Genomic DNA, 60,928 nt, shown 5'->3' on the forward strand with positions numbered 1-60,928 from the left:
TCATCCCGGCTTGCAGCTGATGCCGTAACCCCGGCCCCTTCCCTGCAGGCTGTGCTGACGGCTGGCTCAGAGCAGCTACACACGAACATGCGCACACATACACATAGAAAAAGACCTGTAGACCCACATTTGCATGGACACAAATGTTCACATGCAAACATATGCAAATACACATGTGCACATGTCAGTGTTACCACTAACACACAAATATGCCCATGTCTGTTGCGTCGTTTATTCCATTGTACGTGTACTTTGATTTATCTTGATTCTCCTCCAGCTTCCATGTTGTTTTAAAATAAAGAACTGCAATATGCTACGTTACAGGGGCTTTAAATGCTGATTAGTGGAAACAACAGAAGTTGCTGCAAAGTTGCGTTAGGAGACCAGTTCAGTGGTGGAAATTGTTTTGGTGCCCATTTAACTCCAAAGCATAGCACTTGGGGGCAAATGTTTTTCCCAAGTAAAGGATTTCACTGTAAAGAGCTGTGACTTCATAAGGGGATTTGATCACTTTTACTTGTGCTGACAAGTCTTCTCTTTAGTTCAAAAGGAGGGTAAGCAGATGACTGATCAATATAAACGCAGGTGTTTGGAGAGAAGCTTTGGATTGATCAGTAATAGTCCCTCACACCAGAAAAAAAGAACAAATCACAGGAAAGAAAGTGAAAAGTTAAGTAGGACACTGTCAGGGATTCCCTGGGTACGAGTCTTGGAAAAACTGCACAGCACAAATGGAAAAGAACAGAGGAGAGCTGGTTGGGGAATTCAAAAAAGAATAATTAAAAACTCAAATCGGGTTCTTAACAGTGAGAGAGAGAGAGAGTGAGAGAGTGGGTTTTTTAAATCCACCAACAAGAATACACTTGGATGATAACTGCCTCAGCCGTAGGCTATTAAAATATTAACCACCGCTGTCCGAGCTGGGACTTTCCAAACAGTACTGAGCAGTATCCTCCCCGGATAGTGGGCCTGAGAGAAAGGCTCTGCTCCCATTCGTTGCCCTGTGGGAGGTTTGGGCTTGCATGAGGAAGTGTTTTAATGTTTCTCAGATGCCTGGCTCACTGAGCGCGCTTTGACAAGGCAACTATCCTGGGTGTGATTTAAAGGTGTGCACAGAGGGAACCAGGTACTGGAGCTGAGGGCCTGTTAAGATACGGGGTGCCTTTCTAGAGGAAAAGGAGCTAACTTTTTTTTTTTTTTTTAATTCCCATGCTGCTGAGTATAACTTGGTCCCCTTAAGTTTGAATCACTTTTATTATATGAAACAAAAACTGCAATGTTGATGTTTCCAGTATTACACACTGAAAATCATTTAATCTAAATATGCAACAAATACATTTACAGTAAGCTTGCTGCAAAAATAGATATGAGAAAAACAGTAAAATACTGGAAAGATGAAAAGTGACCATAGTGTTGATACCTGAATTATTTTGTCTCAAAGCAGATTTGCATGTGTGCAGAGTTTGTTTCCTTGTTATTTAGTTCAATGACTGATGCCTCCAATAGCCTGCAATTGCCTGGAGCTTATTACGCTCATAATGTATAAGCAGATACTTAGTGAGTGTATATCTAAATCATTTAGTGGTACTTTGTTTAGGCGAACACATGGCAAAGAGCGCACTCTTATCTCAAATTGCGCAATTGCAGAGGTTTTATTGACTCTAACAGATAACAGCAATTATTTCTGTGAGTGTGCTTTCTGGTCTCTGCCAAATGTGAGCTGGCAGATTATTAAAAAGACAAGTGGCGTCTTTGATACACAGACAAAATACAAGGGTGTATTTTTAGCAGCTATAAAGGGGTGCCAGCTTTGTTCAGGTGAAATTTCTGCACAGAAAACAATGTACATTCATGGGCTGCCTGAAACAAGAAAGTCATGGATTAGGAAACAGTGGTACATTGAAAAGATTTTGAATATTCAGAGTGGCAGGTTCAGTGAATGTTTCATGAGATTACAGAATTGTGGCATGTATCATGGCATTGAGTTAAATTGTTAAAGTAGCCTGCAGTTCATCGAAAGGGCGAGATCTCTGATCTTTTATTCCCCAAACGGTACAGTAGTGCGTCTCTGCCTATCCCAGTAACATCTTTGCCCTCATACAGTATTTCTAACACCCACCCATTCTTTCCCTCAGCCCAGCACAAACTCTTGATTCATCTTCTGTATTCACTTCTGTCCACTTCCTCCAGTCAGTCCTGCTTTCACTCTTATGTTGTCTCTTATCCTCTTCTCCCCATTTTCCCCGTAATGTCCCATCTCTCCCTGGAATCAGGAGCCTGGCTGGCTGGCAGGCAGATGGGACAGATGAGGATGGCAGGGATTGGCTAATCCCTAATCTGCTGTCTCCTTGCCACTCTGGACCACAGAGGAGACAGGGAAGCAAGAGACAGAGAGAAAGAGAGGGAGAGGGTGATGGAGCCAGCTAGATGGAGCCAGCTGTCAGATGGAGAGTCTTTCATGGTCCTGCGCACACAACAGCTGCACAGGGCCCGCCTGCACGGCTCTGCATTATTAAGCATCTTTTTAGTTGGTTCCAGATGCAGACCTAGCTGTGTTTACCCAGGCTTTGTGCTTTCTTGGTCCCCCACCCAACTCTCTACCTCCACTTCCTACTTCACTGTCCCATCTTTTCCCCATTTCCTTGTTGCTCCGCAGCTTGATGTGTTCAAAATCATTTGAGTGCTCTGGTGTCTTTTTTGAAGTATAATATAATGTTCAAACACATGACCTCTGCACCTGGAGGTTGCATTAGCACCTTAATAGTTTAGCCTCAATACATATTATCCATCCATCCATCCATTTTCCTCCGCTTATCCGGAACCGGGTCGCGGGGGCAGCAGTCTAAGCAAAGATGCCCAGACTTCCCTCTCACATATTAGACAGAAGATAATTATTTAAACATGTGTGGACTTTTTAGGTAGGGTGCCTTTCCCTTTCTTTTGGGAGGAAATGAACGGTAAGCAGTGGAGTAGCTGTGCAATATTCTGCCAAATGGTGGCAGTGATATCTACTGTACTAACATAAGATGAAAACAAATCTTTAGCTCTGGAACAGAAATGGTAATGGCACAGAAGTAAAATGTAATTACAACTTAATTAAATGTTTCATCACTGTAATTACATGCTATTTAATGTGCTGCTGTCGCTATGGCTGTACATGTCTGCATATAGAATGTGCAAACAGGCCAGCTTGTTTAAACACAAATTCACAAGCGCATTCAAACACAAACATATGGGCGCGCGCACACACACACACAAACACACACACCACACCAACATTCACATATTCACACAGCAACCTTTTGCAAAAGCCAGCTTTGAGAGGGCTAATCTGTGCCTCGGTCCTTTCTCTTGTCAAGTTCAAGAGGGTTAACAAATCTTTACCTCCAGAACAGCCCTCCTCTTCCCCCTTTCATGTCCACATTTGTTCGCTGTATGTCCAAAAATCTACAGAGGCCCGTCCCGACTCAGTTGGGATTGGTTTAGCTGAAGAGCTGGAGGCTTTTCAGTTGCTGGCATCTGTTGTTCCTCTTCCCAGAGCTGCTGGCAGTCAGTTAATGGCCATGCTTGGGACCCAGAGAGAGAGAACAGTGGCTGATTTCCCTATAGCCATCTCACCAATCCCGACACACCACCAACTGCAGATGAGCCACCAGCAGCTAGAAACATTCAGGCTAATGCTTCGCTTCTCTGAGAGTTTGGGGCAGATGTTCCTCACTTTCTGTCTTTTATCACATAACTCAACACTGTCAAGTTTGTCTTTTGATTTAGGGTCTATTGCCATGCTCACAGGTTTTTTCTTCTCAGTTTTTTTTGGTTTACCTTAAACAGCAATATAATAACAAGCACATTTGAAATCTTTATACTGAAGATTCATGATTAAGCCAGACGCCAGTCTCATGTGAAAAGGAATTTTAGTTTTAAATATTATGATTAAATCAACAAGGTATTTTTTCCTGAATTTCATTCCTATGACCAAGACATGGTTCATCTCGACTTAGTGCGGATCATGCATCTTATTATTGCAGCCACTCTAGGGCTCACTGCTTGGCATCTGCATAATACTAAAGGAGGTTGCTACAGTTTAATCAGTATCTTGTTACTCTAGAGAGTATGGCTGGATATGTTATCACTAAGAAGGAAGTTCAAATGAAGCTCAATAAATAAATTAATGCCTTGATGATTAGCTGTCACATAAGCAATTAAAATGACTTCAAATTATTCATTTTCAAACAGGTGCACCCAAAGCAGAGTGTGATTGTTGTAGTAATTGTCAAAATCGAACAATTTGTTTTGATGAACCTTCCATATGCACCTCTTATGAAAAATTAAATCTTGCATGCATAAAATAATTCAAAGTCAATTAATAATAGAAGTCAGTTAATAATAGAATCCCATATAGCATATGCATCATGGGTATTTTTGTCTCTTGCCTCAGCTTTGCCTGGGCCTTCTTCTTGTTTTCCTCTCACTCCCACTGTTGGTATAAATGTTCTGGGCTTTGCAGATCGCCATGATAAAACTCAATCCCATTCTTTTCGCAAATTATTAATTGTGACTGTCATAGTCGCAGCATCCTCCTGACAATCTCACAACTGCCTCAGAAAAATACACTTGACAGCTCAGGACCCCAAATCCCACAATGAATTCGTCCTTGACACATCCTTAATGACGATCATCTTGATGATTGTAAATACATTATCATATCAGATCACGTCTGTGTTGCAATCATCACCTCCATTTCCTTTTAATTAAACAGCAAAGCTGACACCACATCTGTCAAAAAGGAAGTGAGACTTTTTGAAATCGGTGTGAACTTCTTCTTTTTTCCTTATTCCTGTTCCACCGCAAACAATAGAGAGGAAAATGGCTTTGAAAATTATAAGCCCTATCAGTGCCTAGCTTCTCCTTGCCCTCTCTGTCTTTCTTCCTTTACCCGTTTCTCTCCCCCGCCTCTTTTTCTCTCTCTCACACTCTCACCCCTTCTCCATCTCTTTTCTCTCTGTCTCTCCCTTTCTCCCACAACTTGAAAAGCAGGGTAATGAGACAGCTAGAGAGCAAAGAAAGGTGTCCGCGGAGCATCAGTTGTTCATGGAAGAAGTGAGAATTTACTGCAAATGAGACGATGCCAGTAAATTCATTTTTATTCAGATTACTGTCATCATACATTATAGCTTCCCTTGTAAACATTTGGCCTCGCTCTTTGTGATGAGGTGTCATTATTTGCCAGATTACGTTATTAAGCTATTAACACGTCAAGCACGGCAGGCAACAATACAGGGGCACGCTTAAACAAGCTGAAGAGAATGGAGGAGGTGTCACTGGCTTGACATATGAAGGCACTTAATAGCTACTGCTCTGAGGACAGAAGAGAGAAATTAAATAGACAGCTTTCAGTGGAGAATGGAGAGAGCTATTTACAAGTACTCAGAGCTGAGTGAACTGTCTTTACAGGGTGATTATTTACAAGGCTAGTAAATAAAATGCTGTAATTTAAGTCTATAGAAAACATATTTTCTCTCACATGTATATTTATTGCATCTATTTGCATGTTATTGGTTTCGTTATTAAGAGAAGAAGAAGAAAAGGCCTGTGTTTGTTTTAAATTTGAAGGCCTGGGAAACTGGTTGTTAGTTTTTATAATACTGTAATTTTAAAGTCTGCAGTTTTAAAATTGTGCAACTAACTAAAAAGTTTCGCTTGTGTGTTGTTATACTAAACTTTAACTTTTCATCAAAAAATGTCAGCATTATGAAATAAACAGGGGTCCCACTGGTGACATGAAGAGGCTGCACACTGACAGCCAAGTCAGCGGTTTTGAGTGGGTAAATCCATCGTAACCTATTGAAATGGTTCAACCACAGCCAAAATCAGCCACGACAGCCAGTGGAGCCAGAGCCCCCCGTTCAGCCAGCACAGCAGCTTAACAGTCTTAACAGAGAATCCACCACTTATCATCATCGGCATCCAGCGCCACAACACTCCACCATGAAGAGGCTTGAGTTAAGCCGGTTAAAATAACACAAGACAATACACCAACAACAGCTTCCTCTTCCCTTTTGATGCCTGCTTAATTTGAATGGTACAATGGGCTGAATCCTGTTCTGGTGCTCGACCAGAGGACCACAGAGCTCTGTCCATCTCTCCTTCACATCAGAGGCTGCTGGAGGAATGGGGGGCCCCCTGATACTGTGTGGGGTTGGCTGATAAAGGCCTTATTTCAGGGTCTTCCAGTGCAGGGCTAGATTCTACTCCCCAGCAGGGACGGCATGGACCGTGCCGGTTAAGGCAGATGCTAGAAACTGCAGTTAGAGCTGAAACACTGAGAGGGGCGGGTGGGATGGAGAAAGTAAAGGAGAAAGTGGGAGAAGAGATTGAGAGAAGAGGGTGAGTGAAAAAGAAAGGTGTTGACTGATAATGGCTGCTACCTAGAGACTTTACCATGCATATGACACCTTTAAGCTATAAATTGGGGAGTTTAAAAGTTCAATCTTTTCACTTCCCCTTTTCTTTTGGGAGGCTATAAATGTGGCCTCATGGTATTTGACTTTTCTTCCAGGCGCTGACATATGACTGAGGTCCCATTACCGCCAACCCTGTTTGCTATTGAGGCAAACGATACCCATTGACCAGTACGGGCCCTGGGAAGCGTTTTACCTTGGGCTCATCCAGGACTTGACATGACCTTTGAACCTGAGGAGCACAGCTGTCAAATGTCTCCCTTGTCATTCCCTTTGGAGGCACACTGATTCTTCACAAGACATCACACACACTCAGTAACTGTGAATGCACACATGCACACACCTTCACCCTGTTTGTTGCACCAAATTTAAACACTCACACACTCAAACAGCAAATTTAAGTTTACACATTCTTGTATCTAAGGTACATATAGAGGGCAATTTTTTTATTGCTACACTAAAATCCCAAGATTAAAATAAATGAGCATGCATATATCTGAATTTTTTTTTTTTTTTTATTCTTCAGAATGTGGTGAAGTAGGGCCTTCATCGTTTTTATAAACATGAAGATGCAGTGGGAGGAGAAGAAGAGAATCAGATTATAAACAGTGGGAGTGAAACAATCTAAAATTAGTAACAACAAATACAAGTTGCTATTGCAAAAGAGGAGAAAAAGAAAATTCTCTTCAATTTCTCAAGCATATCTTGAAATGAAATCTAAATTTGTGTCATTGTCTTCTGTTTCTTCAGCCCAGTTTGGAAACAGCCAAGAGAGTATTTATCTGAATCACAGAGAGAGCCCAGCTTGTGAATTCACTGTGACAGGAGCACCACCAACTGGTCAAAACACGCCTCCTCACCATTAAATACCTGACTAGTCTCTCTTCTGATGTGCATTGAAAGATTAGTCACATGCATCCACTTGCAACCTCTACATTTAAAAACTCTTGATTTATTCTTAGTGTGATCTGGAAAACAAGCAAGGATTTTTTTCCACCTCAAAACCCCCTCGGAGAGGTTGACTTCATGGTATCCATCATCATGCATCTTTAATGACGTCAGGCCAGGAGCATGGGGTAAAATCACAGTAGTGGCCCGAGGCTAAAACCAGCTAAAATGAGGTTCCTCTTACCCCTTCCCACGCAGAGAGAACTGCACACAGGATGAGAGGGAGGGTACATCGCACCCATCGATTGCTGAGGCGGCTTGGAGGCTGGCGACCACTTGGTGGGGTTGATGGATACATTTGTGCCATAAAAACTCAGTTGGAATGCAGTGGGCCTGAGCCATGAGCTGGAAGACAGAAATGTGACACACGATAGATGCCTTGATTTATGGGTCCCTCCACAAGAGCGAAGAAAGGACGATCTCCTCGCACCCAATTTTGTTTAACTGTAAAGTGCCTTTGGAGACCCACCGTGCAAAGCCTAACAAAGTAGAGACTTCACTTTATTCAAAACATGTGTCAGAAATTGGAGCAATTGTATTTTTGTCCCAGTCTAAATTCTGTCTCACGTTTCCTATCATCTATAATTCTAATAGTTGTGGCACATCCACAGACTGAAAAAAATATTGTTTTTCACATTATAGAGATGAGCAATGGACTAGCTAACTCAATTACATACGGTAACCCTCAAACAAATAAGTCAAATATAGCTCAGGGCTAAAATGCATTTTATGTCATAGAGAGCAAAACAAAAGAGCAGGCAATAAAACGATCTCCAACATTTCACAGCATACAATATTTCTAAGCTACTTCCTGTAAAAATCCATGATAGTTTGAGTGTGGCTTGGAAACATCTTTCAGTTACCGAGCCCCCAGCCTTGACCTCTGGGGTCAAAGTCAGTCAGGCTCTTCCTGTCTGTGGCTTTTCCCAGGATCCCCTGCCTGTCGGCATGTCAGCACCTCTCCTGTCTCCTCACCAACTCAGGATGTTGCTTTTGCCTTCCAAGAGTTTCCTGAAACTGGAGAAAAAAAAAGATCAGTTTCCATGCAGAGGTCACTTGGTGTGAAAAAAGAAGAGTCATTAAATATTGCTGTTTTGTGTATTTGACTCAATTTTACAAACTTGCTGCCCTTTGACTTGTGCCTATTTGTGGATGTGAGGATGCATTAGCCTGTGGGGTATGAAAAGTGCATAGAGAAAATTGTTTTTATGAAGGGTAAACGCATGACCCACCTCCATTTTCTGTACGTTCTTTTTTGTTTGTTTGTTTTTTTTAAATAGTAGCTACTCATTCATTTAAGCTAGTTGTCAACTTTGTAATATGACTGCAAATAATTTCATTTTTATTCTTGTGTTTGGGACTGGTTACTTTTGATATTTACAGTAATTATCATTCTGATTGAAATCACATAAAAAGTCTCAGAAGCTTTTTTTTAAATTCCTGGTCACTAAGATAATTAAAGCTAGCACTAAAATTGGGCCAGTGTCTGATTAGAGGGCATGATGGACAATTAAGGGTGACGTGGCTAAAAAAGCAAAGTAGTTTTGAGCAGAGGTGACAGAAAATGGGGCACATCATTAAGCACCATGTACTGTAGGTGCCTTTCTCTCGCTCTCTTTCTACAGGTACGGTGAAAAGAATGAGGGCTAAATGACAAGGTTGCACCTGCGGCAACGCATGTCCTGATTACTTTTTGTCTCAAGCTTCACAGCAGCCTCAAATAAACCAAAGGCTCTAAACCTATACACTGAATTAGCAGCCATGTTTATGGTGCAGAAGTTAGCTATATACACCTTTGTCTAAACTTTGGTATTAAGTCTGTCATGGATGCTCAAAAATTCTTCTTAGCCCCTGCAGTATACCCGTAACTCTTATTCCCATGTTGAGTAGCCCAAAGAGTATGTGTGTATAAATGGAAGGCCTGTCATTTCACATTCATTAAAAGTGAAGTTCCAAAATTAATAATGTAAAAATATGGGTTTTAATTAGTCTTCTATTCTGCCCAATGTACTTAAATTGGATCATCTGGTCCCCGATGCCCTTTCACTTAATAAAGAATTAGCCTGTGATGTTCTGAGCTTGACAGGTAGGATAAAGTGGAGAAAATCACTGCTGTTATATAAAGGATATATCCGTTTGTATGTAATTTGCAGCTTAGTCAGTTTGACAGGGAGGAGGTTCCCAGTCATGGATCCCGTGCAGGTTTCCATTTAATGCATTTCTATCATGTTATGGCGTGACCACACTGACGCCTTGTACCGTTCATTTCTGTCATTTAATTAGTGACATTAATCCAATATGATTGGATATCTGCCTCACTTTGGTTAGAGCATTAAAATCTGCACTTACATAGATAAGGTTCCTGCTAAGTGTGATCAAGTCCAGTGAAGTTTGTAAATGCTATTTAAACTTTACATTTATTGTTTTTATTTTGCATGTCATATATCTGATCATTTTAACTTTAAACATGACATTTCTGTTGTGTGTATGAGATTGCAGACTATACACTGTGAATTTGTGCTTTGAACCTGTACCGATAAAAACAGCTTTCACTTATGATCATCCAAAGCTTAAATCTGGTTGTATCTTAGAGGTCCAATACGGGGGTTTAAAAGGAGGCTTTAGCTGTAAGCATATGGTATCCATGAGCAATCCTTTACATTCAGTGACCATATACTGGTGTTTGTGTGCAGCTGAATGGGTGTTGTCGTGCTATTCTCAGGCAACGAGCCCAGACAGCCCTCACCCTCTCTCCTTTCTCTCTCACTCCCTCGCGTGGGACAGGCACAGCTGTCAGATCAAAATCAATCGCATTTTAAAGGACGTGCGAGCTAAATATTTCATTCTTGCCTTGGGAACCAATTAAGTGCTACATATGAAGTCAGAAGGACTGGTTGAGCCGGAGTCGTACTGGTGTATACCAGCTGCTCCTTTGCTTACTCCAACCCCCCTTTACCCCATGCAAATGTGTCAGTGTGAACGTTCGAGTTCAATTACCTAGTGATGTTTTAAAAATGCACCAAAGCCAGACTGGCAGTCCGGAATTGGAGGGGATCCACCCCAGGTATGTTGTTTATTTTGTTGTTGTCTGTTGTGCTGGCTGTAACCCATTTGCCCTGATTGCAGATGTAAAGGATCACAGCGATAGGGCAGACTGAGGCCTTCAAAGTGCCATGTGTCAGAGAACACCTCACTCCGGATGGCAGGGACAACTGGCATCTATTCCTCAAACCATGACCCCTGCCGCCATCTCCCATTACACTGCATCGCTATTTACACAAAAAAAGAAGTCATTTTCAAACTGTGAATGCTTCCTCTGGTGTCCTCTATATATATGTTTTATTTCCTCTTTTGTCCACTTCTCCATTTCCTCTTCACTTTAATGCATTCCTTTTAAAGCTGAGAAAACATATTGTGTCCTTGCATAGCATCTGCTTTGTCAATCTAAAGGACAACTAAAAGTATATCCTAAGACTGAAGAAAGACAGGGGTGAAACAAATTAGAGAGTGAAAGACAGATAAAAAGTCACACTAGGAAGGTTAAAGTGTCTATATGTGAGGGAGGGGGGAAGCTGAAGGAGTCTACAGTATGTGACTAAAAATGAAAGAGCTGGCAGTCTAAGTGGAAAAGAGGATGCCTGAGAAAGCTAAAAGGAAAAAGTCAGAGAAAAACAAAAGCAGAGTAGAATCGAATGAGAGAATGAGGCAAAGTGAGAGACAGTGCAAAAAGGAAGCAGTGTGAAAGAGAGTGAGAGAAAGGAAAAGTAGTAGAAAAAGAAAGATAGAGACAGGGAGGGAGTATGATTGATAACGGTGCTGACAGAACCCCTCTGGCCATGCTCTCTGTGGCAGTTTGGGGAGACAGGGCCTCCCCGTGCGAGACCGAGCTGCCCCTCGCCACTGTCCCAGCACACACTCCACATCTGGTGGGATTGCCCACACTAGGTCAGGGGTCATGGCACCATGGGGCTGCTTTCGGACTCACACCCCCATAATGCTCAGAGAAAAACACCAGGCCTGTTGGGTCCGTGCAATAATCAACATTTTGAAAGTACAAGCGTGAGCCTAATCACTCCTCAGGAATATTTTTCCTTTGTACTGACCTAGGGAAAAGGTAAGCTAAAACACACAGTAATGACATAGAGTATCACAAAAACAAAAGCTCTGTTGAAGGTATGCACTGATGTGTGTGTGTATTCATGTTCAGTATATGTGTTGCATTACTGTCTGTGTGTGAGGAGACAACACTGATGAATTTGAGATAAATAATGAAGTAGCTCAGGGACTGATTTGCCATAGCAAGAGGCCCATCAACAGAGAACACTAATACTTTTGAATGCCATGCTGTTTGATGTTGATCAAGTTCAACTCGGTTGACAGGGCTGAGAAGACTGTGGGGAGCACAGGGACCGCAGTAGAGAACCTACTCAGACAGGTGAAAGAGGAGAGGGACAATACCACTCAGACACACTCATGTATGCAGCCACTCACACATACTAACACACACCCAACCATCAATCCACATACACACACACACATACACACACACACACACACACACACACACACACACAGAGGAACCCTTATCCAGTTCACAGAGTTATTTAAACATTTTACCTTTAAACAAGAAAAACTTAACACATCCCTTGTATGCTCTAAGGTATTGTATTCCATTTTAGATGACACTTTTTGATAATTAACTGGGTGAAAGTCTTAGGAAACAGACATTAAATGGCCTTGCCAATTTGTGTCTATAGACATTCATGACATGCCACTGTTCCTCCATTGCTTGGGGCATGGGTCATTTTGAAAGTGTCACCATTTATCCGGGGGGAGGGCTGGGTCTCCATACCTCCAGCATTAGCCCATGTGGACAGAGTTCGGGTGTGTGGAGAGCATGGCCTCATTATGAAGGAGATAAAGACCGTTAAGGCTGTTTGGTCTTGGGCTGGCTCCAGCCCCTATGGTGAAACGCACCTGCTCCCCTCTTTAAAAAGCCCTGCTCCAGTTTAGCTCTTGGCCACGGACGAGTAATGACCTATCCAGGGGGCCGTAACGCCCGCTTCGTTTAGCCTGTCGTTAAGACCCAGAGTCAGCAGCATACTGCAGCACAGTACCGTGCCAAAACTCAGTACAGGGTGTCCTTGCCAAAGATCTAACATCAAGCCTACTCTCCTAGAATATGGATAACTAACTACAGTAGCTAACCACATTAATGAAATGGCAGAATAAATTTGGCAGAATTACTCTCCACTTGAAGAATTTCTTTTAGACATATTGTCAGTTGGGTTTGATACTTTGATAATTTGACTGAATCATCAACATGAATATAAATCAAAAAATAAGCCCTTGTATCTCAGCCAACAGGAGCACACTCAAGAATACAGTATCCACTTAGTAATTAGAGAACATAAAGTTGCAGCTTGACACTGCTTGGTTTCCCATTGTTGTCCTGTCTTTGTTGTTACGCACACAGACATGCACAAACACACTCAATGAAGACACACACAAGCATGAATGTGCCGGCACACAACATACATGTGCACACGCAAACACTTAGAAGCATACACATTCATGTATACACGTTCACACATAAACACACTCACACACACATATGAAGATTTCCCAGTTTCCCAGTAATGTTTTCATCAAAGCTTTTCTTTGGCACTACAGAGCAGCGTCAGTATGGTAATGTGTTGTGCTGCCTGGAAAGCTGTCAAAAAGCTCCCACCTTGGATGAGAGACCACGGTAATTCAACTGGGCTCCTGTCTTCTGTGTGTTCAGGTCTCCTCATTATTCCGCTTTACAGGGTAATGGCGTCTTGCACTGTTTTATCTGTCAGCTCACAGCAAACTATAGTTTTTTAGCCCTGTATATTAGATGCTAACATCAAAGGTAGCTGTCTTGACACAGGAGAGACAGAAAAAAATTGTTGCGTAAAAAAAATGGAAACACTCCCGGTAGGCGAAAATTGAATCTCTTTACGTCTGGGGTGATGTGTGTATTGAGAATAGATTTGCTGGTTGGCATCTATGTGTTTGTTCTCAAGTAAACAGCAAGGCTTGTTTGGGTGTAACTGTCAGGTATATGCGTGTGCCCCGTGTGAAAATGGGTTTGTTCGCAAAGTGGGAGTTAGGAAAAAAAAAAAAACAGCAACACAAATTCACTCAAGCTATCTGATCAATGGGGATTTAAGTTACCAGTGACAACTGCATAGCAGATGTCAAGAGACATAGACCTCTCTCATACTGTAGCAATGCTAGCTGCATATTCTATCAGCAGGTTTTGTGACTTGTCTCTTTTTACCCAGTTGAATGCCTCTGAGAAGTGATTTGTACATACACCAGTTAGATCATTTGAGCACACATTTTTCTTTGGAGTTTTAGTCAAGTTTCAAGAAAAGTGTGCTTCTAAAACTACAGTCTGGCACCATACGTCCCCCCACCCGTTCACCTCTATGTGGGGTTTTTGGCCTCTTGGGCAGTGGCAGATTGTAAACAGTGTGTGTTTATTTCAGGTATGTGTATGGCAAGGTAAGATTTGTGTTTATAAGAGTAAATAAATGTGTTTGTGTGTGTGTGTGTGTGTGTGTGTGTGCATGTTGGGGGTAGGGTTCTTCAGAAGACGCGGGTAGAGCAAATTAAAACTCACCGCAGGAAATGAGCGCCCTTGGCACTCCTCTTCCCAAGCAGCTGCACACACCCCAACCATCATCTGCCATTTTGACACATCCACGGGGCGTAGCAGGCAGCGACAAGGGGGGAGCAAGGGGTGCCAACGCAACACCCACGGCTGCGAGCATTGCAGGGCCGCAGCCTCCAGCCAAACAGGTGTGTGACATCATGCCGCTGGTTCCTCTTCAGGGGCCCAGGGAGCAGGCTGGGGAACCAGAGCAAAGAGGGGGGTGGAGGAGGAAACAAAGGGAGGTTAGGTCTCTACCTGACAAGCTCATTGATAACATTTGGGACATGAGCCCTGAAGTCGATGGCAAATTGCCTCTAATGTCTCCTGGAGATCACGGGCCAAAGTCAGGTGCTGGGCACTAAATGGGCTCATTAGTTATGATTTTTTTCATTCTTTTTTGGACTTTGCAAAAAGTTTTACACACACAAACATACACTTGCACACCATGTCAGAGATAGTTGAAGCCAGAGGGCTTTTGCAAACTTGGGACATCATCATAACTCAAGACAGGGTTTTAGTTGAGGCCAAGGTTTGAGACCCTTTCCTCTCAGCATTTGTAGTACACACAAAGCTGGACATTTTTGCTGTGGAGTTTGTCTATTTCAAACTACCAAGGCTTGCTGAGTTATCTGGGGAATACATGAGTCAAACCTAAGTTATCTTAAATCAACCCCATGCAAACAATGAACATTGTGATTATTTATTTCATCAAATCTGTAACCAGAACAAAATTTAACAGAGAAGCAACAAATGAAATCAGGATGTACCTATTTAGAATTCGCGGCATGTCTCCCACATACACCCCTCTTCACACTTCAGTCAAATCCCTGAGCAACAGATCCTGTAACAGAGGAGAGGGAGGCTGTGAGTAGCCTGGGGGGTTCCTAAAGGCACCCGTCTGGGACCTGCTTCATAATCAGTGGACAGAAAGGATAGTGGTGGTACGGGTTTCCAAAGCCATTCCCTCCCCCTAGCTGCCCAAACTCCGGTAAGCACCCCAGGGCTACCTGTTAAGGTGTCCCCCATGGTCCAGTCTCTCTTCCTGGGCAAAAATCTCACATGTAGCCTGCTGTCTCCAGACTACAGTGAACAAGATCAGGTTGCTGATTAAATAAGGAGGCAAAGAGCATGTTTGTGTATTGTTATGTGCTTTCATGCTTATCATGCATAAGTATGTGTACATCAGTACATATTGGCCCATTATGTATGTGTGAGCACAACCATGCGTGCGTCCCTGCTAATGCATGCAGATACAGTATTGGTGTCCTCTGTGTGTAGGCTACAAATGTGGTGCATGATTTCTCATGTTTCTAAGAGGAGGTATATTATTGTTAGTTGTCAAGGAGACATTGCAAGGGAGCTGAAATTACTCACCCACATGGACATAACTGTGTGCCAAGTAACAGCCTGGACAATACTGGTCTCTCAGCAGACCTCTTTGGCCCTTATCAACAATAATGCTTGTTAATAATGTGAAATGGCTCTAATTAGTCTGCAGCAAAATTATCTGCTGTAGCCTAATAAGAAATGATCTTCTTGATAATAACAATTTTAAGAAGATAGCAGCTCAGATTTAATGGCCACTAAAGCTGAAATATGGCTACTGACGCCTGTTATTTGGGGGTTTTAAGAGAAGTACATTACGACGTGTTGTCTAGGATCTGTTTTATCTGTCTGAGTTTTTATTGTAGTTACTGTAGGTATAAGTAACATTGGCTGTGTTTCTGTTTCCATAGTCAGGAACACTATTCCCTTGACTGTGCCTTAGGGTATATCTCCTTTTTTCTGCTGCTCTACAGCAGACCTCAACATCAGGGCTGCAGTTGTAGATGCAGAAAACACTGTAGTGGTAAGCAACCAGGGAGGAAGGTCTGAGGCTGCAGCCATGGACTTTCTAATTCAGGCCCTGGCCAAGGGATCTGGGAGACTAGTAGATTTTAACAAACACTCTGGCCATTTCCAAATCTGCCGTGTGTGCTCAGCCGTCCATGGTTCTCCAAGATATCTGGAGGAGAGGGAGGGTGGGCGGGAGGCTTCTGGGAGGTGGAGTGTACAAGGCAGAATGAGCCAGGACTGTGCGTCTCTCCAGTTTGGTTTGGTCCGAGCACAGAGCCAGCTGGCCTCATTAGGACTTGATGGGAGGCGGGCTGGCATGAGACGTGCACATGCATGCACACATCAACAAATGTAGTGTGAAGCGTGGCCTGATGCCTGTGAAAGACCCACACAAAAGTTTTTGGTTTTTTTTAACTTTTTTGTTTTCTGTTTTGTATTGAGTGGACTGTGGGTTACGAATAGAGGGAGTGTATGATGTGGGAAAACACGATCATTAGTTTATGTCTCTCTTTAAGGTGTTGTTTTCACCTGGCTCACCTGAGGTACCTCAGTGCGCTTGAATGCTTGTATGAGGGAAGAGCGAACCATAAATGGAGCCGATGAGGGTTGTGGTTGGATGGAGTGGAGTGGGTATAAACGGACAAGAGGATATGATTCATGGTAGGGTGGGTTCATCACGAGAGACGGCCGCTGACCTACAGTCTGAGGGCTGCTGGACCGGAACCAAGGCCTTGTTCCGACAGAGCGAGTGCAGCGTGAGCTGTGACGGATGGCGCCGGTCTGTTTGAGAGCCCCTGAGCAGGTGTGTGTCTCGCTCACATCTGCAGGCAAGCACAGTGAACCGAGACCAAATGGCAGACGCACGGGGCCCATCGGGTACCTGTGCACTGAGACACACTAATGATTATGGATGCAGGCCTATTAACAGTCACATCTGTAAGGGAGAACAACAACTTGCGCACTGGGAGTGAGTCAGCAGTTTTAACTCCCCTCTGGAACATAGACATGCTGGTGTCAATGTAGGGATTAAAAACCCAAGTCAAAATGCTGCCTTTCTCTCAGTTCAGGTCCAGTTCAGCTCTACCCAGGCCCCGCAGAAAACGATGAGGCTCTCTGGCTTCCTAGAGAGAAGACTTTATGAAGTTTACTTGTTGAACTTGAAAACAGACACAATCTTGTTCCTGATTTCAGGACAGAAACTGAAGGACATTCTGAGTTGTTTAAAAAAGAAAAGAAACTTAATGCTACAGCTCAGCAGTGAATTATCTAATGAATTCATCAACTTAAAAACAGTGTTAAATATTAATTCTAAGAGTATAGGTAATAAATTAAATATTACTCATTGACTCATTACTTAAAAATGCATAATATGATTTGCATAGTTTTATCCTGATAGGAAATAATAATGGGTAGTTGTCTTGTAGTGTCTTTCATGACGGATGAAGCTTGTGTCTTTTTGTTCCCTCATCATCCCTCTCTCCTACTTGCTTCTCATTAAAGTTTTAACGGAGGCTGTTTTAATTGTCAATCCTTTGACAGGTTGATAAAAGCAACTTGACAATTAAGTTCATTGGCTCTGCTATGCATATTAATTAGGACTTATTTGGGTTTCTATTGTTATTGGAAGGAGCACTCATGGTGTAGCAAAATGTCATCCATTAACTTCCCTCTTCTCAGAACTTAATGTAATTAAGCTTGCTATTGTATGACTACGAGAGGAGACTCTAGAGAGAGGAACTTTTAGTATTCATTGTATAAATGAGTGATGCCATTCCTGTGACACTGCAATAACACTATATGTCTAAAATCAGCCATTCACAACTTTATTCTCTGTAACAAGCACTGCCTGGTCTTGTTTCGTTAACGGACAAAGGAAGCTTTTATGTCATTGTGTGTGTGCACATTTGCATGTACTGTACGTGTGTGCATCTGTATATCCGTTTGTTTGTGTATGTGTGAAGCAGAGATGAAGTGAGGGTGGGAGTTTGTGCCAGAGGGGAAAATGTAGCAGGACATAAAGAGTGCAGAGGGACTCCGCACCGGGAAGGGGCAGAAAGAAAAACGGAATGGTGGGAATGGAGGTGGGGTGGGGCTGTTCTTGCAGATTACCAAGTACACCTTGCTCAACTCTGCAGGCCCACACACTCACATCAAAGTGGCACCCCCTATCTGCCCGAGGCTTAGTCGGCCCCTGTCCACCCCCCATGTCACTCCATACATCCTCCTGTTCATGTTGAATAATTGACAGTTCTGTTTTACATGCTCAGCATTTGCCAGGACATGGAAGTGTGACTCCAAACAGGGCATGACTCTGAGAGGTGCTGTGCAGTGTGTTGACTTCATTAGAATGTGCCATGCTAATGTTCTACACACACCCTGAGCTGAATACCATCAACCATAGTCCATGGAGGAATTGTCTGTTGAAACAAAGAGGTAGTTGCCGTAATAAAGATGCATTTTGCTGTGGTTTTATCACAACTTTATTGTCTGCATAGTTTAAAGAGTTTCCCTTCCCACATGTGAGTTGACAGCAGGTTTCATTTCCAAGCCAGGTTTATGAAGGGAGCAACAACTCCCTTCATTACAATGAGACTGTTCCAGCTCCTTCTTTGAAGATACTATGTACTGTCTGGTGTACACTTACATTCTGAATCTGCTGAACTTGTTGGATGTCACTCAAGACTGCCAGAATGGCCATGCATAGCAAAGGACAATGACTGTCATGGGTATGTGAAGGGGGCTAGAGTGTTTGTGCCAGGGTGATCTCTGAAGTCAAATAAGCCATTATCAGTCTGTCAAGCCAGGTCTCATTTGAGGTCTCTTAATAACAGTTAGGCAGTTTGGTGAAGTCTCTATCAGTGCCCCTGTAATGGCTTTTTACAACTACTGTAGAGAAATTAGACAAAGAACTGAAGTGATAAAGTAAGGCTGTAACAGGGTGGTAAGTTTTTCCAGTTATATAATCCGTTCTTATACAATGCATGACCTGCACAAAGGTATTTTTTCTTTATATCACATACAGTAGGTTTATGTTGAGACTGAATCTTTACTTTATTAGTGTGGTATGGTATAGTCCTTGAAGGAAGGGAGGGAAAGGCCTGGCTGTTCATTTGATAGTTTACCTTGACCCTTGAAGTGTGTCGCTCACACCCTGAGGGCTTGAGCTGGCAAAACCTTTCCCAGTTCCCCCTGGGAATGATAATCTCAACGTGGGCGTTTACCACGGACACCAGACACAACACCATTAGCCACAGCTCCGCTGCTGCTCATTAGAACCCGCGATCGATATAGGCGGCCACAGAAATCGCCAGTGCTGCGGAACCAGCTATCACTCTTCAGAGTTATTATCGTAAACAGCACTGGCCAAGATTTAGGGCAGTACCCCACTTTTGCTGTTTCTATAGGAAATAGAGGGTTGAGAGGGCAATAGCTGACTGATTGAGGCCCTTCTAAGGACATTATAGTGAATCACTTGTTCTGAAACTTTGTGCTGTGTGGAGTCATTGCCTTGCCATAAAATTAGAAGCAGTCAGGAATCATTGCTGTGTATGCTGCTCTGCTCTCTAGGGCTTGGTATTATGACATGATCGGAGCAGAAAAACACTGACACAGAGGAAGTCCACTGATTACAGAGATGATGTTTAAGTGCTGATGCCTCCCTCATTGAGTGTCAAAAACAAATGAGTAGGTTTAATCACATCTACAACATTTGCTGAGTTTGCAAAGCAAAGCTGTAGGCGATGTGACATTTGTTATGGGAAGAAATCTAGAAATCTAAAGGGTCTTAATGGGAGCAACTAAAAACCAGAATGACGGCATTGTTTTTAAAATGTTTCACAGCACCATGGGACCTTGGTTTGATATTACCATGACAAGATGGTTTAATTATTTTCCACTTCTTACCTTCTAAAACATGAGGTGGGAGATATTAGTCACAGGAAATTGTAGATGAAAAGACACACACAAAAAAGGGATAGTCCATTGGTTTCTGGCAGAAGGGAGAATAATATTGAGGCAAAATTGTGAAAATAAGAAAAAGGGGAGATTTATTGATTTTTGGTGGAGCCAGGCAAAGAAAAGAGAGGGAATAAAGAAGTGCTCTTTGGCCGATGTGTCCAAATGATGTCTCACGGGAGGTTCTTAATGGTAGGCCCTTAGGCTAGGGCTAATGGTATTGGCTGAGCTTACTTTAAGCAGCTCTTTCCTAATGGCCAACTATGAGTGCGCCACAGGATAGACAGGTATTGATTGGTTCAAAAGCTCTTGAGTTGACAAGAACTCAAAGTCCCTCAAGCATATACAATCTTGCCACAAATTATGTCACATGGAAAGGTGATTAAAAACTTAGGGCAGGCACACTCATTAAAAGTGTATATGATATTTCTGGCGTCCTTGTATTGCCCTCGCTTTTCTGTGTTTACTTAATCTGCGGAAGCATTTGTCTCTCTGGTGTTTCTTTTTTCAGTTTTCCTGTGTGAGATGTGTGTCTGTTTGTCAAATTCTACTAGATGCAGTCTTCAACCCTTATTTTCCATACTAGTGGGCCAGTGCATTGATGGTTGTATCAGTCAAAGTGGTGCATAAACTGCAGCTTTACACTTCATCAGCAGTGTAGAATTGTCATTTGAATACAGTCAAATGGTCTGACTTTTTTCTAATGACTATAGTGTGATGGTTATATTCTCTGTTTGAAAGGTGCAGCATACGGGCATAGTATACAGAGAACAATGCCATATATTTGCTTTGTTGTCATGCCCCCCTTCCTCATACACACATACAAAAAATGCTGTGTACAAGATTTTCTCTTATTCACAAGGGGCGCTTTCTAGACTGCTGGAGGCATCTGCTTTGATTGCATAATTCCCAAGAGATGAACAACACAAAACAAAAATACTGACTGAATTCAGACTTATAATATACCGAACAAATAACATACCAGCTCCACTCTTCAAAACCATAGTTCTCTAAAGAAAAGGAATTGGAGAGTAAATTCAAAGTTGAAAGCTTAGCTCTTTTTCAGTGAATGCAGGGATGAGGGTGAAAGATGAAACAAACTTTTTTCATGGCTGAAAATGTGCAGATTACTTAAACAAATAGGCTATAGCAGATGCATTTGTGTGCACTTTAACTTAAGTGGCACATATCAGACATACAATAAAGCATTTTTTAAGTCATAAATGCTATAGATATTTCAGGAATGACGGGTGAGAAAATGTTTTATTATGCAGAGGTAATACAACAGGTCCCCCTCGTCACCTGATGCTTTAGTGTAGCACAGCAGTTTCAAGCAAAGTAAACAGTGTTGAACAAATGAAAGTTAAATAAAAGGGCAGGTCCTTTTTCCTCAGGACCTCCCCCCTTCTCTTTCGATTAAATGCTCTTTCTCTGGCTGTTTGTGCTTTACAGTGGAGTGTGCTACATCGCTACTTTCTTCTCTACAGGGGCCCCTGGGCTCCCCAAGCAATAGGAGTAAATTAGAGTGCACCTGTTCCAGCTCCAAGATAAGCCATCTCCAGAGGATTTCCTCTGAGTAAAATGAAGTGAGTGAAGAATAAACAGAATATCACAGCATTACTCCGCCAAGGTGAAGTTGCTGCTGCTCTGGGGACACGGTTCGTTTTGCACAACACCCAGCAAAATATCCTCGATAAACCTCTGGATGTAAGACTGTAGGAATGGTTTCTGCTCACAGCGAAGAGAATAGGTGCTGCACTTTTGTGTTTTAACCAAGGCAGAGTCTGCTTCTCTACTGTATCTACTCAAAACCTTAACTTGAAATACTATTATTTGTGTTTTGTTTCCAACATGTCCTGACACAGTGTCAGCACATCTGCGATAGTCAAACATCAAACCACATACTTCTCCTTTTTCCCTTCCTGTACTGATGCCAAATATTTCTGAAAGTATCTAATTAAGTCAACTAAGAGCATTGTCAGTACATCTCTCCCTTCTTCCCATCAGCTTAGCCACATGAGTAACTCCTTGTATGTTTCTTGGAGGAAATAAAAGCTGTAACCCTAGTGTGATGCCCAAAGACCACTGACCGTAGATGTCTAAAATGCAAAATTCACTCAGCTGGTTTACACATAAAAGGCACAGATAATTAGAGGAAAAATGTAATTCATCATACATTTGATAATCAGTCTGATTTGGTCTCCTATCTGCACCAGGGCATTCAAATAACCCCCCTACTATTAGCGCCCCACTCTCCCTCACACCAGTAGTCTGTTTTACCCTCTCTTTGTTCCCCTACAACACATTATCATTATTGTAGCTAATTGCATGGTTTGCCTTGAAGTTGTGCTGGAGACTCGTGATCTGGGGTTGAAACGTGGACAGGGATCCAGTCTTCTCCACAGCTTGCTTTACACTGCTAATTGCCGTTACGACAGGATAAGGCATGCTCCTCGCTGTGGCCAGCCGGACCGGGCTCGAACAGGCATGGGGCTGGTCTGGTGGGGGGGATACTATCACACAAGAGTGGTAAGATGTGGCATAACTGAGGTGGGCCGGCTAGGCCAGATTGGGGAGGGAAAGGATAGCAGTTGGGGGCAAGCAGGGGGGATGGAACTGGCGTTAGATGTAGGTCAGCGGGAGTGGAGTACCCTAAAGATTACAGTTGGTTAGTGCGACCCCTCTCTGACAGGATCTGAGCCCTTATTCGCAGCAGAGATGGACCCTGGCATTCGGGGAGCGCAGCTATTAGTAAGGCTAATAAAGCTCGTGCAGAAAGTTTTGAACTTCTGGTAGCCTAGAGACATTGTCCTACCACAGGTCCAAAGGCTGGCTCTTAGTTAATATAGTCCTAAATGGCTGAAGATGGTCTTTAAATGATTGTTAATAAGACAGTGAAGCTGCAATATGGTGTAAGAGAATTCTAATTGCATTTTTATGAGTACATCTTTTTTATTATCTTTGTTTATTAAAGAAGTGTAATGTGAGAGATGAGTTCATCTAACTCTGCAAATCTGAGGTTTGTCTGAGCTCTGATAGTTTCTTAATTCACCTGGGAATGTTAGTTTTACACCACAGTATCAACTTCCAACTTCAGAATGAGTCACAGCTCCCCAATGGGGTTTTAGAAAAGGAAATGGAATCACATACATAACTAGTGACAAAGCCTCCATCACCTCACATAAGATCTCATTCCATCTATGAGAACTTTGGATCTACCCTAGAAAAATAATAAATATCCTCCACTCATGGCGTGCACTCGATTTGCTCAAAAGGAGGTTTCAAGACCAAACAAAGGAAATGGTGTCATTATTGATATATATTATGAGCTAGGGAACGTAGAACAGTTTCCTACAAATGCATGGATAAGGTGTTGATCTCTTTCCTAACAAAGGATCTCTAAAATACAAAGTGAAAAGCTACCCAAGATGAAGCTGGTAAAGAAACGAGTGAGGAAGAGCCTATTTCCACAACACAAACAGATTTCCTGGCCTTTAGCAGTCTCTTACTGGGATACTTTGAGACATATCCATCAAAACACAGCTGTATTCATTCATATTTCATACCTCCTCCTTCTCCCAGTGCTTTAACACTGTTCTTTGATCAAAGGAAAGAAGTGGGATCACAACAGGAAGGTTCCCTGCCAGCCAAGACGGAGAAGGAAGGCCAATACACTACTGCACTGTACATGCTACCGTATAGTTTGGTGCGCTTCAACTTCACTCATGAAAAGAGGGGAACAAAAATGATTAAAATAAATTAATGCCTTGTACATTGAAAAGTAAAACACTTGAGATATTCCCAACTTTATACTGATTTCCACATTTTACAGTGAGCTTCATTCGGGGTCATGTACTGCTCTAGTGAAAAAACTGTGCAAAGTACTTTTTGTTAGAAACACTCCACCGGTCAGCATGCAGAAAATTTACAATTTTTGCGGAATTTGAGGTGATTGGTTGAAGCCTTTGTTAGATTTAGAGGAATAACAATTTCTGCAACTTAAGTGATGGAATTGCTGTGAGAGCAGCAGCCAGGAGCAGATTCAAATCACACAGCTCAAGAGTGTCACCATGTGGAGATATGTGAATATGACAAAACAGTAACTGAGCTGTGCTGGAGCGAAGGCCGTACCTCAGAACACAACTCAGTAACTCCTTCCAAGTTTAATTTTTTTTTTCCAATTAAATATTATGTAAACTGCTTTGCATTAAGCTTTCAGCTTTCCTCTTTGCCTCACTTCCACTATATCAATTCCAAGACATACAGTAGCATTTCCAAAGACCCTTTTCAGTCAGGCACTGAGAAACAGTGTTTGAAGACCTCCCTGACATTTAGACTCTCTCTGAAGATGACTTTGCCTTCTACTATAGCCTGCGGGAACATAGTAAGACCCACACTAAACTTCAATTGATATGCAGTGCCAGATTCCTCTAGGGGAAATTATCATTCTGTTCATAATAAGAGCCACAACAAGCACCTGGAAAATGACTTTATTATACACTCTGCTTCAATAAAAGTTTCCCATGACCCATTGGAAATACACACATAGTGCACGGAGCATAATCATGATGAAATGAAAACTATATTATGCATATGATAGAATGCTTATTTGATGGTAGCCTGTGTGAGGATGCACATCTGCACAGATGTGCTTGATTGGCAGGTGTGTTAATGCAGCTCTGTAGCCTTGAATGGAGGTGCACTGAGACTCCTATTTCCTGAAGCCATTATCCAAGTAGGCTCTGTTTTTCAAACAAATTAATGGCACAAAAGTATATGTATCAAAAATGTAGTGCCCTTCATAATGGAATTCCCTCTGAGCAAGGACATATAACAATGGGTCATTCCTGTCTTTTCCCTCTCTGCCAATGGACATGACCTCCACAGCTGTAACAATGGGACATCCAGCAGCATAAGCACTTGGCTTTTTGCCACAGCCACTACATGCAATAAGGCTGCTTTCATCTTTGTTGTTATATTTAAGGATGACATCCTAGCCTGTCGGCCTCTACTATTGTCTTCACCATGATTGTTTTCTATCGTTGTTTAGCCCCAGTTGTGGCTCTTTGATGAAAAGGTCGCCACTCAATTGGAAAACAGTCATTAAAATGCGGTGGGTACTATTCACCAGTGTGCATGGGGGAACCAACTCAACTGAGCTGGTTAATCAAAAGTTAATTATATAATTTTCATGCAGATGAGGGAAACATTCAAATGAATCCCAACTCTACAATCATTACAAAAAATAAATAAAGAAATAATTCTAAAATGCTATAAAATGTTCAGGGACCAGGAGGCTGTAAACAATATGAAGTTTAATTTGAGGTAAACAAAGTGAATATCCACCAGGGGGTATGGGAAGGAGAAAGTGAGGTTAAATCAAATTTGGAAACATAGATACCAGCAGGTTTTGTTGTCCTGATATACGTGCAATTAGGCAGGTCCTTGATGAGGACACTGGGAGGGAGAAAGTTGGCTTTCACAGGAAATGCTTTGGGATTATTTAAAAGGAATTTATGGGATTTTATGCTTTATCTGTAAACATTAATTATTCTCACACAAGTATACCAAATTGAATTAAAACCATATTTTAGGAAATGTTATAAAAGCATAATTATCTTTTATGAGCATGTTGCAGAATTATTGAAAACTTTATAAAGATAAATATGAACTCAAGTAAATCAATTCAAGGAAGTCTCATAGTGACTTTCAGGAAAAAAAAAATACACCCAAGACAACAATTTCTTCTGTAACTTTGCCAAAGAAGGTAAAGCAGCACTTTTCAAAAAATACTTAAGTTTTTCCTCATCAAAGGAAATGATTGTGCAATGCAAATTACAACCATGAATATTAAACCAACGATGTGAAGTATCACAAATGAACAAGCATTGTTCTGGAAGTGCAATGGAATGTGTTTTAATTTCTCTTTAATTCTATGTGCTTTTATAGTGTTCACCTTTTCCCAGTTGTGCCAGCGGGTTTGGGTTCATTGATGTGCATTACAACCACGCTCTAACAATGCAGGGCCTCCCTGGTGTCAGCACAGTTCATGAATCCTAGCCCCTTATGCACCAGGCGATTAGTATGGTGCTCTGTCTATGGGGCTTTGCCAGAAAATGAGTTCTCTTTAAAACATATGCCCCCTGCTGATTATTTTCCTTTCCTGATATGAAATTCCAATTTTTATAATGAACACCACTTTGCTGTACAGAGAGGGGGAAAAGTTCTACACTTCGTTGTGGATGACTGCAGCTATTCTAAATTAGCGGGAGGCTGTTGTGGACATCACTGGCAGAAAATATTTAGAAGAGTGCCTTGCATTTTGGGTTCTAATCAACATTCAGGTGCGAGCACAAAAAAATCAACTGGTGCAATTTTTCTACATCACGTATGCACATGACTGGTGCGGCAGAAAATGGAATTACCGATACTGTAACTAATTCAATTAAGTCATTGATTTCTAATAAATTGGCTTAATCACCAGCTGTTGTCATGCTAAGATTGTTGTCACAAGTCTGTCATGCTTGTCGGTCGTGGCTGCTTTACAAAGGCTGTTCAGTTTTTTTTTTTTTTTAAGTCTTTAAAACTGTCTATTATAAATAAGAGATATGATCATTTTATCAGATTCCAAAAACTTTATTACAATTTTGCATGGATGTAAATGTTACAGACATATAATTGATAACTGTGTAACAGATGTGGTGATTTGTTGGAGTCATCATCCTGAATTTAGGGAATCTGCCACTGCTGCTGAAGATGAAAGTACAGTGGTGTTTCTTTTCTTTTCCTTTTGGTTTTGCAGCTCTTCATTTATTAGGGAACCTTTTCCTTTGGTCAAAATGACTGGAATCATCATGAATCTGAACGGATGGAAATTAAATCTCAGTTAAGAGTTTGATCTTCTGCTTGGATATTTAATCTAACAATGTATACACACACACACACACACACACACACACACACACACATATATATAAAACTATTAAAAACAATTATGAGCAAATTAGCTATACACTTGCCAACATTCAAAAAGACAGAATTATGCATGCACATATTCAATCATGCAAAAAGGGAAAAATAAAAACAGTCCTTGAGCAGTTTGTATATTGTCATTGCTGCTTTGGAACACAGTGGCACACAGTGGTGCAGTGTACATTAATATTGTACAATTGAAGTAGACATTGGTAATAAATTATGTATAATAAGCACTTACAACATTGTATGGTCTAAGTCTCTGTTGGATTGGGGCGCTCGCCTCATCGGGAAGAGTCACCACTCCTCCTGTGCCCATCATCTAAGTAGAATAAAAAAGATTTTAGAAGATAAAACCAAGGTTGATATAAAATTCAAACTGAACATAACATTTACAGCATTGTAAAAAGGGAGAGAATAAAGCAGCAGTCAGGCTAACCTGACCTGTTTTATAGGGGTAGTTCTGATTTTTGAAACAGTTGATGCATTCACATACATTCAAACAAACAAATAAATACATCTTTCACCCTGATGGTTGCCTCAAGCTTTCCCACACTTCTTTTTCCACCTGGCAGCCACCCGTAGGACCAGTGCTGGGACAGGGTGACCTGAACCACCAACGCCAACAACAACACCTGCATCGTCAGTCTGCTGCTTGCCTCCATTAGAGCTGCACTGAAGCCAGAGTTGTAAAAGAAAAAGTCACAGTATCCTCATTCACAGCTCCACAGATCAAGGGTTACTCAACATTAGTAAACGCAACTTCAGATGGTAATTAATAAGAGTAATTCTATCATAATTAACATTGAGCAAATTCAATGAGAACTGACCCACCTTTATGTTTGCCTTGTTAGTATGTGGTGCATTGACTAGAGGGAGATTTTATAGCTGTTGTACAAGGCTGCTGTCAGGATTTTAATCCCCTCTCTGCAGGTGTGACACATTTACTGACTAATGGGACACAAAATACTACTAATAGGGTTGGCTAAGTGCTTATATAAGCCGACATCACTATGTGGGTTCAAACTGTATGAAATATGTATCATAAACATCTTTGTGCTTCCAAAACATCTGTGTGGAGGTGATCAAAAAGACAACGTCAAGATGAAATCTGATGTTTCTCTCCATCTATAATTTATTGGAATCAACTTTTAGCAAACAAATAGCAGCTCAAGTCCATACAAAAAGAAACACCATTGAAATAAGATGCTTGTACATTTATATTACACCAGCTACAAGGCCTCACTGTCATTACCCTTATTTCTTATTCCTTCAGAATGACAGTACATTAAATTGAAGTCAACAATGCAGTAAACCTTAAGGATGATTAATGATCACAAAATGAATTTACAGTATATAAACCTGTCGTATAACTTTATAATATGAAAGTGGAAAGTTCTTCACCCAATCTCATTTACGTATTGTTTTATAAAGAATAAATAAGCCTTGCAAAAATATATGCTTTTGATTTTGCAGCAATTTTGCGGTTGTGAAGCTAATAAAATATGTCAAAATGCCTGTGCATGTATATTTCATATTTTGACTGAGCCATGGTTCTTGATATCAGTGCTCTTCACTGTCTCAGACGTTTTTTTTTTTATCTCAGTCCCTGGGATGAGCAAAATTCAACTGCATCAATTATTAACTCATTTAAACCCAAAGTTCTACAGTGTTTTTTTTCTCAACTGCTCAGAGACACAGTTTAACAACAACTAAAATTGTGATACATTTGATATCCTTATACTATTCTGAGAAGCATTTGTATCAACAATGAACTAATGATCCATACAGGAGACACCAATTCAAAACAATATGCTTTTAAAAGTATATCTATTACAGCATATCTAAATTAAACATAAACATTTGGCTAATCTTCATTTGAACTGTGTCACTTGGTGACAGGGTTTTCACGATTAGAACTGTTTTCTAATCAATATGGCAACACTTTATGCAAACATGCAAGTATAAAACTGGCTTTTTAAAGTGTGTAAAAACTTTTTAGTAAGCAGGATGTGATGCTTCACTGCAATACATTTGTAAGAATGATACATCTGGATTCATGCGATGCATTAAATTACATTAATACATCATTTTCTGCCTATTCCAATTTGGGCTAATTGTATTTTACAGCATCAGGCACCAATCCGCTAAGCAATATTGCCAGAGGAAAAAAGAAAGTTGGTGAGGTTGAATAAAATTGCAACAGACAGCAGCTGTTAAGTTATTCACAAACAAAAGTAAAGTAATTTGCAGCGTCTAATGGAGTGAAATGTGTCTTGAGTTCTATGTTTTTGCTTAACCTAAATGCACATCATAAATATTATTCACACATCAGACAGGACATCATTTAGGCAAAAGCATGAATCTTGTTTCACTACTTATCAAACACGCAATTTATTCTCTTTAGAGCAATCACACATGTTGAATGGGCAGCATAGATCAATGCAAACCAAAGTGTTGTGGTTGGTAACAAGTTAGTGATGTGTGTCATGTAGTGAACAATGCATACTACAATATACAGTATATACACATTATTTATATAGATCAAATTTGTATATTTATTGTTATTGAATATTTCCTCTTAGACACTTTGACCCTCACAATGTTGCACATATGCAATACAAAACAACTGTTTTTACATTTTCAAGAATCCAACCAACCCATTAATTAAACCACTATAATTCCTACACTGGAGTAATTAAAGATCAAACATTCCTGAAAGAGACAGACTCTCCTGGAGTGCAGATATTTCCAGTTATATTACAATATGTTACAACATTTTTAGATCTGTGATCAAGTGCAAAATATAAAAAGAGCTCACATTAAAAAACAACATTCAGAAAAAATTGCATAAGTTAACCTGACTTATATAGAGAACACTGTCTGGCAGGTATTATTTAAAATTTGCGTAGTCTGAGAAGATGTCAACAAAATCCTGAACCACTCTGTAGCAGAAGTCATATTGTTCCTGGAAGGAAAAGAAAAAGGAGAAGTGCTTCAGAACAACACAGAGATGAATAAGCTGACAGTTTCTGCACAGCAGATACGATTTGATCTTGTTTTCCACCTACCACAGTCTGAACCATGTGTGGTCTCTGCATGCGTAAACTCTTGACTGTTTGAAAAACATCCAGCAGGCCTTCAGCTTTCACCCTCTCTAGAATGTTACTGAGGGCAATGAAGGTACCGGTCCGACCTGCACCAGCACTGAAACATGAAGGATAGCAACCACACAATGTAATGCACACACTGAAAACTGAGACCTGTTGCAGAACAGCAGGTGTGGAGGAGCAACAAGCAATCTAGAAATGCGGCTCAGAAGTAGAACAAGATTTGAAATTCTAACAAATTTTCTTAACAATACTGCAATAAAATGCAATTAGCAATACATCCTTTTAGCATTAAAATGAAGACGTCTGCAAGAGCAAAGGTGACCTTTGTGTAATAGCGCTAATAATCATCCTCACTTAAAGAGAGGCTAATCCAAAAGCTAACACTAATCAGTTTGGAAGCTCAGTGTTTGACTGAGTCAATGTTTACTGTGATGGTGGGATGGAGAGAGAAAGACATAGAGGAGCAAGTGTGAGAGCGATGTGCAATGTGGAAGAGAAGTATAGAGAGACGTTGGGGATTGCAACGGGTTAGCCCCATTCCCCAGGGACGGAGAAAAAGCTTTAAAAAGCCCCTCTTAGACAAGTGGTGATGAAGGAATAGAAGAGAGTGATGACACCATTTCCTGTCGTTAGCTCATCTTATCAGATTAATCATAGTGGGAGTCAGAGGAGATTTCACTTTGAGAGGTTTTAATTGACTGTGAATCAGTGGATTGGATCAATCCCACAGGGGCGTGCTGCTTTAGAATCACTTCACCTGAAGCTAGGTTCTGATCAAAGCTTTCACAGCTAAGTCTTTATAAGGTATCACATAAGTGGTTTAGGCATAGAACACCAGGCCTACCGAGGCAAAATGTTGAATTTATTGTTACAGACATTTGTAGGAAAGAAAATGTTTCTGTAAAACTTAAACTCTTCTAATGTCACTCAGAGATTCCAATGATCAGGTAATAAAACCACAGTGAAAATGAAAGGCGTTGTATTACTGTAAAAGCACGTGTGGACAAATATATAATGTAATGAACTGTATAAATTTTCATCTGAAGATGCACATTATGTTGCAGAATTGTCAAGCTGAACTTCCTCACCTGCAGTGCACAATTATGGGACGGTTTCCAGACTGCTGCTGCTGCCTCTGCACAGCAGCAATGATGTCAATCATCCCTCTTCCCTCGGCTGGTATTCCGATCTCAGGCCATCCATGGAAGTGGAAGTGTCGGACATGTTGTGACTGCTTTTCCTGGTGAGTTGGAGAGTTTACTCTGTTATTTTCATGCAGTATATATAAAATACATAGCTAAAATGACATTTCATAAAAAAAATTAACCTATTCATCTGTAAAGATAACACAAAGAAAACATGATGCAAATGTGCAGATATACTTATATTTTAATGTTTTTAAGTGTTGAAATGAAACATTACGCACTGGTCTGTAGGTGAGCACCATGTCTTTGAGAGTGAAGGCTCCACACACCGTATCTCCAGTCAGCTCCACAGAATAATCTCCAAATAGTACACTGCCCTCCGATGGCCAATACTGGAAACACTTTTCCTGGTTGGAAAGGTCAGATGAAAAAACGGCTGCCTGTTTTATACCTTAATTTTGTTTTTATATTTTCAGTGTGCACCACAAAAACATACAAAGAGTGTCCGGGGTAAAAAAACAATGAGACAAAATGAAATAAATGAATAAAAAAGTTACTGTGTAAATGTGAAACTCCACTTTACATCCTGTGCATTTGCCAGGGCACCATTCTGTACCTGCTCCCTCTCTTTGAGTTCGGTGAGCATAACGACTGAATGACACCTCCACTCCCACACCATCCTCCAGAAGTCCTCCACTGTGTGAGACAGGGGGCCCTGGGTTGCGATAAAATAGTCCTTCTGCCTGTAGCCCTGGAGGGCAGATCATCCGGTAAACACACTTGAGCGTGCAGCAAACATAATATTTTGCATTGTTTGTAAAGGACACAATGAGCTTTGTATATACTTCTATGGGAAATCTATACAGGAGGTTGTGAGGGAGTGCTTACATCAATAAAGGAGGCATTGATGTAGTCAGTGAACTCCTGCCCTCTTTTCACTGAGAGTATTACTCGGTTGAAATCATCTGCAAAAAGAAAATGTAACTTTCCACAAGTGAATCCTAATAAAATAAAACTTTGAAGGGGCTGATGGGGGGAAAAAAGTTACATTTATGCTGTGTTATTAAGGCCATAAATGCCAGAGCCTATATCAGGCTTCATTGTAAAAAAAAGTTGTACCCTGGTTTCCCTTTCCCACTTTACTTCAAACTTGAATCTAAGATACAAGCCCTATTTAAATGTCACTGATCCCACAGACATGATCTGATTAGCCAGATATCTGTGTACGGCATCTATAAAACCACTAGCAGTGTGATACTTTGATGTAAACTGGATGTGATGTATTATGAAACTGTGGGGAGTAAAAGAGTAGTCCTTACACGGAATGATCTGAAGCACTCGGTTCTTCTTCATGTTGGCAGGAAGGTTTCCAGTTCTCATATTTTCCTTCATTATACGAACATTGGTCAGCTTCTGATAGGGAAAACATGAGTGGACTGACATGATCAGTAAGATTGATTTCATCTATACAGGCCATTACAATGCTAATAAACATAATCATTTTTAAGACTGGTGATGCTGAGATAGACAATACATTAAAAATGCAACAAGTAAAGAGACAGAAGCTTATCGGTGGAACAGAAAACAGAGGAAGAGGCAATAGGGAATAATTCCATTCAGTATGTAGGGAACTGTGAGGAACTCTTTGCAACAAAAATGAGAAATTTTCACCAAGCTAAGGTAAATTCTATGTGGCAGATGGTGGCGCCATATAAAGTTTTAGTTGATTCAAAGCATTGTTATTTATGTTACTACTGCCAAGAGCGGCACCTTGGGCAAGTATTCTATGAAAATATACCCATGCAGGGTGTAAGGTGATGGGGACGATTCATTACTGACTGAAATGTTTAAGAGTGAGCTTCTTTCTTCGTACCCTGAACTCCTCCTCCAGGCCCAGCCTGTCGTTGGGAGCCCTGGTATTGTGAAGCCTCTGCAGATGGCCCTCCAGAGAGCACACATCTAGCTCTGTGTCTCCATACAGATAGTACTCCAACAGAGCCTGGTAGATGAAGGAGTACTGCATCTGAGGAGGAAGACAGAGGAAGAGGTAGAAGTAGTTTTTCGAAGTATTTCCTACTACTTTCACATTATAGACATGGTTGTTCTCCATGTCCTCACTTGTTTACGCCACCGCTATAGCAGCGAGTTGAGCTGTCAGTCCAAGGTACAACAGGTCAGAAAGGGTCAAAGCTTACATCTGTCTGGATGAGTTGACAGCGCTGTTCTCGTATTCTGCTCACAAAGCCGAAAACATCCACCCTCTGTTCCATGTGCATCATGTCGATCATGCTGTCAATGACAATGAATGTCCCAGTCCTCCCAACTCCAGCACTGTGGAAACACAAAGAAGAAGAAGGCACAAGGTCTTTTCTGCAGCAAACAGCCAAGAGTAGCTATAAAACAAAATGTGCTAAAGAAGAACTGTGTTAAATATTGTATTTATATACTACATACAGCATCCACAGCAGCAAAATAACACAGCTGAAGAGAGTTTTTCTCACACAATACAGAGTTGAAATGACAGATTTTTGCAGTCTTGTTATGTACTGCCACGCTATCCTTGTATTCTGGACATAGACATCAACTGTGGACAGCGGCCCCGAGCATGTGTAAAAGTGCTTCACCCCTGAAGCCCAAACACACTCCTGATAGATTTACGAGGGTCATTTCAGCAGACGGCACCGCTGGGAGCACAGAGGTGGTATTCCACAGCGGGATGTTGAAGCTTCATCAATGGACCCCATTCAAGTACAACAGTCCCTCTCCCTGAGCACCTGTTAGAGCAGTTGCTACAATCAGCTGCAGATTTCTTTGGTGAGGCTTTAATTTGGTGGCCAGACAAACATAGAGTATGCACACACCAACCAAGCCATTACAGAATGTATATTGTATGTACACAGTAGATGCTTTTATTTATCTGCAGCTTGACTTTATATATTTATCTACAGTAATGTTCACCTCTAACCTTATTAAACTTAATCAGATAATAAAGACATTCACCTTTAACCTTATTCAAGATGACATTATTCAATTTTAGCATTTCATCTTTAAACTGTTCTATGAAAAACCAGGACATTTTGGCGCCTCTGGCATAAGCACTGTTAAGAGTGTTAAACACTGTTGATAATTTACGTACCATATTTTAGTTTTGCTCAAAGGTTTATTGCAAAATAGAATATTTAAATCTGGATGGTGTTTTTTTTCCATTTAAATAATGACAGGAAGCCTGTATATATCAAGGATTTAGATTTTATAGATTTTACACACACACTACACATTTTACCTGCAGTGAACAATAATGGGTCCAGCAAATGATGGGTTGACAGCTTTGACCTTTTTGAGAAATTTCAGCATGCCAATAGGAGAGAACGGCACCCCAAAGTCCGGCCAGCTGGTGAAATGGAGCTGGGTGACCAGACGTGGAGCTCGGGGGCCATCACTACCCTGCTGTGAAGCACAGACACGTTAAGTTTATACATGTGTATGAATGATGTTCGCTGTGCAGATATAAATCAGTCAACTGACTTCTTCTCTTTAGTATGAAGCCAGTGAACTAAAACTTATTGGAAAATAACAGAATTTTTTTTTCTTTTTTTGTCATTTTGCTTTTTGTGACTGAATATGATTATTAAACATGTGTACTGGTTTGCCTCTGCCATGCTCTCTTAACTCATGAATGCACTCTCAACAGAATGTGATTTCCATTCTCTTGAACACTTGGCTGCTCTGTGCTCAGCGAGCTGAGTGTAAAAGCACCCAGCCTGTCAGCTTGTACGGCAGCGCCACGGCACAGTGTTCACAGAGTCAGGGAGGATATCTGCTCTTCTCTGGCTTCAAATGGAGAGGGAACAAAGTGAATTTTGCAGTCTGAAGGCTTCACAGCACACTGAGACGGCACCCGACTCGGCAATCAGAAACACAGGAACAAAAACACAGAAGCTGTATGTGTATGAACCTTTAAAAAGGAGTTGATGACACAGCATCGTACATTAAATGCACCTACATATAGATCATTTTATGCTGTGCCTAATACATTTCCTTTAATATGTTTTAATGTGTTCCCACACTGGTTTTCATTTATTTATCATATTTTGCATGTTATTACTGTTTATTAAAATGTTTCATTTGCCCCGTGGGGGACATTATTTTTACACCATCTCAATATAGCTTTGTTTCGTGTTTAATTTTTAATAACAATCTAGCTATTATGATTATAGATTTTTTATAGCAATTAAGACCTATGTCGAAAAAGCACACTATTATTTTCATAAAATGTGCCTAAATAAAAGCAACATTAATCTTAATCTTAGGTAATATTCTGGATAAATGTTTCCTTGTTTTTACTGCACAGTATAATTACATTTTCACTGATGTACTGTGAGGTAAGTCAAGCTGTACACTTTGCTGTGCTGAATGAAACGCAGCTGTGTGTACAAAGTGATCCATCCCTAATTAATATCAATAATGTTCTAATGTGTAGACACACACAGCATTTTACTTACATATTGAACACATAATTTTCTTATGGTGTAGTCCACCAGCACAGTGAAGTCCTCCAGTGCCACCCTGACATTCCCGTACATCCTGCAGCCTTTTTCTGGCCAATACTGATAACATTTTTCCTGGTGACAGAAGAGAAACAAAGAAGAGGTTATTCCTGTTAAATAGAGAGAGATAAATTTATCAGGAGATAGACAGATAAATAACTTTATTAATGTCCAAAGGGAAATTCTGGACTACACTAGACTATCTTCACCTCTAAAAAAAACATCCAACAGTTTATTATCATTACATTTAACATATAAAATTGTTGTATAGCTATTTTGTATATTGTATTTGTACACTTAGAAGCGTGTTTCTGATGTGTGTGTACATCACAAACAGTTCAAAAGTAATCACAGAGACATTGTGCGACTCTGTCAGTCAATAATATTTTCAAAGTGATATTTCAACCCATTAACTAAATTCTCAGACTAATTATCACGAAGCCTCTAAGGATCTTATTATAGGATCTTATAACAATTATTTTGTCATTGATCTTCGGTGCATCTATTCTGCTCTATCAAACCTACTGCTGAGTTTTCAATTGATCATCCCTTTGAGGCTAAATTTAATGTGATGTTAAGTAATCTGCTGGGTGACACTTTGTATAGATTCTCATTTGGACAAGAGGGCAAATAAATTATGCCCATGACTTTGAGTCATGAGAATACAAAAGAGTTTCATTAATGATTCACTGGAGCAATAGATTTTCTATTCTATAACGTGCCCTGCTTGGTAGCATTAGAAGGATGCAATGCAGATGGAGAATACTCTTAAACAAACCTCCTTCCTTTCTTTAAGATTTGTCAGCATTACTATAGTCGCTGTTTTCTGTTCCCAAATCATCCGCCAGAAGTCGGCCACTGTCTCCAGCTTTGGGCCTGAAGCAGAATCAGTCCAAATATTACAAATATGGAGCAAATGGTTACAAACTAAAAAACCTGCATGTGCAAAATTACTTAAAAATACTAAACCAAGACAAAATGTACATTTACCTTGGGCTGCAATGAATTTGTTCTTCTCTTTATAACCCTGTGAAAAAAAAAATTTGTCTTGATGATTTGTCAAGAGCCACACTGTTAGCACTAAGTGCTTAACTGTAGTAAAACTCACATCTATGTAAGATGCATTTATGTAGTCTGAACACAGATGTCCATCAAGATGACTTAACACAACCCTCGAATGGTCATCTGTGGAACAAAGAGAGAAAAGAGATCAACAGTCTGCAAGTAAAGGTGGTTCTTTTGCCGCATTTGAGCCCGCACCACCTTTCCTTTAAATTTAGTAATCAATAAAACTGCTAGTCTTAAAGTTACATTCATATTGTCTGCTGCAGGATATAGATCCTCACTCACATGGTAAAATGTTTGGGTATCTGTTTTTCTCTCTGTTGTGCTCTCTGCTCGCCTCTTCAAAGGACCCGTGACGGTAGTAACACGGCAGTGACTATAAAGAGAGAGAGGAATCCTCATGAGAGAAGAATACAACCACGCGTACACAGCCTACCAACATAACATTTTATTACTGTTTTTTGTACTTGTTCTATGCTTGCAGGACAAAGATCTTAGTCAGATACAGACTGTACCACAAAGTCTACACCAAATAAACTCATGCCCACATTGAACTCTTCTCTGAAGAGCTTGCCATCATCTGCAGACCGTATCCTGTACTCCTCCTCCAGCGAGTCGAGGGGGATGGGGAAGTACCTCTTGGATGGTGAGGGAGATCTGGGGAGGAGGACCACTGTCTGCTCTCCTGTGTTTAAAGGAATATATGGCATTCAGACTGCTAACGCTTCCCAAAAGAGAACATTACAAGCTCACACAGCACCTGCAAAAACAAGCCTGGTGGCCATTAAGATTTCCTGCTTCTGTGGGTACATGACAGAAATGATTTCTTGAGTCATAAACATGCTGCTGCTGCTGCACGACACTGTCTTAACTCAGAATTTGGCCTTTCTGTTTATTTATTTATTTTGTACTTAAAGACAAAGTTTATATGGCTCCCTACGTGCTAGGAAAGCTAAGAGCTTTCCAAAGCCTTTCCAGCCATCACAGACTCCAGGTTGTGAAACTTCCCTAGTCCATAAAGATTGTAAATCTACAAATCAAATAAAAAAGAAATAAAAAGCAAAAGGCTACATTATTTTTTCATGCACTGGTGGTTATATTGAGTACAGCACAACAGTACCTCGTTCCTCCAAAAAGCCATTTGGAATTTTTTTATCCACTGAGGTAACCAGAGCTTTCCTGTGGTTTTTGAACCTATAGTAATGACAGACAGAGAAATAAAGACAGCAGAGCCATCAAAGAACACAAAGGGCAAATATCTGTATTGGTGAAGCACAAATGAGCTGACCCTAATCTCTAGAACGGAGGTGTTAAGTGCACAAGGTAGACAAACAACAAATACCAAAGCCAATATCAACCATCTGACAGACGCAAAGCTGCTCCTCCTCATGTCGTTGTCTGGCAGAGGTCTGAGCTGGTCGGTCCATGAATGTGTGCCTGCGGACTCATCTGACTAAGCTGGTTTTGGTAGCTGTCTTACTTGAGGTGCAGCTGTTTAGCCACAAGCTACATCTTACTGGTTGTTTCTAAACCACCCCTCAGCTCCGTGACCTGACCTGACACACACATATGCTCACACGGTTTATAAGCATAGATTCACTTAAATACAGGGAACAGATAAGTGAGTGGACATGTGCAGGCTTATTCACCTCAGACAGTAGATTGTCAGCAGGACAATGATGATAAGAAGCAGGGATATGACCAATGCTGAAGGTAGCACATGAGCACCCTGATGGGTGGGGTTTTCTGGATAAAAGACAGTGAATCAGATTAGTTTTATCCTAAAGTACATTCAAACAAACTCTTGATGTGTGATATTTTAAGTAATAGTTAAGAAATATGCTTATTTGCTTTCTTGCTGTAGATAAAAAATAAATAATTCCACCTAGTTTAAAGACTTCAAGCAGTTAGAACAGCCAGCGTGGCTCTGTTCAAAGGTTAAAAAGCTGTCTGTAACATTTAACAATCACTACTTGTTTAATCCGACCAAAAACTGAAATGTAACAATGATAAACCGTGGTGTTATGAGGAGTTATGTGCTAAAATATTTCTTTCTGTATGCCACCAGCCCTGGCCAAGAAATAGTCAGACATGTAGTATAACTTTGTAAAGTGAGCTTTAGAGGTGCTGATAGGCACATTATTTTCCAGTCTGTGTGCTGTATTCTGGCACTTCATAATGGACAGAAATGAAACGAGAATGTATCAATCTGTTCACCTCAGCAAGTTCATCTCAGCAAGAAAGGAAATAATCCTATTTTCCATAATGGTGAACTATTGCTTTAAAGCAAGTCTATGTAAATTTTGTTGACTTATAGCCACTGCAGCCACAAACGACCATTTTGGGATCGTGGTAAATTAGTGAAGCAGCAGCACAAGTAGAGGGGAGTCACAAATTCAGCAATAATACCAACATCTGCCTAGAGATTGCTGACATTAGCTACTGTACCATAAGGCACTCATCACACCGGAATAAGTAAGGCTATAGCAGCAAAATCCCTGAGTGCATCTAAGTGTGTAAGGATGTGATTTAATGGCAATGTGTTCAATGTTCCACATATATGCAAAACATGTATTTAATTTTTCTAAAGTTATATAGTCTTGCTTTAATGATCTTTGCCAAACACAGTATAATTGGCCTTCAGTCATTGCAACCATTACCTGCAGTTTGGTTCTCATGAGATGAATTATTCACAGCAACAGAGATCCCAACCAGAAACAACACCATTGTCACTGTGGATTAAAAAACAAAAACAAATGTCAGTTTAACAAAAAAACCCAGATTGAACCCTGTAATTCTTCACAAATTCCACTAGAAGGCGCTAAACCAACATGAAAAGTATCTGCAGCTTGATGAATCATACAGAGGGCAGACGGGAGAGCTCTTTGATGAGGCTTCAGAGTGATGCCTGCATGTCTTTCTGCTGAACAGTTGAAGCCCTTATGGGAAATCTGCTCACAGACTTGTCCTGTCAGGCTGACTTAGAAGAGTGCAGCATATCAAATAACATAATATTCAGACATCAAACCAGAGAGGAGGCTTTAACCCACAGGTGACATATCCATATTCCCTGCGGACCTTGCAGATTTGACAGTGGAGCTGAGCTCAAGTAGTATTTGTTAGAAGCCATCTTGTTTTGGTGTGTTGCATTTTATGTACAACACTGTGCAACCTGGCAAAGTGTCCTGCTTAGTGACAATATGACATACACACTGGTCCACAATGTGGTAGCTGTTTTAAATAGAGTGGACATAACAATGTTTTTTTCAGGATAATAGTGATAATAAACAGGCTTAAACAGACTGTTGTGTAAAATTGCCATATGTATATAGGTTTTACTGCTGGTTTTATGAGGAAGACCAGATGGAGCTGCTTTCACTTAACAGCTTTTTCATTTTTTCCTGTCATCGCACTGTCTCTTTTTCCTCTCTCTACAGTAAACCACCATTTTATTTGAAACCACATTCTCACTGTTCTCTTTTACTTTATTGCAGGAAGCTGTTAGTGATTTGTGAGGGGCAGAGCTACACGTTTCTTTCCAAAAAAATAAAGAACAACTTCTTCACAACTGCACCAGAAATAAATTGGTTCTGACACATTATCCTTGTGCCTTATTAACTCCAACATGTAGCAGCCACTTCCTCTAAACTCACATTAATTTCCTCCCCCCCGTCCTCCACACAAAAGGGTAAGAAATCACAAAATAAATTGGGCAAATGGGGCAAATCTGCTTAAATGGCTTTGATGGAATAAATGAGAGAAGCAAAAACTGAGTGTCCTAATTTATCCTCTGCTCTAAGTCCCCTTCTTGTTATAGAGAGCACAGGATGGGATGGAATAATTCATGGTGTCAATTTAGTTCTTCTAAAAATGGGTCATCTAGGGGCCTAATTTGTGATGTTTGAGAGAATGTCTTGCACACAACCCTAGGGGTCTTCATATAACTCTATCTGCCAAAGCATTTGTAGAGAATGAAGATATATCATAACAGTCTAACAATGTACTCAAAACAAAATGCATGCCAAAGCAAAGACAGTATTATTGGACAACAAATTAAAAGCTCTCTCTTATGCACATTATAACGTATAATATGTGGTACAACAGCAAGGATGCTGACATGCATGTACATTTGTACACTCAAAGGGGTGTAATCAGGCTTTGTTTTATCTGATGTCTATTTTTCACAAAAAAAGTGAACAGGCAAATAAAATGGCTGTGACACCCAGATTCAGAAGCCCCAGAATCAAGCCTAAGCTGAATCCAACCTTAGACCAAGCCATCACCCAAGTTTCAACAATTTTCATGCACAAGGAAGGCAGTGTCCCTATAGATTTCAGTCCCTCAAATATGAATAATAACACACAGTGCATTTTCTCACTTCACATGTATGCATTTTTTGTACATACTCTACATCCTAGAGCCAATGGCTATGTGCTGCATATGAGCCACACTCTGTTGGAGGAGCCACTTCTCTCCTCCAGTGTTAACAAGCTGACAGTGTTGGCACCTGTTCACCACACAGACCCATCCTACAACTCTATGCTGCAAGGCATGCTGTGTGTACGGGTCACTGCACAGGCCACAGCATATCTGTCATCTCCTGACGGCTACTGTATATTGACCATAGAGCTAGGAAATGGAAGGATATAAGTGAAATGTAAAATACTGTATGTCCAGTGACTTCATTGAATGAAAAATGGCACCTCAGCTGTAGAATAAATGTTCTCCTGTAGCCCTAAAAAGAAAAAGAGGAATGGGTTAAAAGAAAAAATGTATTAGAACTGAGTCTAAGCTGCTGATGCATTATTGCAGTGTGGCCCTCTGACCAGCAGAGAGGATTAATAACACATATGCTAAGAAGAGCAAACAATAGTGGACATCTTATTGCATGGGAGGAAGGGTCACTGTGCTGTAACCATTACCTGTGAATACAGTTTTAATATGCTGAGTTCAGTCTGGGAGCTCTTAAAAATGTGCAGCTCTTTTGGTGTTGTTTAAACTGAGATTAAATCTACATAAAACTTCTCATGGCTTATTCTGACACATCAGTGCCACTTACTATACACTATATATGTTACTCAGCTTATGACATCATCTGACCCTCATATAAAACAGGATTTTCCCAAAAAATATGTTTTAGTATAATTGCTATAATTACCCACCAGCTATTCTGTCATTCATTCCAGATCCTGCTTTTCTGGCTAGTTAATGAAATACTAACAATGGTGTTATTACTGCAACCACCAGCACCCACTTGATATACTGTAAATGCTCACAGTGAATTAAATTATACTGCATCACTTGAGCTGGGAGTGCAGACACAAAGTCATCCCATTCATGCATGATGCAATCCTAATGTTCAAAATGCATAAGATGCTGGTTGAACCTTGAAGGTAAGGATTATACTCTGGGCATCACTATACATCATTTACCAGTGATTTGCTTCACTTTTGTGCTTGTGAACACAGACGAGATGAAGATCGCAACATGAATGTGAGACAGCTCAGAAAAAAAAACACTGTGATACTATATATACTGTACATTTCTCAAATTCTAAGGCTCACAGCACCTGAAAATGAATCTGTTCTGCTTCACTTCAACATCTCCCTCACCTCACCTCCCACGTGAAAACCTGAAAATGAGACTCAAAGAATCGGACATAGAAATGCCAACCACAGAACTGGGTCTTTTCCTTGTGGCAAACCTGCACCGAGTTTACTCATCTTTATTATCACCTAATACCAACCTGTGCAGGGGAAGGTGAGAAAAATAAAAAAATCTGCTTAAATTGTCTTTAAGTATACCTTGATGCAGACTTCTGAATATTTAAAATAAAGCATAAGCATTATACTGTAACTTCCTGCCCTTAGGGAAACACCTCATATAATTAATGAATGTTATACACACTTCAGACTGGACAATGCATAATGATGTAAATGTATAATACACGTGCACTATGGTGCAAGCTTATTATATCGCAAATGCATACCATAAAATGTCTCGAATAATGCTTTAAATCAGCTTAGACCAGACAGCTTGGCACAGAGTAGATGGCATGTTTGTACACAAAAAGATATGAGGTTTTTGTTTATTTGTTTGTTTGTTTCCAGGAAGAAGAGGAACACAGAAAAGAAAAAAACTGTCATCACCAAAGTACCAAGGAAAAAAGAGCGCACCCACATGTCAGTAAAGTGTGGCAGTAGAGAGGAGAAGATAGATGAGAGGGGAGATGAGATGAGAAGGCAGGGGAGAGGAGTGGAGCTGTAGGAGATAAACGTCCTGATTCTGGCTTCAGAGATAACAGCCAAAATGGAAGACATTTTTAGTACACAGAAGCAGTAAAAAGGATGAAGCTGTACTGTCTTGTAAGGCACAGCCATATCTTCAAATATAGCTTGCTGTTTTTCACATAAGAGGGGGGCTTTGCAACAAGGCTGCCTTTTGAAAATGCACTCAATTTAACAGCAGCGCAAAATGCTCAAAATGATCCTACAGAATCAAAATCTTTGTAAAAATGTTTTAACAAAACCTGAACATTGTCACTTTTATAAGGGGAGGATTAATTGCAGGACTGTATTATTTTTAGCTTTGTGTACCTAATAAACTGCCAGACAGAGTGTACACCAGCCACAGGCCAGAATTAACCGGGTCTTTAGTAAGATAAATGAATAAAAGACTTACACTTCTAAACAAAAGCCAGTGTGATCGGTTATCAGTTGACCCGTCAGTCCACAGCAGCCATGTGATCCCAGTTCTTTGCTTAATTGGATTTATTGAGGTTATTTACCCTCAGTCCTTGTCCTATTCACATCCTCTCCGGGGTATCAATAATAGTACTGGATGAGGAGGTGACTGAGATTGTGGCAGTGCCTGAGGTTGAGTCAGAGCTTCAGATTTGGATCAAGGCACAGAGGATCATAGGAACCTGGAAAATTAAGCAAAAGACAGTGAAAGCTCTTTGATATATTATATTTCTAAACACTGACTCAAAACCAAGTCCTGGAATGCATGAATACACAGTGAGTGGAATGAGTGGGTGTTTACATCTGTGCAAAGTATGTCTGAGACAATGACTGTACTTCATTAACTATGTGTGTGTGTGTGTGTGTGTGTGTGTGTGTGTGTAGTCATTTGTACTGTGCATGGCCAATGTTTGTTTACTATTTTGTTCTGTCTTCGAAGACAGCCTCTGTGGCAACTTAAAGAATTCACTGTTGCAAAGCTAAAACATTAACAAGCTATTTATCTCCAACCATGCAAAACTAATGCTTACCAAATTAGTCTTCACTGCTTGTGGTACACATGATGTGTTTGTACACATTCAACACTTGCTTCCAGCAAAATAATTATAAGCAACAATCACCTTCAAATCTAATAAAGGTAAACAAGACAGTGGTGATCCCAAGCAGTGTTGCCTAATTAAAGTTAGCATCACACGTTGTCCTTAAATTTGTCTTGAAAGTGAAAGTGGCTATGCAACAGAACCCCTCACAGAAACTATGCATGTTGGAGTTAATTCCTCTCTCTTTAGACAAAGACATTATTGTGATGTTATTCTATCACCCTGCTTGAGTCTGAGAAAGAAAGCATGTGCCTTTGGCCCACTCACTTCCAACCCTCCCGGAGTCCCACTGCCCACAGGTGTGAGACACAAAGCCATATTGTTAACATTTAGCCACTGTGACACAGCTGATCACAGAGCAGAGGAGATGAGGTGAATTAGTCACTAGACCCAGCAGGACAAGCCCACCCAGTCTGAGCCTTGCTGAGGGAAATTAATGAACAAGGTATGAAAAACACTATTTACCCATGTGCTGTGGGAAACCTGTAAAACTATCTTCATTCGCTCACACAGAGTATTGTTCTACTTTCAGCCCGGCATAGTCACTCTAAAAAAAGAAGGAGACATGCTCACAGCATAAGATTACTGCAGGCACAAGCACGTCCTTTCTGTGCCATTCTGCCCATTGACAAAGAAGGGAAACATGCATGTCATTAAAGTTTTATGGGAGTGCAGTCATCAGCCAGCACTCTGGGGTTCAATCATTAATTCATACCAAACCAGGCAACACTGGGTACTGTAGCGGGCCAGATTGAATGGACCAATGATATACAGTCTATTGGCGTAACTTAAATGTGTTGGACATTAGTGAATCTCCTGGTTATTTCTTTTGACTAAAGAATTAAATATTACTAGTCTTTTTTTTCAGTAGCCAGTCTTTGTTATTATTGTTGCTTTAATTATGAATTGCTTGGTCAAAATACTTAAATCATGTACTAATCTGATGGGTGATACTCAGTGAGTTCGGTGTTAGCTCAGGTAACTATTCACACACTGCCTTTCTGATACATAAATCCAACACTGATGGCTCATGTGGTTTCCTGTATAATGGGGTGCACTAGGGCTTCAGAGAGCACATTCATTCATGATGCTCACTGCAGAGAGCAAACCAAGACTGCACGTTATCGCTCAGGCTGGAAAATTTGATTTCGCTCTTGTACAGTACACAAGTTCAGACTGTGGCATCTGTATTTGCTTCAGTCTCTGAGGTTGCCTGCTAAGAAATTGGCTGCAGAAAAAAACAGTATTCAGTTTTTTATATTATAAGAAAAGGACATGCCCTGCTGAAAAGGATTTGTGTGTTAAAGACCTTTCTGCATTAGCGTCCACACCATTTTGAGACTATATATAATTTCCTAGTCACATGAATCAGGAACTTTAGCCGACTAGCCCACTGAGCATTCAGAGTCGAAGCCTCGATGCTTTAAAGTGAATGGCTATCGAGAAATATTTTTCATCATTTCAGAAGCTGAACAGCCTCAGGCTTGATGACTTTGTGTCTTCTAAGGCACAGTATGCATGAAACTACGGTCAAGAAATAATCATTGAGATTACAGCTTCACCACTTGTCCTACTGCAGTTTAACTAAAAGTACAAAGTTTGTGCATTTCACTAGAGTTCTAAGTGGTACGGTATAAACTATGCAAACCCTGAAACAAGCAGGCAGTGATATAGCACTCAGTCATAAGTTATAAATATATTAAACCATAAAAATACATTTTACCTAACAACGTGTTTATATGTTGTGTCTGACCCACCAAACTGCCACTGTAATTTTAGTCCTGTTTGGAATTTGCTTTATGCGACTGCTTTACCATGAGTGTTTCCTCAAACAGCCCTTTGTGTTTAAATGCAGCAGCTCTCATTATAATTAACACTCACTTCCAGACAGAAGTGACAACACGAGCACTAAGGTGTATAAGCACACAAGGTGTAATTAAAAAACAGATTTAGCACAGCAAGCTGCCGAGCTTGAAACAGACCCAGTGTTTTGCTGAAATATGATGAAGAACCGGACTAGAGTCAGAGGTTGATTGTTAAGCAACAAACTTGTTAAATTGGATTATGATGACGCAGTGGATGCTTTTTATTCAAATGTATGGATGCTGCACATAGAAATTATAACATAACAGGGCAACCTTGGCCTAAATCCAACATATATACAGCAAAATGCATAATCATTTTCACACAACATATACAGCTTTATAGTCAAGCCTGCAGAGACAGCTATTTCAGTCAGAGTAACACAAGTCATGTTGACCCAGCAATGATGCATGTCTTTCTACACAGACTGCTGTCATATCAAAGTTCCCATGTGTATCATCCATACTTGCATTACACTTATGCAGAGGTCAATACTCAGCAGTTAAAACAGGCCAGTGTGCATGCATGTAACATAATAAGCATCATTCCTACCTTAGGATATTGAAACGTCATCATCAGGAAAGTAATCTTTGTATTAGCTTGTGTCTAAATATAGCTCATGTATTCCCAAGGTGAAACAGATGTGGGCTATGTCCCAGTATTCACAACGCAAAAGAGGAGTCTGAGGTTATTCTAAAATTACTAACGGATTTTACTAGGCCATTTGATCAGGGACTGAACAGAAGTTTAAATGACTGTGAATGTGGTTATAGTGACTGAGGGACATTTGCAGTTCATGTATGAATACATAATATGTCCCACAATTTTCCATACTGCAACATTTATCACCTCATTATCGCAGTATCGTTATCATACTAAGATCAAAGTCTGTACTAACCAATTACAGCTATGAAAAGGAAATATATTTACATGTTCCTGTCTTTTACTGTTCTGCTTTTGTTAGAGATTTGTGGAACTGTATGTGTCATTACAGGGATATGTGTTAGGAAGCTGTTTAAAGTATTTTGAAACCAAAATTTGTATTATTATTATTATTAGGTCATATCAGAAAAAGCATGTTGTGTGGGTCACAGCATCAGTATGATTGTTGTGTATGTCTGCCGTTAACAGGCCTACATGTATACTACGTGTAGCAGCCAACAGGCCTACATGTATACTACGTGTAGGCTACTAGCCCCCCTGGTATTTTCTATTTAGACCAGGGAGGATGCTGCATTCCCAATGCGCCCCTTCCTCAAACAATCTGATCGAAATTTGAATATTAAATCCACAGTTTCTCACCTCCACAATGAATGCAAATCCAATTACTGGCCAAACAGCAAACAATCATTTAGAGAATACTGGAGGTCAGAGGGCATGTGGATTTGCTCCACTAACCCATATTTACAGTAGTCGATGTTGTTTAAATGCAAGAATGGCAGCGTGGAATAGAAATATGTCCTATAGTCGTGGCCTGCATTCCCTTCTTCTCTTAGCTAAATGCAGCGCGATCCAATTATGAGAAGGGCGCATGGAGCCTGATACACTGAAAAATTAGGTTGGGTATGTAACATGTATATGATGTAAAAGTAACGTTTCAGTGCTGTTTTAATGCATCTTACCGTGGTACTCTGCGATGACCTCGCTCACCACAGCGGCTGGTGATGTCGGCTTGTCTTTCCTGCACGGACCCGACGCCTGCGTCTTTTCTTGCGTCCTTTGAAGAATAACACCAAACACATGAAGCTGTCGAATCATCTGGCGTTTAGGTTCCGGAGATGATCGTGTTTCCAGCAGATCTCTCTGAGGATGCGCTTCCCCCGTCCGCCTGCTTGAACTGAGCCGTGTTATGGCAGCCAGCCTGGAGACTGGAGACCCTCCCCCGGGCGCAAAGCAGTCTGTCAGGTGGACACTCAGCATCCTTCACATTCCTGCATCACTGGACGATAAAGGGCAGGCCTGCACATAAAAGCGCTCAGCTTGTTCGCTTTTCTCCCCTACGGTAGTTTTTACGGTTGACATTTTGGCATGTGACATTTGAGGCGCACTAAGCCTGGGATATTACAGTCCTGTAGCGTTCAAATGGGGGTTTACATTAAGAATTCCCACTGACATGATCAAATTTTATGGTATTTTTCCATACATGTTGTTATAAACGTGCATATTCGGTGGCATATTTGTTGACAGACCGGCTTGTTCTCGTGTTTTAGTATTCTTCTATTAGTCTTAGTAGACTAGGAACCAGTAGGTTTTATTTTACTAAAAAATACACGATGCAGTTCAGAGGGCTTTATGTCTGTGCATCACAAAATCATATGGACAAGTTTACAATAACCCAAGAAGAACTGGTCAAAGGTTTTACCACTTCTAGACCAGCCACAAACTATAGAGCCATCTGCTGGCAGTGATGAACCCCCCATGGTGCCTTCATTTGCTGACAAAAAGTACAAATATAAACAAATAATAAAATAGTGTTATATATTAGGACAATGGAAATTTCATTTTTACAATTGAAGGAACGCTATATGATCCATATTGTGAAATAGTGAAATGTCCTGATCTCCACTCCACAGATTTATTTTAGTATTTGAATCATATGAATTAATATTATTTGAATTATCCCTGATGTGCAAACAGAACATGCTTGCTTTCCCCTGTGCTGCTGCTCTACTGCTCAGTTAATGTGTACAATCACACTTTGTAGCATTAAATAGTTGTGCACAGCAAGTGGCATTTACATGCATGACTCCTGAGTCAGAAATGAGGTCCCAAGGGAAACCTTAGTGCAGTTTTGTTAAAGGGCGACTTAATAAAAGCTCCTCTTTTCCTAGGATCTACAGCCATACAGGCAAAATTCAAGTCTGCAGAGGCTGATGGATATGACAAGGAATACATTTTGGCATTACATTAAAATATGATAAATAACCGTGCTTCTTATAGAGTCTATGATACCCTGTGGCTGTTACCAACACACAGACACACAAAAGGCATTTAATATAACAGGACTGTTTTTGCTGACCTCTAGTGGACGTTACACTGAGCTAATGCAGCGATTCAATCTTAGGCAGTTGCTAAATAAATACATTTAGCAGACAAATCATTTAGGCTACAGGTCATTATGTAATGCATATGAAACATCTGGGTTGAGAGAATTAATCATTTGAAAGTGTAGTGAAAAGTGGAGATAGCCTCACACACATTTACATACTTTTAGACTGTTAACAGTAAAGGAGCTCAAAACTTATTTTAATATGGCCCACAGTATGATTAGATACCTGTGGAATAATCCATTAAACGTTTTTTCAGTGAAATGTGTAATAGGTTGGGACATTACAACATTTTCTTGAAGACAACTAAAAGCACTGATGACTAAATGAACTTTTTATGTTGCAGACATTCAGAGTTAGCAAAAAAAAAAATCACTGTTATCGTGTATAGTAGTACAGAGTCCACATAACTAGGGTGCCAGGGTCATCAGGTATCTTGATTCAGATGACATTTTGCTGTTTGGAAAGGGTAGTCAGGGTTTTGTGATGTTGTGGGTCTATTACATATGTACATTTTCTTTCTGTCCTCAGTTTTTTATCTGGCACCAGAAGCACATTTCACCAGATGTCAGTAGGGGGCAGTGTTGCTCTATAAATTCCACATAAATCTTGTTTAATGCTTAACACTCTTTAGTGATTCATAAAGGTGCATGTTTGTGTAACAAAGGCACAGTCACTTGCATAATGTTCCTCATCTTATAATGGAACTATTTTAGTTATACTTTATATTGAAGTCAAAAGAGATGGGATTGTCATTCTCGGCTACAATTAAGAAAACTGCTTTGTGAGTGAATCCTATCAATTGCTCGAGTTAATTGCCATAAAGGAAACACTTAAGCCTGGCGAGCAAAGAAAATACAGGATCTGTCAAATACAGAATTTTCATTGAGTATCTTTTCCTTATCAGTGCAGCAACAATCACTGTTGTAATCATCATCAGTGCTTTGCACAGTCTACAAACACCAATTCCAAATTGACTGTAGACATCAATATTGTACCTGACTGCTTTGGTACTCAGCCACTGATTTTTACCCCCTAGGTAATACTAAAAAAGTGTTTTGACTTTTAGCAACGGGCATTTCAAAGATGAACAATGAGGCACTGTTTTTGGAAGTACATTCACTTCCTCCAGGCTCAGGAGACCTTTGGGCAGGAAAATGTTTTCCATCAGCATGTCATATAGACATCAGTACTGAAAAACGTTCCAATCTGACCTCCATCTCTTCATTTTATCTCAGCTGAGACAAGGAATTCTTCAAGTGGGTTTTGGTATTTTATAAGACACCTTCTATGTTTTCCCCTCATATTTAAAATAACACATTGATTGATTACACTGATTTATTAAAGCTTTCTACAGAATAGAAATCTTAAGCTGTATCCTTGTACTAGAAGCATCCATAGCTACGGTATATTGTTTTGAAATAGGCCATGATGACAAGTTGTTCACTAGTGACCGCTGGTAGTGATATAAATTTTTCTATCTATCCTGCCTGTTGGCTCTAACTCCAGACCAAGAGAAAAGGTGCGGCTGAGAGCTTTATGACAAAATGCTTTATCCCCCATTAACCTTCACAGAGTGGGAATCAGGAGGGGATTTCAGGTGGAATAAAGCAGCAGTGTCAATAGGCAGGTGTGTCACTGAGCTCAGTGGTGGCAATGGGGTAGCATGAGGTGCCCGCTTTCCTCCATTTCTCCTCTTTATATTGGGGTCATTTCTTTGCTGGACTCTGATAAGAAAATGATTATGTCTCATGGACTCAACCACTATCCAATTCATGTCCCTGTTTGCTCTGCACAGTAGGTAAGCCTGCAGTGTGCCATGTGTGAATACTAACTCAAGACCAAAGAACTCAGTGAGGCAATTCAGACTGTACCGCTTCACTGTATCTGAAATGGATGAGTCTGAGTTGACATATGGTAAAACGCCAACACTGTGGAAACAAACATGATGTACATACACATACTGTATGCACCTGAAAACAGATTTAGCCTACAGGAATCAGCAGTCAGCTGTCAAATTCCCCTTGATGCATCTGGTCACCCATGAAAATGGAAATGATAGTGCCTGCTCTATTGATGGGAAATCAGTCTGGCTCCTCATCAGGGCTCTTAATTAAAGTCAAGCGCTGACCATTAGCCCCTGTAATCCTCCTCACCCAGTGCCAAGCATGACTTTGAGGCGTAACAGTACACACTGTTTTAACAGCTCCGGAGTTCTCACAGAGGTGTAATAAATGTCAGACGCACCTTTGCTAGTGGCTTTCATGGGTAACAAAGCTGTTTTGAAACGAGATTTAAGTTCTCTTAACTCTACAGTTCATTACAGCCAATCATAACCAGTAATTTCCCTTATCCTCAGGATGCTGGCATCACACAGTGTGGCTTTTTTCACTGTCTACTACAGAATGTGATCATTCCTTGCTCACTATAGTTGCTGCTTAATTGAGCTGGATGCATGTCAATGATTTCACTTAGAGGGGGATCATCAAGATTCAGACAAGCACCTGGTCTTTTATGTGCCTGTAGAAGGCTGGCAGGAAAAATGATTACTGGCCTCATTTGTTCTCTATAGACAGTTGTGACCTTTCCAATTGGCACATCCTCTTACGAATATGACAGCTTTTCTTTTCTGAAACCAGGAGTGATCTTGCATTTAATATGCGCATAAATTGCATTTTCACCCACTGGGAGCTTGGACTGAGAACATACTGTACAATCAGTATGTTAGTAGAAGTTTATGATGATCCCAATGTGTTTGCCTCTCAGTTCCATTCTAACAGTTCTCAGAAAAAAAAGTTCTTACTAACAAATGATTTCCATAAATACCAGTGCATATAAAGAAATAAACTACCAGCAATCACAGTTATGATATATTCCATAATGTTATGGAATATATCATAAATGTGTAAATGCCATGACAACAGCATGCAGAAAGACAAAAGTATTCCTCCAGAGCTGCCTTTACCTTTGAAATGCAATGAGAGCGATTGGCTTGGACAATACTGAACATCAAAATCAAAACCTGATCTCAACACACAATCTAAGAAGTACATGAGAACAAAATACACACATGGGAGCCACATAGCAAGACACAGCTTTCACAATCAATACCAATTAAATACCTACTCTCAATTTATACAACGTGGTTAGATTGTATCGTAAAATGCATTTCTGCCAAGAGGGTGGAGATAAATGCATAGGGAGGTATTGCCAGAATCATTGTTTACTTGAATGGATTACCTTTCAGTAAAATTGATAGGATGCGTAATCACTGGGAAATAGTGTAGAATAAATTGGCAGGGTTATAAAAACAAAAAGCTCAAATATCAAGTGGAGGTTTGATTTGAACTGGTATCTTCTTCACCAGGAGCCACAGGACTCAGTCTCTGTTCTTGATAAGTGCTGCTCTACAGTGCAAGTCCACTTCTGTACTGTTTATTGATTTGAATAAATAACTATGTGAATGCTTTTAATTCATGTGTTTTCTATGCAATTTCATGTTGTCTCAGAGTCCATCTAGATTCCACTTTATTTTTAGCCATTTAGGTTTGTATCCTTGAATTGAAATTGCATGCTCAGGCCTTTTTAGAACTGAAAAACCGGTCATTCATATGGGAATTTAAATGTAACTGGAAAAAAAAACAGATTCAAATATTGTTATTGCCTCAAACACCAAAACAGGAATTTTCATACATACACACACAGTGCAAGGACACACACAAAGACACATACAGACACTTTTACACACCTCTATCTTTTGCTGCATCTCTCACACTTTTGCACCACTTTTTCTGCTTCAAGTTTTAAGCCAAGACATTTTTATCCAGGGACTCTTATGTCCATCACTGCTTTCATACTGTATCTTGAGCAGGACTGGAGACCAGTCTAAACCTGGGCCTTAGTAATGATGACCACAGGCACAACAGCCATCTGTAACGTGTCTGCTCCTCCCTTCAGGGAGCTGGAGAAGGATCTGCTGTCATTCTAGCAAGGGAAACATCTGTTCCCATTAAATTACTGTGGCCCTGCCATGCAAGTTATCGCTACTACACTCCATTTTACTGCCTGAGTCCTGCGCCTGTCGACAAGGGGATAAAACAAGATTAGTTAAATGACTGGGAACTGAGGAAGTAGTAGGGGAGGGATAGTGGGATTGAGGAGTGAAAGACAGGGAGATATGTCTTGTCTTGTTGTCTGCTCTCTTACCAATTAAGAACAGAGGACTGTCCTCAAGCGAGGCAAGAGAGGATTATAATCACCTCATCCATTAGCTAACTTGTCACTGCATGGCCTGAGCTCCTTACATGAGTAGAACGGTGAGTGACCTCTGAGAAGCTTGCCCATACTGACGATCTCTCAGCTTTGTGTGTGTATAGGCATTTCTCTTTACAAATGCTGTACAGTTGCTTAAAGTCTGACCTTTGTGTTTTACTTTCACATTTTAATCCACTTTGAGTAGCAGCTAGACTGCAGCTGCTGCAGTATTGTGGAAGCGTCGACGTAGACGTTATGGACACCGCTGTTTGTTGATGTGGAAAAATAAAACTTGCAGCTGGGCGTACATCTGCAACATCTGGTATTATCTTACAGATGAAAGAGCTGTAACTGTGTCACATCCAGCTTTGTTCTGTTTCTTTCTAGAGGACATGAATAAACAAAGGGTTGACAGCATTATTTGGACAGTTTTTCAGTCAGCATGAATTAAATATAGCAGGGAAAGGTTTGTGAGAGCGCATGTGGGTGTGTGAACGTTCTCTCTGTGTTTCTAACCTTTGTATTGCATTTCATTGTTCTCCCCTGACAACTACAAAAAGGCAGAGCAATCATGATATTTATGTATCTGTAACAAATGCCGCTTCACGTGCAGCAAAGTAGAATATTTTTTGTATATGCTTTTTTGTTATGTACGACATACCTGTTTCCTGTTTCTTCACACAATATGCATTCATTTGGCACTGAGCAAGTACAGATGTGAGCTAAATTCAAGGCCCCTGTAGGCTCCTGGTGTAATATGGCAACTCAAAACCCTTAAACATTTATGATGCCATAAAATATCCAGAAAAGATTATTATGCTTTTCACAGGAAACAAAAAAGCCCTGCTTTGTTTTTAACACTTTAACTCCATATGAGCAGACCTTTGCTGCTGAAGTGCAGTGCAAATCACTGAGGCTCATTTGAATAAAAAAAAAAAAACCACTTTGCACACAGCTTTGTCTTGTGTAACTTTTATCCTCATGTGGCTGGATTACCCATTTCTTTTTTCTGTCATAATATAATGACACCAGTGAATTGTAAACCAACAGGATACAAAGCGACAAGTCTGTGACAGATGCTTTGATTTCTGGTTTACTGTGAGTTTCATCTGGAAATGACTTTTGTACAGAAATTTCATTGTAGCTTAAAGGGATGCAGGTGAGAGTTGGGTATGGGCGGAGGATGGTGTGAGGAATGCAGGGTATGTCAGATAAGAAGAAAACAAGATATCTGGAGGGTAAAACAGCAGGGTAGAAGAGAAGTAATGAAGAATATTGACAGAGAGTATACGCTCCAAGTCAGAGCTTTGCACAAAGATCTGAAATAAACTGATGTGTCAAAAAGGCAATAGAAAACAAAATAAAAAATGTTATTAAAGTCTGGGAAATTACACATTATACAATAGTTAAATTATGTGGAGGCAAAAACACAAGATATTAAACTTCATCGTTTTGGGATATACTTGTATTTCATTTCTGGCAAAAAGTTAAGATTGATACCGCTCTCATATCTGCCCATTAAATATGAAGTTAAAGTCAAGAGCTGCTTTGCTTGGCAGGAAGACGGGGAAACAGCCAACCTGGCTCGGTCCAACAGTTACATATTGTGCCCACTAGAACCTCTAAAGCTCATTAATTGACATGTAGGCTAATACTGAGTTTGTTTAAGTAGGAACAATAAAAGAAATATAAAAATAAAAACTGCCATTTTTACAGGGAGATACATGCCAGACTATTTCTTGAATTTTGTTACAGTTGGACAGACCCATGCTAGCAGTTTCTCACTGCTTCCAGTTTCTATTCATGCAAAAGCTATGCTAGTATTACTTTAGCTTCATATCTAATGGACAGAAATTCCACATTTGTTGTCTCATTGCCATCTTAAAATACAATCTCTTAGTTGTAACTATGATGCTGATCACCTGGACAAATATTTGATTCTTTGATGATCACCTTCAACAACATCTAGTGAATGTGAAGTCTTTCCCCATACAGCTGAGTTGGTGTTAACAGTTTCATAATAAATATTTTAATTATTCATCAGAGCTCAGCAAGTGTTAGAAAGCTAAAAATAAAAATCGTCTTTCACCTGGAGAGTTAAATTAGTAGCACTACCTAAGTGTGATTAAAGCTGTGGCTCATTGTTATTCTTTCCAATACAATAACTGGGAACTTTGATAAACATCTTTTTAATTGCAAATGCCTGAAGTGTGACCCATGTCACAAGTGTGCATTTTACACAGGTGTAGTGTACAGTTTCCAGCATGGCTCTCCCTGGCTAACAGATGGTGAAATGCATTACCCAGGCTAATCAAAATGAAATGCTGCTTTATTCATTTACACCGAACACTCAGTTTGATTTATTTTTTTACTTCTTTGACATTTCTCTTTTGAATTCTTTACTCTTTATTTGTTGGGGTCTACAAACAGCAGTGGGCTTCTCTCACAGGTAATGACCAGCCCTTGGTTTAGGGCATGGATAATCAATGTATAATTCAATTTAATTGTTTCAATGTGAAACAAAATGAATATGCAAAGACAAAGACAGAGGGGCTCATTCTATCTATTGACTTTTAATCACCGATGAAATACAACTTTGCCATGATTTTCATGTGCTAATAAATCAATGACATAAAAGCATATATGATAATCTCTCTCTCTCTCTTTTCTTACTCTGTTGCTGTCTCTCTCTCCGTCTTGTAAATCTCTTGGACCTTGACTCCCTCCATCATTCAGATTAGTTCTACAATAAACTTTTACAGGAAAGATAACTTGGCTTTGAAGTTAAATATAGATTTTACAGATCTGCAGTGTCTATCTGGCAGAGCTTCTCTCCCTGCTGGGATAAACACTATACAATATGCATTTCACCTTGAAAAATATTTTTGCTGCCTCATCACTGTTTCATAAACAATGATGATCCAGTCTGAAACAGTCTTATCATTCCACTTCATAAAAATACAAAAAGATGAAAATGAAATATTTCCACATTCCTGATAAGCAGCATCTGGCTTTCAACTTTCATCAACGTTTATCAGAAACAAAACACTGTATCACTGTTGTGAAATACTAGGAACTGTCTCCACAGCAAACTAACAAACACCTTTATATCCCATGGTACATGTGCGCAAGGTATTTATCTTGCACGCATGCTTATACAAATGTATATTTTAAAGCATGTGCACACATGATATCGCATGAGCACTCAAGCACAGCCTCTGCAGAAGAGAGAGCACCATAACCTCTGCTGTGCCTTTGTAAACTGTTCCCTTTAAATTATTCATTACTAACATATTTGTCATCCAGATTCTGGTGTAGTGTAGAGGGTGTTAAATATTAAATAGATTTAACATCTAATAACACTGGAGTTGACATTAAACTCCACAAAGTAACATCAGACTATGCATGACTCATGTACAGGATGTGTCTGCAAAGCTCTAACGGCAAAAGAGAATCCCAGTCAGCCACTGTGTACATTGTGAGAGCATCCCGTTGAATGTGCCACCCACTCAGATTCTTTCTGCATGGCTTTCTGATGCTCTAGTGATGGGAAAAGGGGGGCGGGAGTAAGAGGCGCACTGCCCTTGTACTCAAGAGACCTCGGAGATAAGGACTTGCTGTGGTTATGGAGTGGAGGAAGTTTGACCTTTACTGATGTATTTACAGACAAACAGTTCTATCATAGTAGATGTAACTGGTCATCTGGCCTGTGAGAAATCATTGGATCCAGCTGCATAATACCTCTAATAAATAAAGGCCTCTTTATCAGACTACACGCAGGCAGTCAGACACACTGGCATTTGCATGCCCTGGCATACACATACAATCTTACAAGCACACACACATTCTCACTGGAGCAAAAACAGAGCAAAGTCATCTGATATTTATACAGGGCAGAGCTAAAAGAAATTAATTACATTAACTAGTTTTGGGCTACATTTAAATTTAAATGAGGACATCTTCCTCAGGAGTTTTGATAGATAGCATTGTTCTAACAGGAGCCACAGTAATTATATATTCAAGTTTGTAGAGTTGTCATTAGGTGTTATTCACTGTCTCGGTCTGATGTGATCCCCAAATAAACCTCCAACTTGTTGTGTGTTGGTCTGCACTGAATTCTTTTTTTGTTTGCTGAATGTGATGTTTGACTTTCACCCCAATAAAATCATTGGACTGGGGCCTTTCATCATGTCACTTCATATGGAAACAGCAGCATAAAATGTTTGCCATATTTCAGCTGCCGCTGGATTTTAGCAATGATATAATACTGCACATAAGAACTGGATAGACAGATATTAATTAAAAGTAACACTTTAGCCAGCAACAGCATTGCCAGCACAACACTATCATATAAACAGTGTAATGGTATTAAAGTGAAACAGGTTTTGTTTACAGCTTTCTTGTTACAGTGCAATGAAATATGTTGTTTTTGCTAATTCTTCGTCCACTTTGGTCTGGCAGCTACTGTTGTGGAGTTTCAGCTGAGGAGAGCCTCTTCGTGACTGGCTGAAATGACTATTCATGGAACTGTATGAAAAACATTTCTTATAACTTTCAGTATTAAGGCAAGCAGGGCTAATTTATGGATTGCATTATAAAAAATGCCTGGTAGAGATAACGCATACTGCCCCTAGTTTTCTCTTTTCTGTTTTTCACTTTCAATTTAAAAAAAATTCTGTGTTTATGTTAATACCATGTAGTTGCATTCAATCATTTGAAAATCTTTTAAATCTGACTTAAAATGGATGTATTAGAATTATCCTCTATTTATTTGCTGAATTGTCATTAAAAATCACGCACCTAATTGAAAAGATGAATAAGGGATATGACACAATGAAAAATGTAATACTAGTCATGCAAAGAACAATGTAATTGGATCAAGCAAATATGCTCAAAAAATGATTAATTCATGAAATTACACCATATAATGGGATACAAAGAAACACCGTCTCACACTATTAAAATCCTGCAATCGTCTAGTGACACACATGCATATAACAATCAGACTCAGAACATCAACTGCGTATGTGTTTGTCATCTCAAATTATTTCCTATGAGTGAAATAAACATTTAATATTTGAAGATCTAACTTGTAAAATAATACATTGTGTTCACAGAAATAAGTCAGTTTGCCAATTAAAGGAGAACACACATTGTCATAGATGCAAGAATGATGTGTCAGTGTGTCACCTGTTGCAAGCCTCAAAATTACATTTCACTTACCTGGCCTCCCCTTATGTTCTACATTTATACTGTAATAGTAAAAGTGATTTGGGTTCCATTATGCTGTAGCTTCCTTGATATGTTCAAAATACCTGTTTTCCCAAGCAATGGTCCTTACAGGGCTAGTTTAACCAAGAATGAACAAACTCAGTGTTTTTAATTGACTATAAAATAACAAATAAAGGATATCTTGATTCATCAAATCAAAATCATTACCCAAGAATGTGTTCTTGATAACTGCCTGTCGGTCCCAGGGAAACACAGCGTGAGCAGATCAAATTAACGTGCAATACACTGAGGATTTCTCCAGCATTGCTCACTCACTATGTGTGGAGCGGCCACAGGGGACAAAAGGGAACAGCAATAAAAGAAGATGAGTGAGGGATTTGGATAAGTCACCCAGGATTACCCCATTATATGAGATGTTCCTTACACTCATCAACATAGCAGGGATTTCTGGTGTGGCTTTATCAAAATAAATAAATAAAAGTCTGCTGCACACTGCAGTTGTCACTTAAAAGCTTCTTCATTTATGAGATTTAACAAATTCCTCAGGCAACACCTAACATCTACAATAAAGCTTCCCATGTGACAGGTACAATAATACTTAGTACTTTTAATGTGCCATTTGTGTATTGAGAGGTTTTCTGTATTTTTTTTTTAAGTAATTTGCAGGCAACTGTCTGCAAAAGAAATTCAATAGGTCATCCTCAAACAGTGTCAGAGAACTTTCTCTGACAGGCTGCAACACAATCACATAGGCCAAGTGTCAAGTGTTTGTGCCAGACAGTGTCAAGTGAACAAGCTTTGAGGTCAGAAGGTCACAAAGTTACTGCGAAAGCGATGGACCTGGGAGGGCAAAACAACATGATGCTGCTTGAGTGCTCTGCTGAGGGAGAACCAAAGAGAATGCAGAGATTTGACCAGGCAACCCTTTCTCTACTGTAAGTCAAAATACATGACCACTAAAGGGAAAGTGGTTACCCTGCCCTAATATACCCCTGATCCCCTTCAGCTACAATAAGTGCTTTATTGATCACCAGCTCTTACTTGGATTGTTGTAGTTAAATGCCGATGCTTTGGTCAACAAAGCAGCCTCACCAACAACACAGGAGTGACCCTGAAATAAAACCACTACCTGTGCATAGTGAGGAGATGATGTCCAGACAAAAGTCCTTGATATGTACTTGAGGTAAACTTAAGACATTTTACACAGAAGAGAAAGGCAATTAAATATTGATTTGCCTTTTTCAACAGGAAATGGATGTGGTCAGCTGCCGTCAGTAGAAAAAAAACCCTCCTTTCCTCTAATCAAGTCAAGAACAGTTATATAAAACTGAACATCAATAGGGGGATGTCTTCCGATTTTATTTTTTAGAAATATTCTATAAACAGGCCAAGTTTATAAAGTACTGTAGAGGTGCCTCTCTGCTGTCTTGAACTGCATTTACACTCATACTGATCGATGCTTGTTTTGGCAACTGGCCAGTGACACTTCCAAGTAAACTGGATTTGTGCTGCCATGTTTTATTCTCTATCCACGCCAAATGGCCACTGTCAGTACACACAAGAGTTTGAGGTCCAGTGAGGTTTGACAGAGAGACTAAAACTGTTTTCCTTAAGTAACCGCCGTTCTCCTTACCACATGCATAGATGAAGAGATCACTGTTGCTGGCAGATTTAATCAGTTGCAGTTAGCTAATTAATTAAGCTAATGATAGCTTCATGCATTAGGTGAAAACCCTGTCTCTTGATGACTTTTTAATGTGTCCAGATGACTCACGAGCATTTAATTCCTATCTAAGATTATACTTAAAACATCGAGGCTTTGGTAGTAGCGCTCAATTACTACTATAGGAAGTCACCTCTATAGCAGTACATACTAATCCCTGCAGATGAGAGGAGATAAAAACAATGTGGAACATTTTTGCTCTTGTACTTGTAATTTTAAGAGACTAATAAAGATGCCACTCTCCAAACTCTTTATATGAAGTATCTTTATTTTAATTCAACATATGGAGAATTACAAAACTTGATGGGCTTGTTATACCTACAGTTGTTAAGCTTAGATTGGACATGTGGTCTTCAGGACATGGATTTGGTAAATGACCATTTGCTTACTAGACTATAAAGTATTTTTTTATGTTTGCACATATAAGTTTTAATCAGTGCAGAGTGCACTTTATGATACCTGCCTGAATTGTGTGTGTATACTGTAAATTATTCTCAAATTTATTTCTCTCTATGCCACTTTGTAAATCTATTATTGGAAATGAAAACATGAGGGGTAATTCAAACACAGCAGGCTCAGCCACTAACTTTCAGAGCAGGTGTGAAGATACTAAAGAGGCTTTATTTAGTCATGTCAGCCAAAAAGATTACAATAAAAAGAACAAGGAGCAGAGGTAGGTGTCAATCTGACAGGCGGCACAGAGGAACAGCAATACCAGTGCTGGGATCAAGAAGCACCAGC

The 60,928-nt window shown here is 40.1% G+C and overlaps 2 protein-coding genes across 2 annotated transcripts; both read right to left on the minus strand.

The window, feature by feature from the left end:
- Positions 1-26,504: 26,504 nt before the first annotated feature.
- gnrh3 (gonadotropin-releasing hormone 3) lies at positions 26,505-27,703 on the minus strand. Its single transcript, XM_020602041.1, has 4 exons — positions 27,691-27,703; positions 27,384-27,531; positions 27,098-27,178; positions 26,505-26,744 (listed from the first exon to the last, which is right to left on the minus strand). The coding sequence occupies exons 2-4, from the start codon at positions 27,519-27,521 to the stop codon at positions 26,691-26,693; spliced, it is 273 nt and encodes a 90-aa protein (XP_020457697.1). The 5' UTR covers positions 27,522-27,531; positions 27,691-27,703; the 3' UTR covers positions 26,505-26,690.
- Positions 27,704-27,982: 279 nt separating this feature from the next.
- On the minus strand, positions 27,983-48,021 carry LOC109961832 (receptor-type tyrosine-protein phosphatase epsilon-like). The gene is made up of 21 exons (XM_020602987.1): positions 47,554-48,021; positions 43,408-43,651; positions 39,387-39,458; positions 38,376-38,472; positions 37,847-37,920; positions 37,275-37,411; positions 37,012-37,102; positions 36,770-36,846; positions 36,652-36,688; positions 36,440-36,537; positions 35,617-35,736; positions 34,398-34,561; positions 33,310-33,445; positions 32,988-33,137; positions 32,434-32,527; positions 32,003-32,079; positions 31,731-31,865; positions 31,396-31,521; positions 31,058-31,209; positions 29,928-30,063; positions 27,983-29,824 (listed from the first exon to the last, which is right to left on the minus strand). Exons 3-21 carry the CDS (start codon positions 39,451-39,453, stop codon positions 29,750-29,752), a joined length of 2,043 nt encoding a protein of 680 aa, XP_020458643.1. The 5' UTR covers positions 39,454-39,458; positions 43,408-43,651; positions 47,554-48,021; the 3' UTR covers positions 27,983-29,749.
- Between the last annotated feature and the right edge of the window lie 12,907 nt (positions 48,022-60,928).

Source organism: Monopterus albus, unplaced genomic scaffold, assembly GCF_001952655.1.
Source record: "Monopterus albus unplaced genomic scaffold, M_albus_1.0 scaffold3.1, whole genome shotgun sequence".
In the NCBI taxonomy this organism is placed as follows: Eukaryota; Metazoa; Chordata; class Actinopteri; order Synbranchiformes; family Synbranchidae; genus Monopterus; species Monopterus albus.

What these genes read in the sequence shown, in the direction of transcription:
- gnrh3 (XM_020602041.1), bottom strand. Translation starts at nt 27,521, where the DNA reads ATGGAGGCAAGCAGCAGACTGACGATGCAGGTGTTGTTGTTGGCGTTG. An exon ending in AGCTTGAGGCAACCATCAGG is followed by an intron (nt 27,179 to 27,383) that starts GTGAAAGATGTA and finishes TATTCTACTTAG; the next exon opens with ATGATGGGCACAGGAGGAGT. An exon ending in GACTTAGACCATACAATGTT is followed by an intron (nt 26,745 to 27,097) that starts GTAAGTGCTTAT and finishes CCATCCGTTCAG; the next exon opens with ATTCATGATGATTCCAGTCA.
- LOC109961832 (XM_020602987.1), bottom strand. Translation starts at nt 39,453, where the DNA reads ATGGTGTTGTTTCTGGTTGGGATCTCTGTTGCTGTGAATAATTCATCT. An exon ending in TCTTCAGAGAAGAGTTCAAT is followed by an intron (nt 37,103 to 37,274) that starts GTGGGCATGAGT and finishes CTCTCTTTATAG; the next exon opens with TCACTGCCGTGTTACTACCG. An exon ending in TCAATGCCTCCTTTATTGAT is followed by an intron (nt 31,866 to 32,002) that starts GTAAGCACTCCC and finishes TCTGCCCTCCAG; the next exon opens with GGCTACAGGCAGAAGGACTA.